General features: G+C 40.1%; 1 protein-coding gene across 6 annotated transcripts; it reads right to left on the reverse strand.

The window, feature by feature from the left end:
* Positions 1 to 26142: 26142 nt before the first annotated feature.
* On the reverse strand, positions 26143 to 41781 carry LOC309395092 (tripartite motif-containing protein 59-like). Of its 6 annotated transcripts, XM_081958888.1 has the most exons (9): positions 40942 to 41777; positions 38853 to 38939; positions 37080 to 37313; positions 36198 to 36220; positions 33970 to 34115; positions 33648 to 33736; positions 33465 to 33563; positions 29700 to 29807; positions 26143 to 26377 (listed from the first exon to the last, which is right to left on the reverse strand). In XM_081958888.1, the coding sequence occupies exons 1-9, from the start codon at positions 41512 to 41514 to the stop codon at positions 26369 to 26371; spliced, it is 1368 nt and encodes a 455-aa protein (XP_081815014.1). In that variant the 5' UTR covers positions 41515 to 41777; the 3' UTR covers positions 26143 to 26368. The 6 variants fall into 6 exon arrangements, with proteins under 6 accessions (XP_081815014.1, XP_081815015.1, XP_081815016.1 ...); XM_081958889.1 differs by lacking the exon at positions 33465 to 33563 and having other exon boundaries at positions 40942 to 41781; XM_081958890.1 differs by lacking the exon at positions 29700 to 29807.
* Between the last annotated feature and the right edge of the window lie 18060 nt (positions 41782 to 59841).

Genomic DNA, 59841 nt, shown 5'->3' on the forward strand with positions numbered 1-59841 from the left:
TCGTTTGTAACATACGTTCTATGTATATACTTACATCCATACAAGACCCAAATTACACACATACCAAATGTAAACTAAATGAATTACAGGTAGTCCTCGACCTACAACAGTTCATTAAGTGAGCATTCAAAGTTACAACAGGATTGAAAAAAAGTGACATGACCATTTTTAACACTTACAACCATTGCAGTACCCCTAAGGTCATATGATCAAAATTTGGATTTTGGCATTCATATTTATGATGGTTGCAGTGTCCTGGGGTCAGAACAACTATGTTACTAACTTAACAATTGCAATGGTTCACTTAACACTTACAACCATTGCAGTACCCCTAAGGTCATATGATCAAAATTTGGATTTTGGCATTCATATTTATGATGGTTGCAGTGTCCTGGGGTCAGAACAACTATGTTACTAACTTAACAATTGCAATGGTTCACTTAACAACTGTGGCTAGAAAGGTCATAAAATGGGCAAAACTCACTTAACAAATGTCTCACTTAACAACACTTAAATTTTGGGCTCAATTGTGGTAATTAGTCAAGGACTATCTTTACTGGAAGAGAAAATAAAGGGCCTAGAGCAGGGGTGTCAAACTCATGTCATCACGGCATCGTCATGTGACAAATCAGGACTTTTCCCCCCTTCATAAACTGAGCATGGGCGTGGCCAGCAGGGGATGCATCCAGCCCCCATCTAGAGGAAACTCTAGCCACTCTGAAACTCAACCTACAAAATGAGAAACCCCAACCTGAGCAAGAAGACTATATCCAAATTGAACATAATAAAGAAACAAACAACTTATAAAATAAATGACCCTGTATTATGAACCTTAGTGTCAACTCTGAATCGAACCTGGCTGAAGCTATCTTGTGCTGCTTCATAGTTGCCACACAATACGGGGGCAGGATGAGGGGGAAATAGCTAGACCATCTCGTAGACAAAATAAAGAGCTCTCCCATGGGAACCAAGGTCATTCTAACAGGTGACCATTGGAAGAGGAGCAGAAGTGATTAAGGGAGCCGTCATCTAAAACATATGAAGAACGGTTGCAGGAACTAGGTATGTCTAGCTTAAGAGAAAGAAGGACTAGGGGAGACATGATAGCAGTGTTCCAATATCTCAGGGGTTGCCACAAAGAAGAGGGAGTCAAACTATTCTCCAAGGCACCTGAGGGTAGAACAAGAAGCAATGGGTGGAAAATAATCAAGGAGAGAAGCAACTTAGAACTGAGGAGAAACTTCCTGACAGTTAGAACAATTAATCAGTGGAACAGCTTGCCTCCAGAAGTTATGAATGCCCCAACACTGGAAGTCTTTAAGAAGATGTTGGATAGCCATTTGTCTGAAACGGTATAGGGTTTCCTGCCTAGGCAGGGAGTTGGACTAGAAGACCTCCAAGGTCCCTTCCAACTCTACTATTGTATTATTGTATTATCTGCTTTGATTGGACAATGTGACATATGACACCTGGGGGGGGACTTTTTCTCTTTTAATTACATGGTAACCACGGGAAACCTTTAGAGTTGGTTTTCACTGGCTGTGCCGATATGATGTATCCAATGAACATGTTGAATGTTCCTAGCAGTGGCCAGATAGACTACTAGTCTACTTCTTTAAGGAGGGCCTGGACCACAAGCTACTTCATGTGTGTGTCTACAGAGGAGTCCCCGATTGGATCCATAAGTGGTATTGGATGACGGTGATAATAGACCTCAAACTTAAGCGGTACAAGAAGTGTGGAGCCACGGAGGAAAAACTGAAGGCCAGCCAGGAGAAGCACCAATGTGGCAGGCAATCAACTCCCAGACAAGCCATGGACCCCTCCAGTGGAGCCTGGGACTGCCCATCAAGTGCTTCCGTAGTGGCCAGCAAGGGCATAGAGTGGACAAGTGTCTAGCTCAGCCCCCCAGCTGAGGGGAAAACCACCAGAGGTCACCAAGTCAAAGAAGCTCCAATGAAAGGTGAGAGAAAAGGGGAAGCTTGTTCTCCAAGCCATTGAGGCCTCTCATCCCCACTCCTGAGGGAGGGAGAACTCTGGCCCAGGACATCCAGCAGTCTGCTCCCTACAACAGCAAAAAGGAGGACGAGGACTATTTGATGGTAAGTGAGGCCATCCACCCCTTCACTATCCCTACGAGACTCTTAGTACAAAAATCCAGGGGTCAGGGACTGTGGATGTCTTAATAGACTCAGGCTGCACCCACTGCCTAACCAGTTTACAGACAGTTCTGAAACTGGGCATCAGAGCTAAAAAGTTACCCCAGCCCATGAGGTTTGAGCAGGTTAATGAATCACTGATAGGGGGAGTTCCCATCACACTCCTTACTGAACCAATAAGGCTAGATCCCAAATCCCCCAGTAATACTGGGACCTAAAGGAGGTTTTCAACAAGGTGGAATGCAATGCACTACCCCGTCACCGGCCTACTGACTGTGCAATCAAGATCCTACCTGGTGCCAAACTACCCAAGGCAAAGCTATACTCTATGACCCCTAAAGAAATGAAGGAACTAAGGGAATATATCACTAAGAACCTGGCAAGAAGATTCATACAGCCAGTGAAGTTGCGAGTAGCCATGGCAGTATAGTTTAAAGAAAAGAAAGATGGAATGATGAGATTGTGCATAGACTTTAGAGGGATTAACACCTTATGCGTGGAAAATATGTACCAACTCCCCCTAATAAAGGACAAGCTGTCTCACCTGACAAAAAGAAAAATCTTTACCAAATTACATCTGTAGGAGGCATACTACTGGATGCAAATTAAAGAGAGGGATGATTGGAATAGAATAGAATAGAAAAGAATAGAATAGAATATATCTTTATTACGGTCATAGACCAGCAATAGACATAACTTTTTACAATATATTAAAAAAATAGTACTGACATTAATAGTGGATAATAGCATCCCTGTTAAGAAAATACATGTTCTCAAACTGTTAGGGTCACTCCCTAGTTTACATGGGTGAAAACCCGATAAGTATGTGAGTAAATATAATGTTCCAAAAATTGTTAAAGATATTTCCAAAAAATTGGTACACGTTGACAGCTATAATTCTGTAACCAATTTTTTTTCTTGTGGACATTGCAGCAACACAGAATTTTGCATGCGTGGTAGACGGGTTTGAGTCCTGGAGGAGAAAGCCTACATAAAAATTGTCTGCCCTACCTGGCAATCTCTCTTGTAAGGGGAGAATATATGCTGACCTATAAACTCTGTATAACTCACAGTACAATAATACATGTGAAAAGGACTCTTTGCTGAAGAACCGATTCTCAAGCACCTGGATCAGTGGTAGGTTTCAAAAATTTTTGGAACCTATTCTGTAGGTGTGGCCTGTTTTGTGGGAGTGGCTCAGCAGTCATGTGACTGGGTGGGAGTGGCTTGGCAGTTGTGTGACTGGGTGGGCGTGGCCAAGTTGGGAAATATGGTGAAACTCACTTAACAACACTCTTGCTTAGCAGCCAAAAGTTTGGGCTCAATTGTGATCATATGTTTCCTTCCTTCCTTCCTTCCTTCCTTCCTTCCTTCCTTCCTTCCTTCCTTCCTTCCTTCCTTCCTTCCTTCCTTCCTTGTGTCCCTCTCCCCCACTTATTTTCTTTCTTTCTTTTCCTTCCTTCCTTCCTTCCTTCTTTCTTGTCTCTCTCTCCAACTTTCTTTCTTTCTCTTTCCTTCTTTCTCTTTTTCATTCTTTTTTTCTCTCTCTCTCTCATACACACGCATACACCATTTCCCTCATGTCTGCCACTGACAGCTTTCAAAGAGAAGAAAGGTCTCCTGCCTTGGGAAGGGGGTTGGACTAGATTACCTCCATGTTCCCTTGCATCCCTCTGTTCTCTGTCCCATTTAGTCACAAACAGCCCCATTCATTTAAAGTTGGTCGCAAACTCCACTCACCCTGCGTGTGCCCTGGTCCCACCCAAGGAGGCGAGCTAGGGGTGGGGAAAAGGGGGGAGTCTGTAGCTCCACGTCTGTCAATCTTCTTTCCCGCCTCGGTTATGTGGGTGGGGGTGCTGCTGTTGAGGTGGTGCAGCAGCAGCTGAGTCGGGGCTCTGCCCACCAAGCAGCGTGACCCACGGCGAGCCCAGGAGCAGTAGCCGCCACTGCTGCCAGCTGCCCAGTGCCGCCATCGCTCGCTTCCTCTCAAGCTGGTGGCCGGGCACACAGAGGGGACGTGGCAGCAGCAAGGGGAGCAGAGTGGAGGCAGCACTTTGGTGGTTGCTGAGGGAAGGAAGGAATTGCAGGCGGGAGGTGCTGCTGCTGAGGTGGCGTGGCGGCAGGGGAGTTGGGGGGTGCCCCCCGAGCAGCGCAACACACATCCAGCCCAGGAGCAGTAGCCACCGCCACCAAGTGTTGCATGCCATCATTGCTCGCTCCCCCTGAGGTCAGTGGCTGGGCACGCAGTGTGGGCCCGGCAGCAAAAGCAGCTGAATGGGGGCAGTGCTTTGGTGGGTGCTGAGGGAAGGAAGGAATGAAGAAGAGCCAAGTTGAGGGGGGAAAATGTCTGCTGGGCGGGGGAGCGGGGTGGGTCACTCCATGGCAGGCCGGTACCACCGCCACAGAGCCTTTTATTATTTTTTTCTGTTCCCCTCACAAGAGTCGCGCCAACAGTGGCAGCAGCATGAGGAGCAATAGGAGAAGGAGGGAAGAGATGGATTTCTTCCCCCCCAATTGGAAACGAGGAAGAAGGAACAGGAGAGGAGTTCGGCTGTTTGAAAAGCCCCGCGTGGAACTCCTCTCCTGTTCCTTCTTCTGCTGTTTGAACAAGCCACACAGGCCACGCTCCCTTGTCTTTGACAGCCACCTCGTTTCCAATTGGGGGGAAGAAATCCATCTTTTCCCTCCCTCTCCATGGATCCCCACCCCAATTGGAAACAAGGCAGCTGTGAAAGACAAGGGAGCACCCCCTCCCTGCATGGCTTGTTTAAACAGCAGAAGAAGGAACAGGAGGGGAGGATTCGTTGGCAAGCCCATGGGCGCGAGCTACTCTCTCCTCTGACAGCTGCCTCGTTTCCAATGAAGGGGGTGGGGAATCCATGCAATTTCCTCCCTCTGCATGGATTCCCCACCACCTTCATTGGAAGCGAGGCTATCAGAGAGAAGAGGGCAGCACATGCCACACGGGCTTGTCGAGAACCTCCAGAAGAACCAGTACACTAAGGCATGCTAAATTTCACCAACTGGTACACCTGTACTGGTCTGTACTGGCTGAAACCTACCCCTGATCTGGACCCAGAGTGGCCATTCACCATCCAGGCAGATGCCAACAACGTGGCAGTGGCTGCAGTCTTCCTAAAAAAAATGTGAAGTGGGACTTGCAGCCCTGTGCATATACCTCCTGCAAGCTCACTGAGACTGAAAGAAGGTGGGCAGTATGGGAGAAGGAAGCATACTCACTGCTTACATGGCACCATTTCCTTCAAGTAGGCAAAATGCCATTTGAAGCATGAACTGATCATAAATATCTGGAGGCAGTTAGGACCCGAAGGAAACTGTCACTTAAGGAAGTCTGATGGATCCAATACTTCAACCATTCTAACTTCACATTGAAGTATATTCCAGGAGGAAAAAATCTTTTGGCTGATGCAATCATGATTACAGATTCCACAATACAACAGCAAACGCGAGGAGGTAGTCCATGTCATGATTTCTCCCTCCTGAGAGAGAGACACAAGCCACAACCCGGCAGCATGCAGGAAGGTGGTGAGCTGTAGAAGGGGGGAATCTAACTCAGAAACTCAAAGCTGAACTGCCATCCAACCCTTGGTACAGGGACAACAGGGGACTACAAACCTCCAGGGAGAGGCTAGCCTGGAAGGGCTCAAAACTGCATGTCCCTAACACCCTCCACCTTCTCGTGCTTGAGAAAAGAAATGATGCAAAGCAAGTGGGACACTTTGAGTTTCTGAAAACTCTGCATCAGGCAAGGAGGCAATTCTGGTGGCCGAGGATGAAAAGGGACATTGAAAGCTACATAAAAAGTTGTGCAACTTGTGTTGTGATGAAAAAGCGACCCGGGAAGCCTCCTGGGCTCCTCCAACAAATAGCTGACCCATCCTGTCCATGGAAAGAAATCGCCATGGATTTCATAGTGGAGCTTCTGGAGAGTGGGGGAAACACAGTCACTTGGACTGTGATTGACCTCTTCTCTAAGCAAGCCATTTCATAGCCTGTTCTGATCTCCTGTCAGCTAACGAGCTATCCAAGTTATTCCTAAAACACATTTACTGGCTGCACAGGGTACCCCGCAGAATCATCTCAGATAATGGAGTTCAATTTACCACCAAATTATGAAGGGAGTTCATTGAGTCAATTGGATCTTTCCAGGGGTTCAGTTCAGCTTTTTATCTGAGTACCAATGGAGTGGCAGAATGAACTAACACGATGATAGAATAATAAGGTGCAAAGGAGGCCAAAAACAGGATGCACAGAGGCCGAAAACAAGAGTGAGTCTTATGGTCAGGTGCGTCATATGTAGCAAGACTGAAAATGGGATGCATGGAGGCCGAAAGCTGAGTGTGCAGAGGCCAAAAACAGGATGCGCGGAAGTCTAAAATAGGGTGTGTGGAGGGCAAAAGCGGGGCAAATGGAGGCCACAAAAGAACATTCAGGGACCATGCGTCCCTGAAAGTGGGGTGCACAGAAGCCAAAAACAGGACATGCGGAGGCCAAGAATGAGGTGCATGGAGGCTGGAAACAGGATCTGCGGAGGCCAAAAATGGGACATGCGGAGGCTGAAAATGGCCAAAGAGTAGTGCCAGTGGGTGGATGTGGCTTAAGTTCCATAAGACGCCTAAACATTTCCACCCACTTTTGGCTGCACCTTATGGAGGGAAAAATACAGTACATTGGGAGAGAAAGTCAGCATCAAATGGGAGATCGAACAGGTTTCTGACCAATCTAGCTGACAACTTTATCATCTTTATCAACTTTATCCACTTTATCAAGTTAGAGGAGGGAACTGGAGGGGCAGCTATACTGGACCTAACTCTTACTAACAGAGGAAAATTGATAGAGTGAGTTGAAGTTGCCAGAACTTTGGGGGAGAGTGACCATGTCATATTGGAATTCATTATAATGCAAACACAATAGAACATAATCAAAACAGTGTCTTGAACTTTAACAGAGGTAATTTCAACAAAGAGAGAGCTTGGGAAGGATTCCATAGATGAAAATCCTAAAGGGGAAAACAACTCAAGAAGCCTGGAAAACTCTGAAAAATATGATTTTAAAAGTCCGGTCCAGCTCAATACTACTGAAAAAGGAAATAAGAAATCCAAGAAGAAACTAGCATGGTTACATAAAGAACTCTCTGATAAACCAGAAGACAAAAAGACAAGTACAAAAAATGGAAAGAGAGACACATAACTAAGGCAGAATAGCAACAAATAGCCCAAACTTGCAATGATGTCAAAATTATAAAGTTATAATAATAAAGAAAAAAGTCAAGGAAACACTTAGCCCACTAATGAATGAAGATGACAAGGAAATAACAGGCAATAGAGAGAAACCAGAGCTGCTTAATTCATTCTTTGCATCTGTATTCACGCAAAAAAGATAATACAGTCCAACCTTCCAAAAACATAACTGTAAAAAAAATGCTAGGAATACAAGTTAAAATAAGCAAGAAAATAATATGAGAACACCTGTCCACTCTGGATGAGTTCAAGTCACTGGGACTTGATCCATTGGTTCCCAGATTTCTGAAGGATCTGGCAGATATGATCTCATAACCATTGAACCATATTTAAGAAATTACAGACCAATCAGCCTGGCATCAATACCTGGGAAGATCCTGGACAAGATAATCAAGCAACAGATTTGTGAACATGTAGAAGCTAGCAAAGTTATAACCACAAGCCAATGTGGGTTTGTCAAAACAAATCATGTCAAACTAATCTTATGTTATTCTTTGACAAAGTGACTAGTGGACCAGCAAAATGCAGCAGACATAGTAGGATTTCAGTAAAGCATTTAAAAAAGTAGACCACTTTGGTAAGCTAAAAAAAAAGTGAGATAGACAGTATCACCACCAGATAGATTTAACTGACTGACAAACTGCACTCAATGTGTAATCCTCAATGGAACTAATTCTACATGGAGGAAAGTAAACAGTGAGGAACTCCCAAGGTTCCAGTACTCTTAGGCCCAGTACTCTTCAACATCTTCATGAATGATTTAGATGAGGGAATAGAAGGGGAACTCATCAAATTTGCAGACAACAAGTGATTGGCAGGAATAACTAACACTCCAGTAGATAGGTCCATGATCCAGATGGATCCAGAGGTGGGTTTCAGCCGGTACGCACCAGTACGCACGTACCAGTTCGAAGAATTTAGCGTGTCTTCCTGTACCGGGGCTTCCGGAGGCCCTGTACTGGAACAATACCTCCCCTGGCCTGCCCCCCCTTCACTGCCCCCACCCACCCCATCACCACTCACTCTCTTGCCCCGCCTATCCGCACCAGGCTTGCTCTGCCCACCCACTTCCTTTGCTGGAGCGGAAGATTCGGCAGTTGGGAGAATCCTGTGCGGCACGTTCTCCCTTCTCTTTGACAGCCACCTGGTTTCCAATGGGGTTGGGAGAAATCCATGCATTAGAGGAGAAGAGAAGGCCGAGCTTCTGCTAGCACTGCCTTTTTCCTCCTTCTCTGGATCAGGCTTCAATGCTGCTCTGGTCTGGGCTCCTGAAAAAGCCTTCCCCCACTGTTTCCTTCTCTTTGACAAGCAGCTTGCGAAACTGGGTGCTTCTCAAAGTGAAAGAAGTGGGGGGCTTCTTCCAACAGCCGAAGCCTCTGTCTGCTCCTCTTCCTTCCTCGGCCATTGGAAGATGTACCCCCACCTCCGCTTCCTTCCCTTTGACCAGTCAGTGGCAGACATGAGGGAAATTGTGTGTGTGTGTGTGTGTGTGTGTGTGTGTCATCTCCCTCTCCCACCCTTCTGGCAGAGCTGCAGTGTTGGAGCTCAAAGGTGAGGTGGGTTTTCCCCCCCCCCTGCCATTCTGGAAGAAAAGAAATCTAGTGCTAAAAGAATCACAGCAGATATGTAAAAGAAGTGTAATGTGTTGCAAAGATGTGAAGTTTGCATAAACAAAATAAAAAGTTATTTAAAAAAGAAACAAAGAAATCTAGTGCAGGAGGAGGAGGAGGAGGGGTGGCGTAAAGGAGCGCTACCTTAAACCAAAGCCTCTGAGTAACTGGGAAAGAAAGCCGTGCTTTTCAAGCGGCGGTTTTCGGCAGGTTCCAAGCGCAGCTTTCTTTCCCAGTTACTCAGAGGCTTTGTTTTAAAGTGGTGCTGCTTTATGCCACCCCTCCTCCTCCTCCTGCAAGCAACAGGTTCCTCAGACTCCGTGGGCAGCTCAGGGGAGACAATGGCCACAATGATTTCCCTCCCCAGGAGCTGCCGCCCCCACCCTCCTAGGAGCCAAGTGGAGCAGGAGCCCTGGAAGCGAAACGTCTCTCCTTTCCAGTCATTGACCTGATTCCCCGATGCAATTCATGGAGCTGCTTGCCCTCATGAATACGCAGGGGTGGCATTTTCAGGCTTCCAATGCCTATGGCTAAGAAGACAGGGGTGTCTCAGGAGTGAAGCCTTCAGTGCCAAGTGCTGAGTCCTCCTTCTGCCCCCATGAAAATCACCCCCACCCCATTCACTCCAGTTAAATGTGCGTAGGGTGATAGGGTTAGTTTTAAATGGATAGTGAGGCTTCTTTGCCAGTCTCCCAGCTGGCAAAACAGAACAAAAATTTGCCAATTAGAAGGGATGTGTGTGAGAGAGGGGGGGGAGAGAGAGAGAAAGAAAGAGATAGAGTAAGAGAGAAAGAGAAAGGAGGGAAGGAAGGGGGAGAGAGAGGGAGAGAAAGAGAGAGAGAAAGATAGAAAGAGAAAGAGAAAGAAAAGGAGAAAGAAAGTTGGAGAGAGACACAAGAAAGAAAGAAGGAAGGGAGGAAGAAAGAAAGAAAAAGAAAGAGAAAGAGAAAGAGAAAGGAAGGAAAGAAAGAAAGAAAGAAAGAAAAAAGAAAAAGGAAGGAAGGAAGGAAGGAAAGAAAAAGAGGGAGACACAAGAAAGAAAGAAAGAAAGAAAGAAAGAAAGAAAGAAAGAAAGAAAGAAAATAAAAAAGAGGGAGAGAGAGAGACATAAGAAAGAAAGAAGGACAAAAGAAAGGGAAGGAAGGAAGGAAGAAAGGAAGGAAGGAAGGAAGGAGGAAAGAAAGAAAGAAAAAGAAAGAAAGAAAGAAAGAAAGAAAGAGAAAGAAAGAAAGAAAGCTTATGATCACAATTGAGCCAAAAATCTGGTTACTAAGGAAGAGCATTGTTAAGTGAGTTTCACAACAATTCACAAGGTGGCCACTCCTACCCGGTCACATAATTGCCAAGCCACTCCCACCATCACATGACTGCCAAGCCACTCCCACCCGGTCACATGACCACTGAGCCACTCCCACAAAACAGAATAGGTTCTAAAAAATGTTGAAACCCACCACTGGCTAGAAAGGCATGGGGTTGTGGGGCAAGGAGGAGGAGGAGAAGTCGAAGGACAAAAAGGAAAAAGATAAGGAGGGAGAGGACTGTGGGGTCCTTTGGTGTTCTCTGAACTTGGCCGGCAAGCCACTCCCACCCGGTCACATGGCTGGCAAGCCACTCCCACCCGGTCACATGGCTGGCAAGCCACTCCCACAAAGGAGGCCACACCCACAGAGTAGGTTCCAAAATTTTTTGAAACCCACCACTGGCCTAAGAGTACTGGAACCTTGGGGGTTCCTCACTGTTTACTTTCCTCCATGTAGAATTAGTTCCATTGAGGATTACACATTGAGCGCAGTTTGTCAATCAGTTAAATCCGTCTGGTGGTGATACTGTCTATCTCACTTTTTTTTTAAGCTTACCAAAGTGGTCTACTTTTTTAAATGCTTTACTGAAATCCTAAGATGTCCACTGCATTTTACTGGTCCACTAATTTAGTCACTTTGTCAAAGAATAAAATAAGATTTGTTTGACATGATTTGTGTTGAAAATCTCATCCAGATGGCCCCCATTGTCAGCCAATGAGTGGGGCCAATGAGCTGCAGCTGCTGTCAGACACCGCCAGCCCTCCTGCACTCGCCACCTCCTGTGGAGAAGGAGGTGGCGAGTGAAGGAGAAGTAAGACCCCCATCTACTTATAAAGCTTTCCCCCCAAAATAACCAATAAGAAATGAGTTAAGTATTTCTGTGTTGCGCTGCTTTTGAGAATGTATAAGAATGCGTGCTTCTATAATGAAGGTTGTTCAGAATTTCCAATGCTAGCTAGGTGCTAGCTTTCTGAACCTGGCTGCCAAATAAACTCTTCCTGTATCCTGAGAAGTCTAAGCTTGTCATTTTCTGCAACACATAAGCAGAAACCAGATAATTTTTAATAATGGAAGAAAGGAGGGGTGTTTACCATTCAAGGGCTATAATTGTTCCATTACTTTTACGGTCTGACTAGCAGTTTTGGGGTTACAATATCAACCCAATACCTTTAGTATCAACCCAATACCTTGAAATCTGTTTTGAATTCAAATCCCTCTGTCTATTCGTTGTGTTTTAACTGTGGGCATATGAAGCTAATGCTGAACTGGGGAGGGGCCAGGATACAGAGAACTACAATACAGGGAATCTAGATTTCTTTTGCCAGAGCTCTGCTTATTTAAATGATAGCTAATCTAGTTAAAATAACACTTCAACCCTCTCAAATAGCAGACATGATCATAATTAGAACTAGCATATGAGTTATTTCTAGACCTCTCTGATTAGACACCAGCATATTTATAAATGCTTTTCTGCTTTTCTCATATTACTAAGAAGCTTAATAATGATGGTAAAACAAAGTATTGAATATACACAGAAGTTGAACAATATATTGTTTTACCCTCTCTCTCTCTCTCTCTCTCTCTCTCTCTCTCACACACACACACACACACACACACGCAAACAGACACTGACACTTTTTTCCTAAATTTTTCTAATATTATTAAATCTGCAAACAATATTTTGGCAGAAATCTGTCAAAGAAACCTCAAACAATATCCTGAGAAATCATGAATTCTACATAAACAACTTCGGATATGCTAAGAGAATATTGATATCTCATGAAAATAAGGCAAAAATAAATATTCTGAGCATAAGTAAATACTTGGGTAAGACTAGTTTTGGGAACAATTACAAAAGAAAAATGAAATAGACAAAAGTATAAGTACTCCATTAATAAAAGCCTTTAACAATAAAAATAAATTTATTAAAAACCAATTTTGTTATATACATGATGTACCATGACAATAAAGGCTATACTACATAAAAAGAATGATACTACTCAGCAGGAGCTTTTAGAATGGCAGCAAAATATGAAATGATATTGCTCAATGCTTAATATTAAATAAATATAATTAAATATATTTAATGAAGAATCAAAATAGATCATACAAACCTTTCAAATCTTCAGGACAAATAGTGAAGAATTTCATGTAAGATAATGGAACTCTTCAGCCTTTTTTCTAAGAAAATAGGAAGTTTGAGCTGCTTAAACTATTCATCCAAGAAAGCTTGGTCCACGGTAACTGTTGAGATAAGCATGGCCCCGGAGTTACATCTGTCTTCTCTCACTATGTAATTCCTATCCTTCTCATCTATATTTGGCAACTGAACTCATGTTTCAGTTAACTGCCACTATCTGGAAGTTCAGCATAATAGACATGAGCCTAAAAGAATGAACAACTTCTATGTATCAAACTTAAACATTCAAGAAACTTGAATTGCTGCTGATTATAACACATTACCATATTCTTGCTTATAACCATATTCTTATTTAATATTGAAGAATTTTAAAATGTGACACAACTAGAGCTATCTATAGGAAATGTTTTGGATAGTTCTGGTATTAGAAAACAATTCATCCTTCATGTTTCTTTACCAACATGTCTTTTTTTTTTAAACAAAAGGAAATAATATTAGCCTTGTATGCATTTTTATTCTAAACAAACTTTTACATCTGTAGTTTATATTGTGTTAACATTCTTGCAATAAAAATATCTTATTAAAATCTTAATTTATGATATCAGAGAGTACATAGTGGATTAATGTATGAAACTATGCCTGTAAATGTCTTCCGACATTTTCATAGCTGTATCGCTTGTTTAACACTGATGTACACCATATGAAATTAAATTTTTGAATCTCTAGTCTTATATACCTGAGAAAAAGTCCCATACTGGATTTTATTTTAGAAAAATGCACTTTTAACATATTTATTCCTTTTGCATTTTCCTCTCTTTTTAGCATAATTTTTATTAAAGATTATATTAAACAAGTAAACAAATTAAAATAAGCAACTAAAACAAATATAAAACCTAATATGAAATATATTTTAAAAAAGAAAATATATTCACTGGTATAAAGTGCAGAATAAAGAGAATAAAGAGAGCAAAAAAAAAAAGGATAACAAAATAACTGATAAACTAATTTGTCCTTTAGGGTGGAAGTGATTTATGACCACAATTGGGATTGAAAGCTCAGTCACTGAGCAAAGTGATTGTTAAACAAGATGACCATATGATTGCTTCACTCAGTGACCACAATCCTATTACTGCCAGTTGCAGTTGTTATGCAAACTTCTTGGTTGACCAAGAGAGCTGCCTATCAAAGGATTTCAGCTTCGTGCAGAACTGCCAGAGGAATTCAGCTTTATAATTTGTGTTGACAGTAAATATACTCTCAAAAATATTATTTCAGTTGAGAATGCTATTGAAAAGTATTGCTAAAAGGGATTGGAAATAGGAAAACAAATGATATTAGCAGCAAGTTGTCTCCCTTTTTCTATTGGATTTTTATTAAAGAAATCACCTATCTGAGAGTTTACATCTGAATATTTGGAGATGCCCAATTTGGAGAACGTGAAATATAACATATATTCATTTCATTACATATATTTAAAAGATTTACATTTCTGCCCATCTCAACATAATGACTGGGCAGCTAACATTACTTTAAAATATGCCAATATATTTCAAAAGAGAAATCCACTAATGGAACTGGCATCAAAGGAAGGTGGAAAACCATTGTAAAACCACACCCTCCACTCCTAATCCCCTAAACTAGAAGGATATCACAGTTGATGGTATCAAAAGCTACTGAGAGATCCAGAGTGACCAGAATGAATGTACCACCCCAAGCCTGAGCCAACAACAGTCACTGACAAATGTAATTAGTGCTGCCTTTGTACTGGTCAAAAATCTGACTGCAAGTCTCCAGATAATCCACCTCCTCCAGATTGCTATATATTCTTCTTAATGAATTTGAGCTATTTGAATTTGAAATTGCTTCCAAAAGAGAAGACGATAATCAGAAGTAAATATACAGACTGCTTTGATATCACTTAAGTGACTAATAGCATTTTATATTCAGAAGGAATTCCTATTCAGTTCAGAAGAGCTTACGAATCCATTAATATGTGGATGCAAATTTGAGGCCTTAATATTAAGAAATAATACAATTGTAGCACCATCAAGCTTGCACTATCTACAAATAATATCTTTTTATTAAGAATTATATTAAACAAGTAAAACAAATTACATTAAACTAAAACAAAACCTAATACAAAAATACATTTAAAAAGGAAAATATATTTATAAAGTGCAGAACCCCCTTAACTAATTTGTTTATGTCTTTTTATCAGATAAATTTCATTCTTCTGAATGGGTTTCATTGGGGACTTCACAACGAGCTGGGCAATGGGCAATTTGTGATGTTGGACAATGTTTTATATGGGATGTACAATACATTATGTGGAATGTAATAGTGGATTTCAATGAAAATCTGAAGATGTATGGAATCAAAATGTATTTCTTTAACGATCCCCTATCCCTGATACTTAAAAAGCGAAATGCAACAGAGCTAGATATTAGGTTCAAAAGCACAAACTAATTTGAGAAATGGAACTTTTTAATCAATTAAATCCAAAGAATGTCCTGGCCAAGGGACTGAAAGTGATACTATGGAAGTTTGTCATAGCTAAATGTTAAGATTATAGGGTGACTCTTTTGGATTTTTCATTAGTCACAGCTTTTTGTAAGTAAACACCATACATTCGAGCATTTCAATGAGATCTCATCTTCAAGAGTTTTTAAACAATATAACCAGATCAGAAAAATCTAGACTTTATACTTGGGTCCATGAAAACACTTTACTAAAACATCTTACTGAATCATATATACTATAGCATGCTGCATAAAAACATTCCATATTAGATTTTCCTTAGAAGTGATTTAGTTGCTCCTCCTTGCAACCTACCCAATGTCTATAAAATGAACATAGCAAAAAGAAATGTGTGTAGCACATTATTGTTTTGTTAAGGATAGGATGCCACATGGTGTAGAGTAGGGGTGTCAAACTCAAAGCCCGTATTTAATGGACTGTTAAATCAAAGGGAGAAAGAGAAATTGGCATAACCCAGGGAAGTGAACAGGAGAGTGTGTGTGTGTGAAGCAAAGAGGCACTTAGCTTGAGACTATTTTGGGAGCAGAATTTTCAGAGCTGGAAAGTCTTCAATCTTTTTTTCTTCCTCTTCCTCTTTGATTGGCCAAGAGACAGGTGCTCCAGAAGGTGATGGCAGGAGTATTCCAGGCTTCCTAGTATGTTATTTAATAAATTATATTACATCTGTGTTAGCTGCATACTTACCACAGTAAGCTTGTTCAATCAATCCAATTACAGTTCTTATGAGACAAGTAACCATTAAGTAACCTTTGGGTTTATAGCATATTTAGCTACAATTGTTTTGTTCTGTTTTTCGTCTTAGTGAATGATGTGACTAAAGAAATTATCAAAAATAGATTCCTTTTACTTTTTTTTAAACTGGTTATATATAATCCGGCCAGTGAAGTTAGAAATTTATGCTAATCAGTCGCAATGTAGTTTGCTTTTTTTTTTCAGGGACTCATTTTGTCCTCCTCTACAAATTCTCACTCTATTACTTTTTCCTGGCTTCCTGGCAAAACAAACTATTTTCTTGTTCATATACTATCCAAGAAACACATTTTCCTCCCCCATCTTTTTTCTTTTCCCCATAGGATGGGCAATGTTATGGTATGGAATTGCTGTATTACAGGGATTGGCGTTAGGGACAATATATATATATATATATAATGTATGCTGATAGGTAGCTGTTGAAAAGAAATATAAACAGCCAGTTTAAAAAAAGGTGGCTAAATTCTGAAAGATATTCCCTTATCATACAATGTTTTCCCAAAAATACAACCTACAGAAAAAACAAGCCCTAGTCAGTGGTGGGATTCAAATTTTTTTACTACCTATTCTTTGGGCGTGTCTGGGTGGGTGTGTCTGGGCGGTCATGTGACTCGGTGGGCATGGCCAACTCAATGTCACTCATGTTGAGGGGCGCTTCGCCTAGCCTGGCCTCTCGTGACCATGAGGATGCTGGAACAGTCGGAAGTGTGAAAAACAGTCATGTCACTTTTTTCAGTGCCATTGTAACTTTGAATGGTCACTAAATGAACTGTTGTAAATCAAGGATTACCTGTACAAAAATACAAAAAGCTTTTTTGCTTGCAAAAAGCTGCCCTAAATACCAATCATTAGATTAGAAATACCTGCAAGCCGGAGTTACAAATCAGGCAGGGTGCCAGAGAACTTTGAGGAATTAAAATGGTTAAAATGCAATGATAACTATCAATAGCCAACTCTTGCTCATAAAGTGAAAGCCTTTAGCAGAGAGGTCATTTAAGGTCTCCAGAAAGAGCACACCCAGGAGAAGAAATCCTTAGATCCATTTGCACCACTAAAAGATATCAGCCAGTCTCACTCAGCTCATAAGATATCCTAAGGAAATCATCCAGATTTAAAGAAAGACCACATGCCCTCCAGAAAGGCAGTAAAAAAAATCAGTGCCAAGCTTGCATTCTGCCTCTTGGAAGAACACCCCAAAAGGACAGTGCCAAGAACCACTAAAGCAGTGAAAGAAGACTCCCTCCCCAGATAGAAAACCAAACCACCAGGCAGGAAAAAACTCAAACACAATACAAATAATTAAATCACAAGTTTAAATCCTTTTAAAACTAAAACACAAGCTCATTGCCAGGCACTTGCCTCACACCCCAGGCAAGTTCAAGTCTAAACATTTGACATAAGCCTAACTACAAAGAAAGCAATTAATACCAGAATGAAGCAAATGAGCAAACACAGTAGCTGTTGCTTGTTAAACCAATTACCAGAACAAATAGACACAGGAACTAGCCAGATTTCTGAAGCTGCTTCTTTTCAGGAACAGAGATTAACATTTTTCTTTCCAAACAAAGCTGAATAGGGAAAATTATCCCATTAGTAAACACAGGATTAAACATCACCAAGCAAAGAATTAAACTTCACCAACAACCAGTTGACTCAGGAAGGAGGGGAATGGGACCACGTCAGCCTCCCTCCTGCACATGTCCCATTCCCCGCCTTCCTAAGTCAACATGAAGGGGACCGCGGAGCGTGCTGACTTAGGAAGGCGGGAAATGGGACGTGCGCAGGAGGGAGGCTGGAGGGATCGCGGAGGAGGGATCGCGCAGTGTGAGCCACGGGACAGCGGCTCACGTTTTACGATCCCCTTCATGTTGACTCAGGAGTCAGGAAGGAGGGGAATTCCCCTCCTTCCTGACTCCTGAGTTAACATGAAGGGGACCGCGGAGCGTGCTCCGCGGGACCGCGGCTCACGCTGCGTGATCCCTCCTCCGCGATCCCTCCAGCCTCCCTCCTGCGCACGTCCCATTCCCCGCCTTCCTAAGTCAACATGAAGGGGACTGCGGAGCGCACTGACTTAGGAAGGCGGGGAATGGGACGTGCGCAGGAGGGAGGCTGGAGGGATCGCGGAGGAGGGATCGCGCAGCGTGAGCCTCGGGACAGCGGCTCACGCTTCGTGATCCCCTTCATGTTGACTCAGGAGTCAGGAAGGAGGGGAATCCCTCCTCCGCGTTCCCTCCAGCCTCCTTCCTGCGCACGTCCCATTCCCCGCCTTCCTAAGTCAACATGAATGGGACCACGGAGCGTGCTCCGTGGGACCGCGGCTCACGCTCCGCGGTCTCCTTCATGTTGACTTAGGAAGGCGGGGAATGGGACATGCGCAGGAGGGAGGCTGAGGCTAGAGGAGCCTCCTGCACACGTGGTCCCATTCCCCTCCTTCCTGACTCCTGAGTCAACATGAAGCGGACCACGGAGCGCTCCAATTCCCGACCACATGTGCAGAAGGCTCCTCAGCGCCTTTTCCCTTTTCCCTTTTTTTTAATTTTCATGATGAGAGCGGTGCGGCTCTGCCTCCCCTGACCGCACGTCCCTGCAGAAAGGGTATGTAAACTCACATTTGATTGTCTAGCTAGCCAAGAAGCCTTGCTGAATGTCACTCATCTTGGTTCCTTGTCATTAAAAGCTTCTTTCCGGCAGCTCTGCTTCGTTATTCAATTATTCCTTCAAAGTGATGGTCATTGCATCCCAGCTGGAAAAACTCCAACAGGGAAGTATTTCCAACAACAGTGTAAAAAAGCTTAAAACAACTCTTCCCTTTAAGAATGTCAAGTCCCAGCAAAGTACCAGCAAAGGAAAAAAAACATCAGGAGTCAGTAAATTTAAGCATACTGCCAAGAATGTAATAAGGGTTAATGGAGAGGCAGTTTGTGAAAGCAGGGCAATAAAGATTAGGCTAGAAACAACGCCAGAATGTTTCTTTCCTGCCTTCCTTACAGGATTAACACTGTAAAGTGGGAAAAAACAAAAGATTTCTTCTAACTACCAGTTCTCTGAACTGCTTAGAAAATTAAACGAATAGGCTAGAACTGGTTGATCGCACTTCTGGACCTACCCTGATTTTCATGCCTGCACTAAATATAAGCCCTACCCCCAAAATAAGCCCTAGCTAAGCCCTTCCCATCATCTGGTTGTACGAGGTGGGGTGGGGTGCATGCATAAAAACCAAGTTAAAGTAGGAGCAGGAGTGGAGTTGCCCCATGCACCCTGCACTTGCTTACCTTAGGACTGCTGCAGCCAGGCCTCTCACATCCCAACAACTCTTGCGCTGCTGCCTGACTTCTTCTGTGGTCTCTTGAGGACAGATGCCACATGGTGCATTGCGCTGGTGTTGCTGCTCATGGCAGGCTGTATGGCTCATCGCGCTGGTACCACTGCTCGTGGCAGGAGGCTGCATGGCGCATTACACTGGCGCCACCCCTCATGGCAGGTTGCTGCAAGGCTCATCGCACCAGTGCCGCTGCTTGTAGCAGGACCCCACATACCACGTTGCATTGTTGTCACTGCTCATGTGCACAATGGTGCAATGTGCCATGCAACCTCTTGCTGTGTGTGAGGGCACCGGTACAATGAGCTATGCGGTGTCTGGCCACATGTGGCTGCAGAAGTCAAGCAGTGGTGTGACAGGTGTCAGGGTGTAAGAAGCCTGGCTACGGTGGTCCTAAGATAAGTGGTTTGTCAACGCCTAAGGCATTTCCATGACTACTATCATCTTGAGAAGGGGAGGGAAATGCCATGCATACTTTTGGCCAGAGTAAAAGTCTCATATTTCTGTGCTGGGATGTGAATGCGCAGGTCCAGAACCCTGCCATAACGTCCTGTTGGAGAATGTGATTGATGACCTCAGCCAGAGGGGACGGGGTGTGTGATTTAGTTTCAGCTACACAGAAGTCCGTGCCAAGATGTTAGTTCTAATAAACGAATGGGGTTTTTAAAAATTTCGTCTCAGGGCTCGTAAATTAATTAGGGCAACTCTTGGAACCTTCACACGGTTAAGACATCATCCCAATATAAGACCTGGTGCTTATTTTGCAGCCAAAAGAAAATGAAACTAGGTCTTGTTTTCAGGAAAACATGGTAGTTCTTCATTCTGGAGTTGTGGTGTTCCTCCCCTTTCACAGAAATGGAGGCTGTAGGCTTGTTTTCTTGTTGTCTTAAATTGGAGTTATGGCTTCCAAAGTACAGTGGAACACCAGTTAGACTTTCCCAAGCACCTTTGGCAATTTTACCTCCATTGTGACTGGGTTTATGATGTGCACCACTAGGAAAAGTCCTTTGTACTTAGGGCCCAGTTTCCTTCAGGGTTGCCTTAGTCTCAGGTACTTTGTAGATAAATATACTTATCCCCAATCCTAAACTCCTTTTGTGGAGCCCTCTTCCGATCTGCCTGTTTCTTTTGCGACTCCCCTGCTTTCCTTAAACCTTTCAGCACATTTCCCCAGGTTTCTCTTAGGGTGTCCATCTACTCTGTCAGTGTTACTGAGGAGGGGGGCTTGCTTGGGAATTCAGGCATGGGTACAAACTCCATCCCTATAGTCATTTTGAATGGGGTAAATCCAGTGCTATGAACTGAGTTGTTGTAGGCCACCTCTGCATATGGCAAAAGTTCTGCCCGGTTCATTTGTTGATAGTTTACATACAATGTAAATATTGTTCCACCATCACATTGGCCTATTCTGCCACTTATTAATGCTTGGATGGAACCCTGAACAAAGCCTCTGGGAAGAACCTATCAGCTTCAAAAACTCCCGGCAGACTTTTGCTGTGAATTGTACCACTCGATCTGAAATGATCTGTCTTGGGACTCCATGCAGCCAGTAGAAATGTTGCATGAACAACCTGGCTAGTCTCTGGGCTGAAGGCAGCTTAGGGCATGCGATGAAATGAGTCTGCTTCGAGAACAAATCGACTACTGTCCAAATCACAATGCCCCTCCGCTCTCTGACAACTCCATAATGAAATCCATGGTGATCTCTTCCCACAGCCTGCTAGGGTCAGCCATCGACTGCAGTAATTCAGGGGTCTTTTCTGGAATTTGTTTCATGGACACATACACCGGGTAGCTCACCACATAACTCTCTCCACCAGAACGGCCTCCTAGCCAGGTGGAGGGTTTGTACAAAGCCGAAGTGATCAGCCGATTTGACACCATGACTCCACTATAAGACCTAAGTTCTCAAACTGGGCAGAACATACAGTTTATATCCCTTCCAGGCCAGGTTTTCCCTCATTGTCATCTCTGGTAGGCTTTGAACCACTCATCTTCCTACAGGGCTTCCCTTAATCGCCACACCAACCCTTTGTCGGGTTATGGGGGAGCAGTTTGTGATTGCCATTCCTCAGAGGTTTGGGCTTCTAGTTGATTGGAGGGAATGATAGAGTTGACTACTTTTCCTGGATGCACATTTTGTTAGCTTAGCATAGAGTTTAGAGTCTAGGAGCACTCACACACTAACTTCACATACTCCTCCATAGTTTTGGGATAAGGATGTCATCCAGGTACAAATGCTCATGCAGCACCTCGTTTATCAGTTGCATGAACACAGTTGCCCCCCCCCCCCCCTGCAGTCTGAAAGGCAACACTCAGAATTGGTACCATCCCAAGGGGCAATTTAAGACTGTCTTCCATTCATCTCCCTCTTTAATTCTTACTTGGTAATATGCTTCCATCAAGTCATTTGGTAAATTCCTTCCCTTTGGGCAGGTACCCCAACACGTCCTTCATGAGGGTACTTATTCTTGATGCAAACACCATTAATCCCACAGAAAGGAAAGGAAAAGAGAAAGGAAAGGAAAAGAGAAAGGAAAGGAAAAGAGAAAGGAAAGGGAAAGGAAATGGAAAAGAAGGAAAGGAAAAAGGAAATGAAATGGGAAAGAAGAAAAGAAAGGATGAAGAAGGGAGGGAAAGGGAAGGGAAAAGAAAAAAGAAGGGAAAAGGAAATAAGGAAAGGAAAAGAGAAAGGAAAGGAAATGGCAAAGCAGGAAAAGGAAAAGAGAAAGGAAAGGAAAAAGGAAAGGAAATGGGAAAGAAGAAAGGAAAGGAAAAGAGAAAGGAAGATAGGAGGAGGACAGAAAGGGAAAGGAAAGAGTGGAAAGGATTGGTAGTGCTCAAAAATGAAGTCTCAAGATCCCGTGGACCTCTTTGGCTCAGACAGTCCAATTCCATGCTGGTTCCCTCTCTCCCCAAAGCAAAGGGATCGCAGAAAGACTGTCCAGTCCAGAACGGGCAGTCTTCAGACGACTCAATGCTTGAGAAACCCTGGATGTGCAGAGAAAAGTAGGCTACAACCAGCAAATCATGTTTTCCCAGGAACCAACGAAGCCCCATAGGACCAATGGGAATTCTCCCTTCTGCAGCGTCATCTGTCTCCGGGCAGAGTCTTTCTTGATTTCACCAATCACAGATGGAAGAGAGAGTTCGGTGCAGAGAGAGAGAGAGAAGGGAGGGAGGGGGGATATTTTCAGTCATATTTTAAGACATTAAAAAACACTGTGCTGCAGTTTGAAACTTCTGTGCGGCATTTTCTTGTTATGTGCGCGGCCGCGCAGGCGCGCAGCTTAGAGGGAACATTGCTGCCAAAAGCACCAAAACCTGGTTCAACGACCGTCCAGCAAACTCGCCTGACCTGAACCCCAAAGAGAATCTATGGGGCATTGCCAAGAGAAAGATGAGAGACATGAGACCGAACAATGCAGAAGAGCTGAAGGCCGTTATTGAAGCATCCTGGCCTTCCATAACACCTCAGCAGTGCCACAGACTGATAGCTTCCATGCCATGCCACATTGAGGCAGTAATTGCTGCAAAAGGGGCCCAAACCAAGTACTGAGTACATATGCATGCTTATACTTTTCAGAGGTCTGATATTGTTCTATGTACAATCCTTGTTTTATTGATTGCATGTAATATTCTAATTTTCTGAGATTGTGGATTTGGGGTTTTCATGAGCTGTAAGCCATAATCATCACAATTATGACAAATCACGGCTTGAACTATCTTGCTTTGCATGTAATGAGTCTATCTCCTATATTAGTTTCACCTTTTAAGTTGCATTACTGAAATAAATGAACTTTTGCACGATATTCTAATTTTTTGAGTTTCAACTGTAGTTATTTAATTAAGAAAAAGGTGAAATATTATTAACTATTATCCTTCAGTTTCTTCATCGTGTTACGGTGAAAACAACAGCTTCCAAATGTTTTCTATAGGCAGGTCCTTCTATTATATTTTTTTCCTTGCTAAATTCTTGTACCTCAGAAACATTCATAGGTTTCCTTCTATATACCAAAAAGACCACTTAAATGTTTTTAATCTTTCTATCTTTCTTTCAAGTACTTTATAGTTGATTTGAAAGTGTATTTTGGATACAAAATCTTTTCTACATTCCCATCTCCACAATTAGAAGGGACAGACTTTGGAGTATATACTTGCAAAAAAATGGTTATATATAAATTGTTTTTGACATAGAGTGTAATATATGTTAAGGAATTTAAAAGCAGCATTCTACAGTGATGCCTTATAACACCATCTGAATTCTTATCAAGAATTACAAGGCAACAAATAATTATAGGCTATTCTGTCAGTCTCATAAAGGTTAAGCCAAATGTAATTTATTCATTTATAGATATGAAGCTATAATGTATATAAAGGCATTTGTTTACCTTTGAGGCATAAATTGATGGCTTTTGTACTGATGAATGATCAAAGAACTTTAACAAAAATAAAGCAGTCATTTTCAATTGGAATTACCAGTGGACATCACTTGTAGTAGGCAAAAATTAGTTCACGTGTTTATCAGGATATCAAGACAAAGGGATTAGTGATTATTTTTGGAAATGAATGGTGTTATATTATCCTGCTCAAATCCGATGTGCAATTTGGTGTGCAATCCCATTTCTTTTCAAAGAGCAGATGTCACCTACAACCAGATGATCTTTGCCCAATTTCATCTTCCCCAATTATATCCATTCTTAGACCAGGAATCCTAGCTTGCTGTCACACGTCTTATTCAGGTGTGGGTTGCTGCCAGCGTTGCTGCTGGTTCACTTTGCACGTGCTTTGCGCAGTTGACAGTAAATTGTTCTGCGCATGCACAGAACATGAAAAAATCAGTAAAAACATGCCGGCAACAGCATTGTCGACTGGGGAAATGGTTAGGGTTAGGGTTAGGGTTAGGGTGGTCAGACTGGGTCGCTGCCGGTGTGGACGACCAAGGCCAAAATACTACTACTGGTTCACTCAAACTGGTGCAAACCAGAAGCAACCCACCTCTGGTCTTATTACCTCTCAGTTACACTATAAAATATACTTTTTGTGAGGTTACTCTTGAAGACCACACTGAAGCCTCAAATGGCCCATGATGCAGTGGCATGGATAGGTTTAGCATGTTTAAGTACATCCATATACAGGTGAAACTCGAAAAATTAGAATATTGTGCAAAAGTTCGTTTATTTCAGTAATGCAACTTAAAAGGTGAAAATAATATATGAGATAGACTCATTACATGCAAAGCAAGATAGTTCAAGCCATGAGGTGTTATGGAAGTTGTTATGCTTCAATAGTGGCCTTCAGCTTTTCTGCATTGTTCGGTCTCATGTCTCTCATCTTTCTCTTGGCAATGCCCCATAGATTGTCTATGGGGTTCAGGTCAGGTGAGTTTGCTGGCCAATCAAGCACAGTAATCCCACGGTCATTGAACCAGGTTTTGGTGCTTTTGGCAGTATGGGCAGGTGCCAAGTCCTGTTGGAAAATGAAGTCAGCATCCCCATAAAGATCGTCTGCAGAAGGAAGCATGAAGTGTGCCAAAATCTCCTGGTAGACGGCTGCATTGACCCTGGACTTAATGAAGCACTGTGGACCAACACCAGCAGATGACATGGCTCCCCAAATCAACACAGATTGTGGAAACTTCACACTGGACTTCAAGCATCTTGCAGTGTGTGCAGTGTGTGCCTCTCCATTCTTCCTCCATATTCTGGGTCCTTGGTTTCCAAATGAGATGCAAAAGTTGCTCTCAGCAGAAAAGTGGACTTTGGACCACTGAGCAACAGACCAAGTCTGTTTTTCTTTAGCCCAGGTAGGATGCTTTTGATGTTGTTTGTTGTTCAGGAGCAGCTTGACAAGAGGAATATGACATTTGAAGCCCATGTCCAGGATCCGCCTGTGTGTGGTGGCTCTTGATGCACTGACTCCAGCCTCAGTCCACTCCTTGTGAAAGTCCCCAACACTTTTGAATGGCCTTTTCCTGACAATCCTCTCTAGGCTGCGGTCAATCCTGCTGCTTGTGCACCTTTTTCTTCCACACTTTTCCCTTCCACATAACTTTCTATTAATGTGCTTTGATGCAGCACTTTGGGAACATCCAACTTCTTTTGCAATTACCTTTTCAGGCTTTCCTTCCTTATGGAGGGTGTCAATGATGGTTTTCTGCACAACTGTCAGATCAGCAGTCTTTCCCATGATTGTGATTCCTACTGAACCAGACTGAGAGACCATTTAAAGGCCCAGGAACCCTTTGCAGGTGTTATGGCTTAATTAGCTGATCAGAGTGGGACACTTTCAGCCTAGAATATTGCACCTTTTCACAATATTCTAATTTTCTGAGATTGTGGATTTGGGATTTTCATGAGCTATAAACCATAATCATCACAATTATGACAAATCACGGCTTGAACTATCTTGCTTTGCATGTAATGAGTCTATCTCATATATTAGTTTCACCTTTTAAGTTGCATTACTGAAATAAATGAACTTTTGCACGATATTCTAATTTTTTGAGTTTCACCTGTAAACCCCATTAATCAGCTGAGCTGGCTTCTTACAAGCTTCCAGATATAATTCAGGGTGTTATCTAAAGGTCTAAAATGGATAGGCTATTAACAGGATTGCCTAAAGGTCTAAAATGGATAGGCTACTAACAGGATTTCCTTTCTTCAATGGTATCTGCTTGCCCACATTCCCTACAAGGAAACAAAAGACTCTGAAGGGACCTACGAGGTGTACTTTTAATTGTGGTTCCTGCCCTTTGGAATGATCTCCCTCCCCTCAATGAATAGCTGCCCCAAACCTTTTGGCTTTTTAGGAAGGCACTTAATAACTTGGATTGTTTTGGGGGCATTGGGAACAGGATGTCTAAAATGTTTGCTTGGAAGAGTGTAGTAAATGTGAGTTTTTGATCATCTACCAGTGCTTATTTACTCATTTTTAATTGTAACTGTTCTTTTTGTAAACCTAATTAATTGTTGAAGGAACTAAAAGGTAAAGTAAAAATGAACTGTGCATCATTGTATAAGAGTATTGTGACAGAAAGGAATATAAGATCTAGCCAACCGTATCTGTACACTTTTATTATTCATTCAGTTAGGTGCTGCCCACCTTCTTGTGTGAGGAGGCCAAACAGCAAAGTTCCCTCTTTTTCACACCCACCCATTTCTGTTCCTTTTGCATTCTGCTTACTTTGTTCTTCTGGATGTCAACTGTGAAATGCTTTGAAAATAAAAATGCTTCTCTCTTTTGTTCAACTGCTTCTTTTCCAAGTACAAAAACGTGTTGCACTGTACTTCAATGAATCTATAGGAAGGAATAAGCTTAGTAATTGATTTTTGGATAATCTGTTTTGTCCCCTCTTCCCATTTTTCGCTCTTTCTAGTTTTAAAGTTACCATAGTACATTGGATTTCTAAATCCTGTGGAATCAACTGAGTTTTAAAAATATGCTTCTGGTTTTCAATTTTAGAGAACAATGTGTAATACTAAATTTACTAAATACTATACAATGTAAAAATATCTGAAAAAACATTACTGTGGAAAATACTGGGTTCAATTGCATAACAGGCTAGAACATTATTCCTTAAAATACTTGCTTAATCATTGTAACACATCAAAGAAAAAATGCAGTCTCAGAAGGATTTTTAGTCCTCCAAGCCTAGTTTGACTCCTTGTGACTACATGGACATATACATTTCTCCTTCTCTCTTAGCACTTTTATGAAAATAAGTATGCTTTTCTTTCTCTACATTACTTTTTTTAAAGATCAACCAATGTCAGTTTGGTGCTATAGCAGACAAATAAAATTATGGGCACATAAGAATGTCAGCTTTATCAAGCATCATCCTGCTCTACCCATTATTACTACCTACTAACTGTTTCTTATGACATGCCGATTACTCTAGTATATGACTTCTAAGAATGCAGTTTGAGGGAAAGGGCAGGTAAGGTATTCAATGACCCTGACAAAAGAATTAAGCAGTGTAATTTTCAAGGAACGGCCTCTGAGCTAGAATGAATATGCAAGAGAGACAAGTGGAATACCAGCTATGTCTCTTAGCAGTGCAGTCTTAATGCAGGTTTATTTGGAAGCAATTCTTAACTATCTTTAATGCAAATTAATACATGAAAGATCACACGTAACAGAATCAAAATAACCAAGGGCCTCAAAACGAGGAATGGTTTGTATGTTTGGGATGTTTTAAAAACTGTAATGTAACTTATTGTAACAAAATTAGCTGATTGAAAAGAAAATTCCAGAATGTTGCCCTGTAACCAATTTGGGGGATCAGTGCCAATGATATAAAAACATGGAATGAGAAAACAGAATTTGCAATCTTATTGTTTACAATTAATGCCTTGATAAAAGGGTACAGTTGTTCTTGAAAGACATGCCTTTTAAAAAAATTATAGAATATACTAGTGATATTCACATTTTAGAATTTATTTTGTAAAATTAAATACTTTTTCCATATGATATTAATGTGGTCAACATGACATAGGGAATACATTATAGGAAACTGTATATAAAGCAATTTATTTTAATACCTTATCTTCTAAATTAATTGAACTATATATCATGTTCTGGGTATATTATTTCTGCAGCTGTCCAAAGTAGATAATTATTAATTCCAAAAGGTTTTAGCAGAATTCCATTAACAAAAGTTCCCATATTGTATTAGAAAGCTGTATTTGCAGATAAATCAAAAAATCTAAATACATAATTATTAGAGAATTATTAGAGAATTATTAAAGGAAGATCTTTCTATGATAGAAACAGATACAAAATAAAAATTAGTTATATTGTTTTACAGTAGATGTACATATTCCAGCTTTAGAGAGCATGGCTTTCTAATCCTTGGAATGGGAAACAAATGTAAATGCTATTGTAAATGGCTTTGAAAGTTAAATCCATTACTATGAAACATGATTTCCTGTACTGGAAATAGACATAAGGTTTAATGTTGATTTACATTAGACTTTAATCACAAGGAAGGTAAGATTACGCCACAAGCTCTGAAAACAAAAAAAACCTGAGTAAACTCAACTCACAAGAAAAAGAGTGTTCATTATTGCCTTTATAAATAGACTTTTTTGAAGATGAATTCATATTCAAAACCAGATCTAGTGTTTTACATAAGTTTTACAAAATATGTAAATAAAAACTATTGCAACTATTTGTCCAAATGATTATTATGAATGAATGCTAATATTCTACATGTAATGAGAAAAAATGCTGGCACTATGGTTCAAAATATTGTATCTGGTTCTACTAAAACATCAGGAAAGAAATTTAATTTGATCATGTTCCTCTGAAGGAAAATTAATAACTGTATTTTTATACTTGGTAAACTGCTTCATTCTGTTTACATATGCTCAGTCTCCAGCTGGGTCGTTGTATCTTCAAAACCAGAAAACTATTCTGACAATGTGCTTTGGTCACTAACAGTGGACACTTGATTTACATCTTCAACATCAGGATCTGAATTTGCTGTGCAATTTGTTTCATTAAGTATTGAAGGAGATCTATATTCTTGGACAGCTAATGGATGACTTTCTAAAACATTATTTTCATTATGACCAGTGGAAATTGAAGGGCTGCTTGCATCTGAATCACAGACTAAATTTTGCTGAGAAACAAGAATATCATTTTGAGATTTTAGACATGTGTCCATGAAGAATAATGAATGACATGCTGCTTTTTGTTTTTGATACAGAGGTCCATTTTTTCTGGATGAAACAGGTTTTTTTTCAAATGCAGTTTTAGCTTTTGAGTTAATTTCTGATTTATTATAAGCATATTGAGTTTTATTGAAAGACACTGAGGGAGAAATCAAAGTCTCATAATTATTTCTGGAAACTTCTTTGACAGAACATATATATGGAGTATTTCCTGTCCAAGTACAATTATTTGAAAAGAAACTTCTAGGTATTGGTGACTGCTTTGAAATGTTCTGTTTAGATGTCTCAAAACAATTACTTTCAGAAGATAAATCTGAAGGAAAATGTTTTCCAGTAACAATATTTGGATTAAAACTGATGGTTGTGCTAGTACTAATGGTAGTAGTAGCAGCAATTTTTGAAGAGAAGGATGAAGAGATTTTCCCATTTATATTTCTCAGGTTGCAAACTTTGCTTTTAGGATTTTCCAGAAAGGAAGTGGACAACACTAACTTTTGTTTTTGGAAAGACGAAGTAGATGATACTTTCAAGTTGGCATCAAAATTTGAAAAATGCTCTATAACTTCTGTTGAGACTGGTTTTAAAGTCTTCTTTTGTTGTATAGTTGTCTCAGATACAGTTGGGCATGCAGTAAATGAGAACAGAGTTTTAGGATACATTTCTACAGGAGTCGGCCAAGGTTTTTCTGTCTTAAGACATCTATTGGTATTTTCCAACAGGTTAGTTTTCTTGGTGTCATTTTGAGTGCCTTTTGGGTCTAATATATTCAAACTACTACTTGAGCCACAAAAATTGAAGTTTGGGGTTTGTGTTTTGAATGCAAAACCAAGGGAATTCGATAAACTACATTTATTGCCACTTTGTTGTTGTAGTATTTGCGAATTTTGTTTCTTCTGATTATGTGTTTCAACATTTAGGCAAAACAAGCCATTTCCTGAAATTACCTTTTTGGAAAACCAAAATTTTGGCAATGTATTTCTTTCATGTAAATTCTCTGCATGTAATTCATCTGAATGTACTTCACGTTTCATGTAATGTATATAACGCAGCTCCTAAAATAGAAGAGGATACCATACTTATTGCAAATTTCCCAAAATGATTAACTGGTTTTATAATTATTTTCTACCAGCATTTCAGATTTATCTAGAATGTAGCAGTGACCTGACTGAACCAACTTTGGGTGATCTTTAAAAAGCTGAACAATGCTGAACATTGTTAATAAACCAGGAAACCCCAAATCTATACCCTAAGTTGAAAAAAACATTCTGTAAGGTAAAAATGCCAAACCAAGTTTGTGTTATTGCCCTCCAAAACTACAATAATCACATAGTCAACAGGAGTCAAAACTGACTTGAAGTATTCTTTATATTACTAAGTAAGTTACATGTTATAGTACTTAAATTTAGTTAGACATTACTAAATAACTACCCAGAAATAGCACAGTGAGCAAAGAATAAGATTATATTATTATTATATGATGAATCATAATTTGTCTTTTTTCAAAATGTTATCCAAGTAATATGGAGCGTATATGTACTTCATATAAAAGACGACCGAAATGTGGAGGCTGTAATACACTGGGTGGATTTGAATAACTTGACTCTTTTACATGATAACAAATAATCAGCTTAATTTAACAGTGGCACAGAAGATATAACCTAGATTTGATATTTGTGAGTGATCGTATAATCCAGCAATGCGTTAAAGTAGTTTGCCCACCTATTCCAAATCCTCAGCACTGGCCAAATATGTGTCAGTTTACTGCTGTAGTTCGACTTCACAGTATCCCCTTTAGATGTAGGCATAACTTTAACTTTAAAAAAGCCAACTGGCTGAAATTTCAAAGACGTTGGACAGTACTGTTTCTCAATACCTAAACCAAACTAAAGAGCCATGGTGGTTAGAATGCAGTTTTGTAGGCTAATTCTGCTGACAGCCGACCGCCAGCAGTTCAAGTCTCACCAGCTCAAGGTTGAGGCAGCCTTCCATCCTTCCGAGACCCAGATTGTTGCGAGCAATATGCTAACCCTTTAATCATTTAGAGAGGGCTGTAAAGAACTATGAAGTGGTATATAAGTCTCAGTACTATTGCTATTAAATAATTTTGTGGAGCATTAAAAATGTTCCCTGCTATCAGTCCTAACAGGATTGTAAACCAGCTATATCCAAGGCCTTACAGCGGAAACAAAGGAAAAACCACAGAAGTATCTCACTCTTTTTGAAGTTGATTCTATGGCAGAGAACATAATGAATGCAGGCCAACAGTTAATTACTTATACAGCTGAAGCTGGATTAAAACAAGAGGAACTGGACATACATATGTAGCCATAAAGTTTAGATTGTTGAGCCGCCTGAATGTCTCTTTCTTCGCACCAAACCACATCAGATCCCTGTCGGCTTCTTAAGAATGGCAACACAGATCAAAGGCCACCAAAACAGAAGATTAAGATCTATAGAAATGAAGATGAAACAACTAACTTATTGTCCCCCTTTATTATGGAAGAACTGAGAGAAGCTATAAGGAAGAGCAGGCCACTGAAAGCTGTTAGTTTGAATGACATCCTTATTGAACAGATAAATCAATTGGGGCAGAAAGCTAATTGGGGCAGTGACTACTAGAAATGTTTAACTGAATGCTTGAAACAATGTAAGATTCCTAGTGTCCGGCAAAAGGTTAAAGTTGTAGAAGTTTTAAAACTAGATAAAGAGGCCAATAACCCTAAGAAATACAGTTCAATTCTCTTATGCCATACCTACAAAATATTTGAAAGAATGATACAAAATCACCTCACTGTAGCTGTAGAATACTTTCTCATATCACAGCATGTTGGATTTCACCCTGAAAAAAGTTGTATCACACATATCCTGATTTTAACCCAGTATATCAAAGATGGATTCCAAAAGGGCAATGTAACAGGAACTTTATTCATAGATCTCACAGCCGCATGATACCATTAATCTTAGGAGAGTGAAGCAAAAAGTTCATGATATGACTAAAGTTTTTATATATAAATATCATCAGGAATCCGCTTGACAACCATATATTTCTTGTGGAGTTCCAGGCGAAGTAGATGCAGGAACCAAAGAAATAGCTTAAGATAGTGTATTGGCTCCAATTATTTTTTATATTTATACAAATGATCAGCCACTCCCTGAAGGTACTAACAATTATATGCTGATGATCAGGCAATGGCTGTACAGGGTGAAACATTTGAGGGGATTGAACACCGTTTAACTGAAACTCTGGTAGACCTGGATCAATACTATTGTGATAACCAGTTAAAACCAAATCCAACAAAAACTCAGGTATGTGCCTTCCATCTTGGAAATAAGTAGGATGCTGCATATTATATGGAATGGGAAGTTATTTGAGAATTGCTACAGCCCTATATATTTATCAGTTACTTTAGATAAGGCGCTAACATATAAGCAGCACTGAACCAATACTAAACTGAAGATCAGTGGATGAAACACCACCTTCAGGAAATACAATACAATACAATACAATAGTAGAGTTGGAAGGGACCTTGGAGGTCTTCTAGTCCAACCCCCTGCCTAGGCAGGAAACCCTATACCGTTTCAGACAGATGGCTATCCAACATCCTCTTAAAGACTTCCAGTGTTGGGGCATTCACAACTTCTGGAGGCAAGCTGTTCCACTGATTAATTGTTCTCACTGTCAGGAAATTTCTCCTCAGTTCTAAGTTGCTTCTCTCCTTGATTAGTTTCCACCCATTGCTTCTTGTTCTACCCTCAGGTGCTTTGGAGAATAGTTTGACTCCCTCTTCTTTGTGGGAGGAGCTTAATGAGCTCTACCTATCAAGGTTCCTTAAGACACTATCTCTGGTTCTTTGTTACTTGGTAAAAATCAGCACATGCTGGGAAAGTAGATGTTGCTCTGAATGAAGCTAGTAGAATTATAACCTGGTGCTTTAAAACTACCCTCTAGATAAGATCTAGCCAGTCCTGACCTGCCCGCTGATTGCAGAGAAGCAGCAGCATACAGAGAGGCATATCTTCTATATCTAGACAACATCCTCTCTATGTCCTACAACCAGCTCATGAGAGATTAAAATCCAGAAAAAGCTTCCTTAGGTCAACAAAAGATTTGAAGAATTTGAAAGTGGAGTGGGTTTATGGAAAGTAACAAAAAACCAACACTGGATGGAACCATTGGAGGAGCTGGCACCTTGGTATGATGAAAGCTGGGACGTATGGAAATTGTTGAATAGAATGTGCATGGGAACAAGATCTGGAGCCCTGCTGAATAGGGCTATCTGATGCCTTCTGACCTTTGCGACTCTGGTGACATGCAGAGAATAACACATATGTATACCTGCTCTTTTTGTCCTGATCAGGGTACACTTGAGGACCTCATGGCAGCACGGCAGAATACAATTAATATTGCTAGTTCCTGGGCAAGATTTCTTTAATTTGTACATACGTTAATCTTTTATATTTTAAATGTTATGTTGTATAATATGCCTTATTTTAATTGTGATGCTTCTGACACAAATAAACAAATGTGCTTCAAGATGAAAAGAAAAAAGATATGAATATTTTATTGAACTCTGTCTCTATTTGTGAGGTCACTGCAATTGGGTTAAAAAGTATAGTTATCTAGCCAGATACAGGAGCCCTTAAAGTATCCAAGCCACCCAGCTTACGTTTGAATTACAAAGGCATTAATACTAAACATATAATCTTACCTCATGACTCATGTTTTGAAATTTAGTAGTTGCTGACACTGACATATACTGAGTTGGAATATTCTTACCATTTTCCAAAACATCTTTTCCTGGCACTGGCTAAAAAAAGATATTTAAATTAAAAAAATGTTTTCATAGACCAACTGAAACATCTATTACCATCTTCTACATACAGTAACTTACGTGGAACTTATCTTGTTCAATTTTATCTTCCCATTTGTTTTCAGGACTTGCAGATGTAGAAGGTTCACCATTTCCGGAAGGAATGTCAGCTTTTAAGATGAAAGGTAAAAAAGAAAAGTGTATTGTCTTATATACTGATGACTATATTAAATATAGTTTATATAGACTATATTAAATACAGTGAAATAATTTTAGCCATAACTTCCATGTTTACAATTAGTGGAGGAAATGAAACATAAATACAAAGGGAAACGTTTCCTATTTATATAAAGAAAAGCTTTTAAAGTAAGTATGAATCATTTCAATAGCTGTATCATCCTACCTTTTGGAATATCCAAACTAACTTCAGTGATAGTCAAGGCTGAAATATCCTTAACTATAGATTTGATATCTAGCTGTATTTGTTTGCATTCTGGCTGATCTTCATGACCAGATGCCATCTGCATCAGCTCAAGCTGAGTCTTCATTCTGTACAACAACAAAATACAATTATACGGGATTCCCTCTTGCTGTTTTTTAAAAAAATGAGAAGCAGTATATAAAAAACATCTATAAACATAGAATACAAATGAAATATTTAATTAAAGAAACTTATTTGTGTCAAGCACAACTAAGTGAAATAAACTAAGTAAGTGAAAAACAAGTTGATTTTTATGGAGTTACTATCAGAAAAAACCACTGGTGAAAAACTAATGAAAAAATCCTAGAATTTACAAATAGCTCAAGGAGTAGAAAAAACAAAATCCAGACAACCAAAAGATTAGGAGAAATTACTGAAAGAAGGTAAGTAGTAAGCAGCTTTGTGATCAACAAAATTCATAAAATTACTTATTTTTTACATTGTGAACAGGGATTTGTCTACCTGATTGGTAACTGTACCAATCTAATTTTAAACTCTATTTACTAACTAAGTAGCTAATATTAACATTTCACATAAGAAAGTAGATTTCTTGACTTAAGAACATAAATCATACTCAGAATTTGACCAGTTATGGAAACTTATTATTTGACTTTTTTCATAATAAAAATTCAACATCCCTTAATATTTGTCGGTGAAGATATACTTAAGACAGGTGTCAGCAACCAGCTCTTTGGACCCTCTGCGGCAGCTCCCTGTCCCATCACTGGCTGGCCCCTCCCCGTCACTCCTCACCTGGCCTGAGAAGGTAAGGGCGATGGCAGAGGATGGAGAAGCGGCCGGGATTGATTATCTGGCGCCTCACTCTTCTGGAGCATGTTGGTGCTGGGCGTGCCTCGGTCACTTGGGGAGGCGTGCACTCTGTTCTCCGCCCCGAGACACTGGCTCGACCCGGCTGCAACCGATGCCAGCCTCACTAACACGACGGCTGGCGGGGTGGGAATGGGAGGGAACAACAGAAAGGGAGACGGGCCCACAGCACCCAGCCGCAGCTTTAAGAAGCTCAGGGCAGTGGGAAAAGGGGGCTGGCCCCACCAAACCTCACACGCCCATCCCGGGTCAGGAAAGCCGAGGCTGGGCCAAGCTGGCAAGCTCTCCTTGGGGCTCTTCGCTACTCCTTTTCTTTCTTCTTTTTGGAAATCCAGGCTGGCTGAGGAACGAGTGTGAACTGCAGTGGAGGCTTCCATTTGGGTGATCTTCCCCCTCCTTCCGTGACCCCCTGGCCAGATGAGTGAGCACAAGCGAGCAGGCGGGTTTGGCCAAAGCGCACATAGAGGCACATACAGGCAGCTGTCCGCTTGAGGGTCTCCGCGCTTGTGCGCATACTCCGGTCCCGCCACAATTAGCCAGGGGGTCGTGAGTGGAGAAGGAGGGTTGCCTGAAAGGAAGCCTCCATTGTGGTTCGCGCTCGTTCCTCAGCCAGCCTGGATTTCCAAAAAGAATACACAGAGAGAGATACAGAGGAGAGGGAGACACACAGAGAGGGGGAGAGACATAGGTAGAGATACAGAGAGGGGGGAGATAGAGGGGGAGAGGGAGAGACAGATATAAAGAGATATATAAAGAGGGGGAGGGAGGGGGGAGGGAGGGAGGGAGGGAGAGAGAGAGAAGGGTTTTGTGGTTCCTGGATCACTGCCCTAATGACAGGCTGGGTAGGCGTGGCTTGGGGGTCATATGACTGGGTGGAAGTGAGTGACATTGAGTTGGCCACACCCACCCAGGTTTCGTGGCTCCTGGTGGTTTTCTTTCTGTGGGAAACGGGTCCAAATGGCTCTTAAGAGTGTTTAAGATAGCAGGCCCGTCTTAAGACAAAAGGTTACACTTTTATACTTGCCTCAAAACAGTAAGTTCCAATATTGAACTTATCACTATTATACTTGAACTCGATAAGCATATTTTTTAAAATATGTTTCACTTAATATAGTCATAAATTTTTACACAAATCAGCACATAAAAATCTGATAAGGAATAAAGTATCTGGTGATTTTTTTAAAAACCACAAAATCATTTTCTTCTATTGAAAGTAATTACATACAATTGGGTTTATACATAAAGTACCTTTCATGCCTTAAAATATTTCCAAGATTTTACAATTACCTAATGTACATAATGCTAAATCCACTTTAAGTTACCTTTGGTTCAAATTGCATGCAACCTGTGAATTAAGAAAAATGAAAATTAAATTATTTCAATTATTATACATTACAACCCACCATATTATCACAATATTTTCAGAAATTAGATAATTAACCAATAGTCTGTACTGATTATCTCAACATAAAATCAGGAAAAGTTTTGAACATCTGATATACTGCTTGAAATGAAGGCATTTTGGGAATCTATTCAATGAAATCCTCAAATATTTTGTTTCTAATTCTACCATCCAAAAGTCTGTATACTGTCGTGTAAGTTTGCATGTCTGAATATTCAATGCCCGATCACACTTCCAACTAACAGAAACTATGTTGCACATTTTACGCAGGGCTAAAAAAATTAGTGAGGACCTTTTAAATAATGGAAAAAAATTTTCATTCTGTCATTTGATGTTGCTTTTCAGATTATCTCATTTCTTACTTTCCATTAAGATTTATTTGGAATTAATGTTTTGATATTTAGTCTTGCTTTGTTTTATTAGCTATATTTTATTGTTTGATAAGTCTAATATTGTTTTCTACACCGATTTTAATAAAGTTAGTCTGTTTAAATATCTTGAAAGGAAAGGAAAGATGTTTCAAGATGAATAGTCAATGTCTTGATTATGTCTTGCAGTAGAAGTCATGTACATATAGAACACATCCCTCTGAATGCCTCTCATTTCTCTCAGAGAGCATATTTAGTTGTGCTTTATGAAGGCATCTCTGAATCCACTATCTAAACATTAGAAAATATCAAATAGTTTAGCTATTGTTTAGGACACACCTACAATTATATTTAAAATACATTAATTACTGTTTTAAACAATATGGACAAACAACAAATCACTTTATAGCAAATCCAAAACAAAATGTGTTTACCTCTAAGAAATGCTGTGGATCACATTCATCTAAAAGGTTTTCACAGTCAATTAGAATATTTTCAATTGTTTTTCGGTGAGCTTCTTTCATATTCTTCCATATAAGATGCTCTTTCTCTTTTCTTTTCTTCTGGCTTTCAAGGTTTTTAAGCAACTCCTTCTTTCTGGTTTCCAAAGCATCATAGAGTTTTTCAAATTCAGTTTTAATCAATTCCTCTTCATTCTGCATTAGGACCTACAGTAACAGTGACAAAGACAAAACGTATGAGCACTGAAATGTTCCTATCCATGCAGAAGTCAAAATACCAGAAAGCACTGGTATTGTGTTTCTCTGTGTTTGCACGCACACATATGTGCATGTGATGGCTTTTGTCAGAGTTGACTTCTGGCAACTGACTTTAAAAAAAACCAAAGCCCCCAAAATGTTAAATCTGCATGTCTGAGGTGGGCAATCTTTTTGACTTTGGAATTGTAATTTCTTTTTGAAACCAGCCTAGGAGAAGAGGGTCACAAGAGACAAACCAGTAGTGGGTACGCTGCTACGGGGCCGGGCATCCACCGCGTGCACAGTGCATGCATGCGTACTTACCACCCGTGATGCTCCAGCTGCTCGGCAGAGCGTCACGCAGGCACCGTAGCTCCGTGCGCAAAATCCCCAATCGGCTCAAATACAGGTAAGGAGGGCGGCTGGCCCTCCGGAGCACCGTACCGGAACAGTACCTGGTGCTCCCAGCAGGCACCGGTATGCCCGTACTGGGGCGTACTGGTCATATCCCACCACTGAGACAAACTGATATACTATCACTGTAGTGAGGTAACATAAATTTGCAGATATTTAAGATGTTTTAATTTGAACATTATCCCCTACTCCACCATCACTATTCATAAGGGCTATGTCAGATTTTTAAAAGGTAAATCATGTGCTTTAATTCTATGCAAGGCCCTCAGCACTCACCTCTACCTAACTAAAATATGCAAAATGCTAAAAGCTGGAACATTTCAAATCCTTCAGAGGTTTTGAGATTGAAAGCAGTCCCCCTACTTTATTTTGTCACTAGGTTGCAACTATGACCAAAATTAAATGCTGTAAGCACTCTATTAGAGTTACTATGTTTTTATACCCATTTTAGTTTGTTCAAAGATTACTGTGCCCAACTTTCAGAATTACCAATAAATAAGATCATTGATAGGATTTTTTCCCAGTTATTTCAATTCACATATAGAAGTCTACAAAAGTTAAGTTTGGGTTACTTTCCCTGGAATTTTAATCCCAACCAAAAAGTGTATGAATACTTGAAAAAAAAGAACTCCAAGAATATGCTTTTATGATCATTTATTTAATTAGTTATGTTTCAGTATTAGATTATTATTGGCTATATTAGAAAAAAACTAACATGGGAAGTAACTTTTATTTCTTTTAATAGAAAACCTCCCAATCCATGTCATATTTTTTAAAAAGTAAAGAAAAAACACATATATTCATAAAAGCTTCTGACTGTTTTCAATTCCAACAGAAACAAAAGGATCAAATGCTTTATCAGTATCGTGTGAAAAATGGTTATGTCATTTTTTTTCAGGGACCTTGTAACTTTGAAAGGTCACTAAATGAACTGTTGTAAGTCAAGGACTATCTGTATACCATTATACCAATGGTAACATATGCTTAGAACAGAATTGAGAAAAATTAGTATTTTCACTGTATTCATGCACAAACACAATCCATTTGGTGAAATAGTTTTTCTCAGCTGATACTCAATTTGTTAATTCAGCTTACCTTTTCATCCTTTGGAGATAATGAGATTTCATTCATCATTTTCAGTTGCAATTCTCTTATTTTCTTCAGGTTACTAAAGAAGGCTAGCTGTAGAAAAAGTTTAAAAAGTTAAACCAATTTGAGATGCACAACACTTTATTTAAACATCATTTCTAATTACTTCAAATATTTTGAATAATTTTGCTTAAACTAAAAAAAATTCAGCAAAAATGTTTTCCACTTTTAATGTTAGTATTATGTTGTTTATCCAATATAGAAGGATTCAGCCTGACTTAGATTTCCAAAAATATATTCTGAAATAGGAATCTATTTCCTAATTTTACTGTTATTTCTTAGAATTTGGCTTACAAGTTACAATTTTAATTAAGGTCCTCAATCAGACATAAATTCCACTGAGATCAATAGGTTTGGTAAAAGTAAATAAGAACTAATAAGTTAAAGGAAAAGGGAGCGTGCAAATGAATGAACTCCTTATTTACATTCTATCCCAATTTTCTTTTGCTTATTTATTTGCTGCCTTTCAGGAAGGAAGTCCATGAAGCTTTCTTGGAAATATTTTCAAATGTGGTTTGTCATTGCTCGATTGCTTGCTTAAGGCCATACAACTAGTTTCGAGCCTAAGGCAGGTCTAGAACTCATGGTCTCCCATGCCTTAACCACTTTACCAAACCAGCACTTTTCTTATACTATGCATTTTTTTAGTGCTGCAAATGATACTTAGTATAGTATCATCATTAGTATCTTTTTATTTAGTATAGTAGAAAGATGGGCTAAAATACATAACAAAAACAATGGACAAGATGGCAATCAAACAAGATCCATTAGTATTTACATTAGTAAATAATATATGCAGAGAATTTTGTTTAAATTTTCACTTCCAAGTTTAATAGTTTGCTGCTTTGCTTTTTTGCTCTTCTATTGCACACCAGTCATTCATCAGCAGTGATAAATGTCAAACACTTCCTGGAGCAACTAAACAATTTACCTGAAAAGTAATATCCTTATATTAAGTGGTCAGTAGAAGGGTGTGCATAAGTCCACTAAAGTGCCTATGTCCCTGTCATTGTATTTTTATTCTTATTCTCATTTTTGTTTGACAAATTCCAATAAATAAATAAAATGAATATATGGACCTATCATTCTCTCAATGTTGTCTACCTATCTACCTACCTACCCATCCATCCATGTTTAAGATCTGCTGGTTCATACCTTTTAGGTTTTCCTATCTTCATATAAAATTTAACTATTATGATTGAATAGCTGGATTATCTCAAATTAAGTTACTGCTATACTTGCACAAGCATTTTGCTGTGTATATTTTATATACATCATTACATTCTAATACACGAAAACAAACTGTGAGTAGATTACAGATAGTCTTTGACTTACAACCACAATTGGGACCAAGTTTTCTGCTGCAAAGACCGTTGTTAAGAGAATTGTGCCTCATTTTATGCCCTCTTTTGCCATAGTTAAGAAACCATTGCAGTAGTTAAGTGAATCTGGCCTTCCTCCCCAGATTTATTGGAAGTCAGCAGAGGTTGATCACACAATCACAAAATACTGCAACCATTATAAATAGGGGCCTGTTGCCAGTGTCCTAATTTTGATTGTGTGACCATAGGAATGCTACAATGGTTGTTAAGTGCAAAGATCAGTCATAAGTTAAAATAAGTTTATTTCAGAGCCATTGTAACTTTGAACAGTTGCTAAAGAAATGGTTCTAAGTAGAGGATACGTTTTGTACTTAAAAAAAACCCTTGCTACAAAATCCTATCTCCTTATTCTAGAAGTCTTTCTTATGGTATTCTATTTGTGTTTGTTAAAGTTTCATCTACTTCTCAAGAGCTTTTAATGATTCATGCGTGGAGTGTGTCCTACAGAGAACTCTATTCTCTTTTATCAGTCTTCCCCCTGTATTTGACCGTCTTCAAATGTGCTGGGCCTTGAGAGAGGCCTTTTTAACACTTCTGGAAAGCATCATAGACATTCCTACAACTGCGTCTATGTTGGTTTGTCTTGGGAGGCCCACGTCACTTTTCCAGGGTCGCTCCCTTCCCTTCCCTCCACTCCACAGATCAGCGCGTACTTTTTCCTCCTGGTACACCGTGTCGATGAGGTTGACTGAATGGAAGACGCCGCGATGGTCTTCTGACACGCACTGCCCGCAGCCTCCGGAGCGGCACATTCGGCAGTAGAGCTGCAAAAGTCGCCCCGGGTGTTTCTTGCAGATCCCGCCCAGGGCAGCCAGTTGAGGGACCAGAGCTGACGAGTCCACCTCGGCTATCGCTTCCAGGCTAGGCTTCGTCGCCGGGCTAGCAGCCCTGAACAGTTTCACCACCTCGGCTAGCGTGGTGTTGACAGGTAACGCGGAGGCCCCGCGGTCGGAAGGAAGCGAGCAGAGTTTGCGGCACAGCGGGCATGACAGAATAATGGAGCCTCCGTCCCGGGATGGGCGGCCAGGAGCCCGCGGGCTCTGTTGGGGCGAGTCGCGGCTCCGAGGAGAGGGCCTCGACGCGGAGGACGAGGGCAATACGACACTCGCAGCTTGACTGAGATACTCGACGACGCAATGGCGGCAGAAGTTGTGAGAGCAGACGGGCAGCGTGACCGGATCCTCGAAGAGCGACAGGCACACCGCACAAGTCAGGCTGGCCTCCATTTGCTCACGCCTTGCCAGCGTCCCACCAAATGAGGGTCAAGATGGATGTTTAGGGTTCTAAACTGTCCTTCCGAGAAAGAAGGACTTTCCCACCTCGACTCTACTCAACGCTTCCGCAAATAAACAAACGCCCAGCTTTCCTCTATTTGTCATTTACTGACAACTGCCATTCTCAGACCACGTCCCACCCCCTTTTCCCAGTAAAGAGCCAATTAAGAGGAAAACGAAACCGTTGGCGTTCAAACTCCTTTCTCCCCGCCTCTTAATATAATTCCAACGGATAATTAATTCAGATTGGCAGTATTTTCCGCCAATGAACTTGCAGGCTTTCCTGCTTTCCTGTTTTGCCAACGGAAGGCTGAAAGAAGTGGAAGAGAAAGAGTTTGTCCTGGGGGGGGGGGGGTGTTACACGGTAGCTCGAGCGGTCTGTATTTTTAATAGCGTCTATGAAAACGGGCCGATTACATTTTGAGACTCAAAAAACCCTGCGTTTCTTGTTGTGTATTAAAGCCTTCCTCACTTCTATATACTCATTTCTCGTGAAGTATTACCGTAAATAGATGGAGCCAACTCGGAATGCTGTACACTCCTATCCGTGTCCTTTCAGAAAGAAGCCCTATGAAGTTTGCTCATGAGTATAGGATTGCTCTTTCGAAGTATTTTATGTGGGGCTTGATATGCTACCACTTGGATATGAAATAAGTTGCATTTTAACTGTTACTGGAAATAAAAGTCACCTTTTTAACATGTCATGTATGCCGCTCAATTTAAATTGGAATATTACAGATTCATAATAAAGCGGCATTACAAGAAGAGAGATCGGTGCTTATTTCAATATATTAATTTCAAAAGGACAGTAGTTTCTTCTTTATTCTTTTCAATCAGTGGCTTGTTGGATGGGCTACTTTTGAACAGAGATTTACTAATCTTTCAGAAACAGCTGGATATTTTTGTAGTTCTTTTCTTCACTTACATTAGAAGGGGAAAATTGAAAATTTTACACAACCTTTTAAATATTTGAAATGTGTAAGCATTGCAAGAAAATGCTTGCTTAGCAGCTACAGCCCTTAAAAATAGCTCATGGAGTACATAAAATGGTATTGGAGTAGGCTAAATGTACTGTGTCATGTCATTTGCATGGGATATTCTTCTGTAGGACAAGCAGAGACAAGTACATAAAAAGTTATCATTACATGCTCAGACCAGGTTAAATTCTTGAATTATTCAATTACACATTTGATGCCTTGCTTGACAAAACACCAGTGTATTCGGGAATTTAAGTGAGACCTAAGAAATGCCTTGAAAAATAAACAAGGTAAAACTATATGGGGAAGGGTTTTTTTTTTTAAAAAAGATGAGCAGACCTACAGTCCAAGAAGAAATGACTGGAAAGAAGAGCAGGTGCCCACATTAGCATGCACAAGCCAGTTGAAGTGGAAGCATTATCTACAACAAAATGAGCTGCAGATACACTGCAGAACACTGGCTGTGCTAGCAGTAATCTTGAGTTCTGACATAAAGCAAAAAGACATGGGCAGAAGTTTCATGACAAACATTTTAAGGACAACATATAATACATATTCATATTTTTGACGGTTACTTTGATGTCTTTATTTGTATGCCTAACTGTTAACTCCTGGCAACTGTCTGGATTGATCCCTGTGGTTTTCAAAAATGGTTTGTCCTTGCCTGCTTCCTAGGGCTGAGAAGTTATGACTGGCCTAAGATCACACAACTATCTTTTGGCCTAAAGTAGAGCTAGAACTCATGGTCTCCCAGTTTCTAGCCCAGTGCCCTAACAATACACCAGACTGACTCTCTAGAGCAGCGATGGCAACACCTTTTTTGGCTTGTGTGCCATAAACGGGGGGAGCGCAGGGGGGTCGTGCACAGGCATGCCACACCCATAATGCAATGCCCAAAACACCCCAGCACGCATGTGCGCATGACAGGTGCTCCCCCCATTTTTGCATGCTTTTTTCACCCTCCCCAGGCTCCAGAGGCTTTATAGGAGCCTGGGGAAGGCAAAAACAGCCTCCCCCACCCTCCCGGAGACCCTCCGGAGGCTTCCCGAACTTCCGGTTTGCCTTTAGACTGTTTTTTTTGCGCTCCAGAGGCTTCAGGAAAGCTCCTGAGGCCTCTGGGCCCCCTGGGGAGGCTGTTTTCGCCCTCCCCATGCTCCTATAAAGCCTCTGGAGCCTGGGGAGGGTGAAAAATGGCTTCAGAAAAATGGTTCCGCATGCCACCTGTAGCACGGGGAAAGGCAAGAGCGACTGGCCGGCTTGGGCACTCCTGGGAGCAGTGTTGCACTTTTGGCCTTCAAGTCATGGCCAGGAGGAGGAGGCACTACCACTGCATAAGGTAACAGTGGTTGGCGAGGTTGTGAGCCAGCCTGATTGGGGCAAACCAGCTTGCAGTCCCTGAGATGGGTGGGCCACGCGGGCTGGACTGCGCCCGCTCATTGACACTCATATGGCGGGTGGCAGATTGTGGCTCTGCTGGCGCTACCGGGGCAAAAGCACACAGACCCCACTTGGGTGCCGCTGGACTGTGTTTATGGCGTGCAAGATGCAGCCAGGAGGAGGAGGCGCTGCTGCCACCCCATAACGTAAGAGTACCAAGCCAAGAGGATGGAATTGGGAGCAGCAGACCTTGGGGGAGGCAACAGCTTTACCACCACCACCGCCACTGCGAAACATGCAGGCATCTCCCCAGTTCCCCCGCTGTGGGAGCCAGACAGGAGGCGGGCAGCAGCCGAATTGTGAGGAGAGCTCCTCTCACAAGGATGCGGGGTGGTGGTGGTTGGGAGTATGTACTTCCCCACTCCTGGGGTAGGGGAATCGATGAGCCAAACATTTTTTCAGAGGCTGCTGGAACTCCGGCTTTCTTCCCTTGATCCTTTCCTCTCCTCCTCAAGTGAAGCAGCTGTTCTGAGCCATTGGCTGAAATTGGGTTGTGTGAACTGATCTAGCTCCGAGTGTTTACACTGCATCAATAGGGGCTGCTGCCTCTTAGGTATTATGCTCAGGTAGGGGCTTACTGGATCATTGACTCCATAAGAAATAAGGGGAAAGGGAGAGAGATTGGATTCATTTCCTGCCCCCACTCCAGTCCTCTCGTCCTTTCCCCTGTTCGAGAAGTGGCTGCGAGAGGAGTTTAGCTGGCTCAGGTAGGATTAGCTACCAGACTGGAGAAGCACCGGTGCTCAGGCACTGACATCTTACCGTGGTGAATTCCAGACTGGCAGGCTGGCTGGGGGGAGGGCAGGTGAGAGAGCAACGCAGCCCTTGCAGTTCAGCAGCTGGGAAGGAGAACACATGTACAGAGGCGTGGGGCTCTGAGCGTGCAAAAGAGAACGGCCATCAGGAGAAAAGTTTTTTAGGCAGCTGCATAGAGCTGCCTTTTACTTCCAGTAACTGGGGGAAAGCATTTTTCTCGGCTGTTACGTGAATCAGCTGAGATTGTTCTTCTCAATGCTCCCGGCCAATGTGTCTCTTTTTAGACATGTAATCACTCGTCTTAGGAGGGAAGCTGTCAGCTGAGCACCTGGCTGTCCCTCTTTTCCCCTGCCCCCACGGCTCCGTGGTGGATGATTCCAATGCCTCGCTTGGGTATGTGTCTCAAGAGACGAGCAGGAACGTGCAAAGAGCCAGGCTGCTACCGGGCGAACCCGAAAGCGGAACCACTTTTTCCACACCTGCAATGTAATTAAAGTTATCTTGGGAGGACTTCCTGCGGTGACGTCACTTCGGAGCGAGTGAAGGAATGGTGGCTCCACTAGCTTTGCTTGAGTTTCTGCGGTCAAGATCCTGAAAAAGGACAAAGTTGAACCTGGGGGGATCAACAGGAGAGAGGGGGAGCTCGGGTGATGGAGAGGAGGCAAGCAACTTCCCTACTGGACGAGAGAAACCCCTTAGAATCACCGGAGAAGAAATCGGCATCCAGGGCCAATCCTGGGTTGTGACAGCTACATATGAGGGAGAGAAAATAGCAGCACAGCAACATTGGTGAGAATATTTAAGACAACTAAAATGGTAGAAACTTTATTAAAAACTCTTTGAGCTAGAATTTCAAGCTTTGAATCGAGCTGGATGCAGCTCAATATCAGACGGCTATAAAGAGGGAGAAAAAGCACACGATTTCCTATAGCAATAGAACGACTTCGAGTGACTTGAGAACGAAACGGAATAAGGAGTGGAGGAGAGGACTGTTGGAGCGATTTGGACAATAAACAGAAATTGAAGCCAGACAAAACAGTGACAACAGTGAAGACGGGGAGAGAATTATTTTGGATTACTTGAGAGAAAGCTGGATGTAGAAAAGTAAAGATCAGACTTTCGACAAGGAAAAAAAAGTGAATAGGAAAGAAGAGTAGCAGTGCCATTCATTGGAGAGAGAAATAAAAACTGAATAAAAAAAACTGGATAAACTGGCTGATGCAATCTGCTGAAAAATTGATAAAAGCAACTTTGGGGTCTCTGAAATTGGATTAAAAAAATTGAAGGAGAACATTGAAAGAAGAAATATAAATGTAAACTGAACTGTGGTGAGATAAAATATTGTTGAATTGTATTGAACCATATTCTATTTGGAAGAGAGAGTATAGATGATATATGAACTTTGATACTTTGAAATTATTAATGTTATAAATAGATGACATAATATTATAGAATTAAATGTATTTCATATTTTGAGAATATAAAGGGAAAAAATAGTAATATAGTCCTTAGGTGGGGGGTGATTGTAGCTACTAAAGAGACGATATAATATTATATATAAATCAAATCAAGAACGTGTTGGGTTAAATATATTGAATATTGCGTTGAATATTGTATGGATTGTCTTGCATACAAACTTGAATATATAGAAATTAAGTGGTTAGATTGTAGGATTGTATTGTATTGAATTGAATTGAACTGTGCATAGAAGAGTGAAAGTCCAAAGATTGAAGGGGCTGGTAAGAGGGTGGAAATAAGTAGTGGGTGGAGAGAAGTATATGTTATTCTGGAAAAAAATTGTAAGGAAATTAAAATAAAAAATGACAAGTACAACAACAATTAGTAAAATGAACAGGAGGGCAGCATCCAACCCGGCATCAGCAACATCCTCCCCCTCAAATCAGCGCACAATTGAGAGCACACTGGATCTAGAGAGAGCAAGCTCAACAATGAAACTTCAGTGTATCCAAGATGCATTAGCAATGATACAAGAAACAATGTTGAAAACACAAGAAACAATTACAAAAAACCATGAAGAAACTAGGAAAAACCATGAAGAAATCAAAATAGAAATGGGAGAAATGAAAAGTGAGATTAGAATAGATGATAAAATAGGGAAAATACAAAGTGAAATAACAAAAAATGAACAGAACATTCAAAAAGTAGAAACAAAGGTAGAAAAAACAGAGAAGAGAATGGAGATGGTAGATGAAAAGATGTCCACATTAAACAGAGAATTAGGGGGGAAATGGTCTTTTTAGAATTAGAAAAAGCTGGCTTCTTTCTGTGCTTTCAAAATATAGTAGAAGAAAAGGAGGAGAATTTAGGGGAAACAATTACAGAAAATGTAGCAAACATATTAAAAAAAACAAGAAATGAGAAGGGATATAGACGAGGTGTACCGAATCCATACAAATTATGCCAGGAGACACAGGCTCCTAAAAGAAATCCACATACGCTTTACTAGAAAATCAGTAAGAGATGAAGTATATAAGAAAGTGAGAGAAGAACAAATAATATATAAAGGAAGAGAGATACAAATTCTGAGACAAATCCCGAAAACAGTGAGAGACCAGAGAAGCAATATCAGTTCCTTACACAACAATTAATAAGGTACAACATAATGTTTAGATGGCTTACATCAGAGGGAGTGATGATTACCTGGCAGGATAAAAGATATAAAATACACACAGTTGAGAAAGTGCATGAGTTCTTTGAACAGCATTTCACCATCGAGGAAGAACAAGAGAGTAGAAAGGAACCAGAGAGTAGAAGCCAAGAAGAACAGTCAGTTGAAAATAGGGAAGGAGAAAGAGAAGAAAGAAGAAAACAGGAAAGAGAACAGATAGAACAAGAGGGTAGTAGAATAGGAAAAGAGACAAGAAACACAAGGAAACTAAGGGCGGCACACAAGTAACACAATGGAACAAGAAATTAAGTTACTCTCACAAAATATAAATGAACTAAACTCACCGGAAAAGAGAAGGCAAATTTTGACTAGATTACGAAAAATGAATATGGACATAGTGTGCCTTCAAGAGGTACATATCAAAAGCCAATATAACAAGCTACTAGAATATCCAAAATTAGGAAAATTATTTACAACACTAGCACAAAAAAAAAGAGGAATTGCAATATATATTAAAGAATGGATAAACGCAAAAAAAATATGCAGATGAAGAGGGGAGGATTTTAATGATAGAAATAGAAACAGAACAAAGAAAAATTCTCCTCACAGCAATATACGCTCCAAATAAAAACCAAAAATAATTTTATAAGATGATCCACCAAAAAATAACAAATAGAATATGAGGCTATATGTCTAATTCAGGGGTAGTCAACCTTTTTATACCTACTGCCCACTTTTGTATCTCTGTTAGTAGTAAAACTTTCTAACTGCCCACCGGTTCCACAGTAATGGTGATTTATAAAGTAGGGAAGTAAGTTTACTTTATAAAATTTATAAAGCAGAGTTACAGCAAACCCCTACCGCCCACCACGAAAGCTGGAATGCCCACTAGTGGGCGATAGGGACCAGGTTGACTACCACTGGTCTAATTGGCGATTTTAATGCTATAAAAGATATCAATGATGACTACAAGAGTAGCAAAAAAATAAGAAAAAAAGAACACTACCATTTACCTTTTTTGAAATGGTGCAGGAACTGAGCCTGAAAGATGTATGGAGAGAAAGAAACATAGGAAATAAACAATTTATATATTATTCAAATCCCCACAAATCATGGTCAAGGATAGATATGATTTGGTCAACCCAAGAATTGAGAAGAGATACAGAAGAGATTGAAATAATGACAAACACCTGGGCAGATCACAACCCAATAAAAATAACACGGAAAGGACCAAAAAAGAAAAAAGAGATGGACAATGAACCAAAGAATATTGAAAGATAAAGAATATATAAAAATGATAGAAAGGGAATTGAAACTTTTCTACAAAATAAATAAGAAAAAAGAAACATGATCTGTAGTTTCCTGGATCTGTTCTCCCCCTTTTTTTGAAGATGGGAACCACAACAGCTCTTTTCCAGTCCTCTAGTAGTTCCCCAGTGCTCCATTGTTTTTGAAAGATGTGGCACAGTGGTTCTGAGATGACATCTGCAAGCTCCTTTAGAACTCTGGGGTGTAATCCGTCAGGTCCCGGTGATTTGTATTCATCAAGATCAGACAGGCATTCTCTTGCCATTTTTTTTTTCTTTCTTATTTGAACTTCTATTTCTAGTCTGTCTTTTACAGTTACGTTTTTGGTAGGTTCGGCTATAGTTTCTTTCTGCATGAAGACCGATGCAAAGAATGAGTTAACCATTCTGCTTTCTCTCTGCTACCTGTTACTTCTTTGCCATCTTCTCTCTTTAGTGGACCAACTGTTTCCTTGATTTTTTTTCTTGTTTATATGTTGGAAGAAACTTTTTATTATTATTTTTGACTTTTGTTGCAAGTCTTTGTTCATTCTGAGCCTTTGCTTTCCTGACTTTTCAGATTTTGGCTATCTGCTGATATTCTGCTTTAGTTATGTGTCCCTTTCCAATTTTTGTACTTCTCCTTTTTGTCTTTCAGTCTGCCAGAGAGATCTTTGTGCAGCTATGCTGGTTTCTTCTTGGATTTCTTGTTTTTCTTTTTCAGAGGTGTTGTGCTGGTATGGGCTTTTATGATCATATTTTTCAGAGTTTCTCAAGCTTCTTGACTTGTTTTCCCCTTTAGGATTTTCATCCAAGTAATCTTTCCCATGTTCTCTCTGAGTTAGTTAAAATCATCTTTTAAAAATCTGGAATTACGTTCTATTGCTTCTGTTTGCGTTATGTTGAATTATAGTATGACATGGTCACTCTCACTCAAGATTCCTACGGTTTCAATTCCATCACTTCTTCTCTGTAAGAATAACATTAACTAGATGCTATTTCTCTAGTTTCCTCCTCTATGTTTTGGACAACAAAGTTGTCAGCTAGGTTGGTCAGGAATCTATTCAATTTCTCAGTGTGGAATTAGTCTTCCAATTGATGCCAGGGTAATTGAAGTCCCCCATTATTATTGTAGTGTGTCTCCTACTTATATTTGTTAATCGGTTTTCAAAAAATACACCTATTTTTTCTGCTTGGTTGGATGGCCTGTAGTATACACCTGTGGCAGTGCCATTTTTTTATGTTGATCCATATGCATTCTAGGAATTTTTCATTTTTGGTTTCATACATTTCTGTAGCAGTAGTTGTCAGGGTTCAAAAAATACCCCCAATGAAATAAAACTCTGAGGCCAGAAGTTCCTCAAAGTTCCACTTTATTAGAGATGTCATGTTGGCACATCAGGGAAAACCCACATCTGAAAGCTACCAGGTTTTCCCCACCCAGTTGAAAGTTCACAACCCTGCCCCACACCCACAAGTTCATCACATGGTTGAATCCAATCTTCGCATTCAACTGGATACAATCTCCAGGCAGTCCCATCCAGTTGCAGGCAAGCGTCCTTGACTTTCAGAGTAAAGAATGTTGTTATGGCTAATTTTCTACCGCTCCAATAAAAAAAACTCCCTCCCAATTTCCCAGGCTAACATATGTGGCAGTCAGGAATAAAGAAAGAAAAAATGGCTTCCAAAACTGACAGTAGTGGTAACTCCACCTCCTCTTTTATGGGGTCTGGTTTTTTTGAACAGTTTGTATCCTTCTATCAATATGTTCCAGTCATGGGTTTTGTCCCATCAAGTTTCTGTAATTTATCATCTTTATCATATCTATCTTCATGTATTAATAGTTCAAGTTCACTTTGTTTGTTCCCTAAAATTTGTGCATTTGTATATAGCCACTTGAGATTTTTATGTCTGACTCTGGATATGTGTCCTATGTCTCCAATTTGATATTTGAATTTGTTTTCCTTGCCATCCCTCCTTATTTCATTATTTGACTTGTTTTCTAGGGGTTTTTGCTTGGAATTAGCTCTTGGAGATTGGTCACCCTTCACACTCAATTTTAGTTTAAAGCCCTCCTGATAAGTTGAGCCAGTCATTTTCCGAAAACATTCTTCCCAGTCTTTCTGAGGTGCAGCCCATCCATTGCCAAAAACCCATTATGAAGATAGTGCAGACCATGGTCCAGGAATCCAAGCTTTTTTTGGTTACATTTCTGCAGTCTATCCTGGGTTATCTCTATATATAAATGCGAAACACTCACTCATTTCCATATAGTGCTTTTCTTTCACTTTTTCCCATACTGCATATAAACCATTTCTTACAGTGTCTTTGAAAATAACCATATATTTTATTTTTCTCATATCACAAAAATGCGGGCCAACCCAGTTGCATATCATGTCCCTCCAAGGATAATAACCTTGCATTTCTTGAAAAGCTTGAAATAGATCTATACTAGTCTCCCTTTATTTATTTATCAGCACAAATACAACATATATTTGGGCATACCAGGGGTTGTAACACAAATACATACCTATTTCCCTGGCCTAGCTGATAAGGAAGAGAGCCTGTGGCTTAGTGGCAATTACATCGGCCTAATATGCAATACAGCCCTGGTTCGATTCCCAGTAAGGGTATGGCTAGCTGATGAGAGCTAAATAGCTTGAAATAGATCTATATATAATAAACACAAACAAACACCATAAAATCATCTTCCATTATAAATTGTAGAAAGTGTGTCAATTGGTTACAAAGAACTTTTGTGCATCCCTTCCACAGTCATCACCTATGATTCATATCAAGTTATATATTTTACATCAAATATATTTATATATATTGCTATCATCATACCTCATCCTTCATATGATTATAGTTGTTTTAATGTCCCTTTATAACAAACATTCCAAAATTTAAAAAAAACCCACATAATGGCATTCCCTTATCTATTTTCAATAACATCCAGCCACATTATATCTTTATAACACATTCAAAATAAAAATTAATTATGTTTAATAACAAAAAATTTAGACCTCTTTTCTTAATCATTGTTTACAATTTATATCCAATTTCCCTTTTATCATGTCAATAAAAATTATTACATTATTATTATCAGTCATTTATTTAACAGTTTGACTAAGTTTAGCTTATTTTTCCCCTTTTTTCACCATTTAAAATTTATACCAAATTTCCTCTTATCAAACCAATACATATGTATACATTGTTATCATTATCAATTATTTATCTAACTTTATCCATTATCACTACATTTTTAACATAATGCTTTTCTTTTAACAAAATGTAACTAGTGTTTTATTATTAATTTTCATATCTCAACCTGTGTCTTTCCAGTAATAGTGTAGTCCAATTTCTTTTGCCATTTGTGGAATTTGTCTTCTGGTTATTTCCTTAATCAAATTTGTTTGTACTTCTCTTTGCAACTTGTTGCTTGTTACATATCTTCTAAAATCTTTAATCAGTTTATCTTTGATTATCAGTAGTGTTTTTGTCAAAGTTTCTCTTCTTAAGTCCATCAATTCTTCTCTTTTTTCTTCTTCTATACCTTGAAATCTGGAATAAAGCACCTTTCTATCTATCTTCCCTTTTCTTGTTCCACTCTTTCCATCTCCAACCACACTCAGTTCACTGTCGATATCCACGGTTATCTTGCCTCTTTGTACATTTTTCCCTTGGGTTTTTAGGACTCCTGTCTCCACTTTTTCCATTTGCTGGATATCTTCCATTTTCCCATCAGATTTTACCACATTACAATTAATATTTTCAATATTTTCCCATCTCTTCTCAATTCTCTCCGTTGTTTCTAATAATTTTTGAATTCCAAACATAATCTGTTGTAATGTTATGGTTTCTTTTTGATGTCATGCCATCCTTCCAATTAGTAAACACTGCCAATCTGGTTTAAAAACAAATCTTTGTTTTCACTTCTTTTCAGCTACCAACAAGCATCCAAAGAGCACCTGTGTAAACAACCCATGCTCTTCTCCTTATTTCTTCTATAAACAAGCTGAAGCCTTTGAAGTGCAAGGTCAAAATGATCAAAGGGAAAAAAAGAAAAAGCAATGTTTCCAGGTCTCAACCCCCAACCTCCAAGTGGCAGTGTAACTTCTTTTTCCTCTAAGATTACTACCCTCTTTATATTCCTTTTATATCTTCTTTATGTTTCAGGCTTAGAAGAAACAAAATGCTTAAATGAAACAAAATAAAAAGAAAAAATCCATCGCAATCAGTATTGTAGAAATAAAGGAAAAGATTTAATCCATAGGTAAAAAAAAAGAAATAGAAGAAGAAAACATGACACTTTCACTTTAAAAAGTAAAAAATGTTTACAAAACTTCCATCCATAGAAAAATAAAAATAAAAAAGATAACACACTGTCCAATAATGCTTAATTTTGCCACTTATTTCCTTTTCTTTACCAGTTTAATTTAATTTAACTTCAATCTTTTTTGGGCAGTCTTTTATAAAAATAAGATTTCCTCACCAAATGGACACACTTTCTCTTTCCGCTTTCCTCCAGTTGCGGAGCTGTCCCGACTTCAGCAGCTTGAAGCTGTGCTTATTGTCGCCAGCAAGAAGAGATTCTCTTGGATCAATCAGGGACTTTGCGGTGTCCCTGAGATCAGCAAGACGTACTCTTCCCTGTCACCATCTCTTTGGAACGGTTTAGGTCCGAATGGACCATCCAGCGGCAAAAGTGTCGACTGCGATCTCGGACCCACAAGGCCTTAGATGCGGCTCACCAAGCACACAAAAAACAAGCTGCCAAAAAAAGGGCAAAGCCAAAAGAGTACCACGTGGACTTGTGCAGCAGCCGAAGAACAGGAGGTGAGATGACCACAGTATGTATGTGTGTGTGTGTGTGAGTGAGAGAGAGAGAGAGAGAGAGACAGACAGACAGACAGACAGACAGAGAGAAAGAGGCACAGAGAGACAGAGATGGGGGAGGGAGGAGAGAGACAGAGAGACACACACAGAGAGACAGAGAGGGAGGAAGGGAGGAGAGAGACTGAGAGACACACAGAGAGAATTACAGAGAGAGACATAGAGGGAGGGAGGAAGGGGAGAGACAAAGAGCCACAGAGAGAGAGAGAGAGAGAGAGAGAGAGAGAGAGAGAGAGAGAGAGAGAGAGGGAAAGGAAGAAAGGAAGAATTGGTGGCTGTTTTGTTTTTTCTTTCCTTTCTTTCTTTTTAAAAGAAAGGCATTCTTTCCACTTAGAGCTGGGAGCCTGCTCTTAAACTTCCCAGACAAAATTTCATTTATTTGTAATTAGAAAGAAATATTTCACAATATATAATTATATATTGTTTTTGTGATTAATCACTATGCTTTAATTATGTTCAATTTATAATAATAAAAATACATCCTGCATATCAGATACAGTATTTACATTATGATTCATAACAGTAGCAAAATTACAGTTATAGAGTAGCAACGAAAATAATGTTATGGTTGGGGGTCACCACAACATGAGGAACTGTATTAAAGGGTTGCGACATTAGAAAGGTTGAGAACCACTGCCTTGGAGAGTTGCAGATTGGACATTGGGGTGGGGTAATTGGGGGAAGGGTGCTGGGCAATCGTTTTATATATATATATATATATCAAACGATTGCCCAGCACCCTTCCCCCAATTACCCCACCCCAATGTCCAATGTCCAATATATTTATTTATTTATTTATTCACACCTTTTTGGCTCAGATCTTGCTTTTCTTTCGCTGCTATCTTTTCATAACCAGTAAAAGTATCTTAAATTTCACAAACAATGGATTTGGGAGTTTTCTTTCTTGGTTATTGATGGAGGCATGCCTGACACTCTATTTCACATTTATGACCAGCCTCCTCATGACTGTCCTGGTAATTCTTTTCTCCTCAGAAAATATTACTCCCTTGAAGATTTAGATTTCATTCCAGAGTTGTTCTAAAACAGAGAACCATTCTGACAATATCACTAAATCCATAATGCAGTTTAACTGTATATCTCTCAACAGAAAATCAGCCCTACTGTAATGACACTGGTAATTTATTTCCAAGATGCTATGACATGTAATTTAGACTGTGCACAAAAACATGCCTTAATTTATTAGTTTCATGATTATGCTTTGTTAGGAAGCATCAATTAATGTTGTCATATAATACAATACTCACATTATTCTTTTCAAAGAAAAAATCTTGCAGGTATAAAAGGCTCAGCTAGATCCACAGCTCTGGTCCCCCATCTCTTCCCCTACTCAAAAGATTAGTTATTAGGCATAATTATACAGTGTCTCTCATTAGTTTATTTTCTGTGTGTACCTGTGGGATTACAACAAAAGTAAGGATTTGAAACTCATTAAACAAACTGCTAAAGATTTCCTTCTCAGTCACACTGGGTAAAACATCCCATTTAAAAATCCTTCGTTTTCACTACAGTTTCAGCGTGTCTTATGTTGAATATGGAAACATAATTAAGTGCATGGAAAGCATATTTTTTCTGTTATTTAACTGATAAGGCCATTGGCTGGTTGATGAGGGGATGGTCAATAATGGAAAGTCATCAGTCTGGGTGAAGCAGTTGTGTGCCAAAAAATTTTAACACAAAACTGCTAGTGAAATTGTGGAGCTGTTGTCTTCAGCACACTTCCCGGGAATATGTGTGCAATCCCACTTTTATGTAAGTGTCTTGAATCAAGTGGAAAGCATTCCTGATTAGGTGAGAATCTGAATCCTTTTCAGTCAGGATTCAGGTATGCGATGGAAATGGCATTATCTGTGCTTTTGGATAGTCTCTGGCCCAGGCAGGTTATGCATCCATCCTTGCTCTTGCTGGGGTATCATGCTGGGCTCAGAGGATCTAGGATGGGCAGCACAATGTTGAACTTGTTCACCACTTTTATCCAGGGTTAATTCCAAATGGTGGTGATTGTGAGGAAAAGATCTTGCCCTCAACTCTGTGGGGTGCCACCAAGTTCAGTGCTTTCTCCTCTCCTATTCAACATCTACCCGAGGCCACAGGATAAGCTCATCCATTGCCATAGGGTGAGGCATTATTAATATTCTATTTAAACCCAATTATACATTTCTGCTCCTGGCAAATTAAGCAGTGCTGTGCATTCTTAGACTAGTACCTGGAGCCTGTGAGACAACAATAGTCTTCAACTGAACCTTGGCAACTCCGAGTAACTTTGAGCTTGGAGGCCTGCTGGTTCTAGGACTATGCCATTTTTGGTGCTGGATGGGATGGCATCCTCAGGCAGGCCCTATGCATATTCTGGGTTTCCTCCTAAACTTACAACTCCTGTTGAAGTGAAGAAAACAACTAGGACAATCAGAAAGTACAAGTAGCCTCAGTCATATGTTTAGTGACCATTTACAACAACATTGAAAAAAGTGACACTGCAGTGGTGCAGTGGTTAGAGTGCAGTACTGCAGGCTACCTCTGCTGATCACTGGCTGCCAGCAGTTTGACAGAACAAATCTCACCAGGCTCAATGTTGACTCATCCTTCCATCCGTCTGAGGTGGGTAAAAAGATTGTTGGGGGCAATATGCTAACTCTGTAAACTGCTTAGAGAAGGCTGTTGTTAAGTAAGTAAGCTCCCCGTTAGGAGAGTGAGTGTTTAGAGAAGTGTAGTGAGAGTGGTATGCAAGAACACGCACAAACCAGCATATAGGCACAGTGAATAGTATAAAATATAGTAGTTTACTATGTGGAAATATAGAGGTATTCAGAGTCCAGTTAACAGTCCAAGTCATACACGGTTCAGTCATTCAGTTATCAAATAGTCAGTCTAGCACACAAAACAGCTGACAGTAGCAAACCACAGTACCTCACAATACACCGATCAGCGTCTAACAAACAGAGAGCTAACAGTCATTCTGGCTCCCTCTTATGGCTGCTTGAGGTAACAAGCCAATTACATCTCTCTAGCATTTAAAGTAACAGATACATTTGTTACAATCATAGCTTATATACATTGCCAAGCCAAGCCTAGGGTTACATCCCTAACAGCTGTAAAGCACTGTGAAGCATTTTGCAGTCTAAGTGCTATTGCTATAATTGGTTTTCACATTATGGCCATTGTAGCACCCCATGACCATGTAATCAAAATTCAGGCACTTGGCAACTGATAGTTGCACTAACCTTCCCAGCTGGCTTCACACAAGCAAAGTCCAGGAAGCCAGATAACCTCATGATTCATTTAATAACAGAATGCCACCAATGTTTTGCTTAACTTCTGTGGCACAAATTGGGGCAAAACTCACTTAACAACTGTCTTCCTTAATAATGGAAAATATGGGATCAATTGTGGTTGTAAATCAAGGACTACCTGTAAACTGTATAAAGAGAGATGACCCATCTGGTTATGTTTAGCTTTGGGGGCAAACATTGCAGTATCTGATGGCACTGTTCAGAAATCTGAAAAGGTAAACACAAAATTAAGTCAAAAGCTGTTCTTTCTCATTCTATAATGAAGGACAAGGAACATTGCATTTTAGTTAAAAGAAGGCTTGATTGTAAATGTCTATGGAGATTCTTAGTCATCCAGATCAACCTTGTCTCAAAGGTGCTTTTTCAAAAGGCAATGCACTATATATTTTTTCCTTGAGGAAGAAGATGTTTCACTTCCCATCCAAGAAGCTTCGTCTATTCTGGATAGTTGTGGGGAGGAGGGGGATGGAAGAAATAATCCTTCCATCACTTTCCCCACTACCATCCGGCCAGAACTGATGAAGCTTCTTGGATGAGAAACGAAATGTCTTGTCTTTCCTCAAGGGAAAAGGCATTGCCTTTTGAAAAAGTACCTATGAGACAAGGTTGATTGTAATTCGGAGTCCTTTATGCTGGAAAATAGTAATGGGAATTTATGGGAAGTACTGGGAGAAGGCAAAAATAAATATTTACATATTTAAGAATATTTTTTGAGAATAAGGACTCCCACTTATGGAAATCAGCCCAGGGGTTGGTCCATCTTAACCAGCTAGATGTTTGTAGAAGCAAACATGGAGAAAGCAACTATTTTTTGTCAAATTCACTTTTCCCTATTCCACATTCCATGCCAGTCTACAGGATTCCCTGATTCCCAGGAAATTTTTTGGAATCCATAAGAAGCTACAAGAAAGGGAATATGTTTTTCTTTTTCAAAAAAAAAGGAATATACTTCCTTCTATCCATAGGGGCATCTAATTTGGGAATTTCTATTTATATGGCATTAGAGGCAGTGATAGGACCTTGTGGTTTTAACATCAAAAATATGGGTGCCACTCTATTTCTGTAAACATTAACAATGCATAGATTCCATATATGATGCTACCATACCATATAGTAGGAAGTTAAAACTCACCCCTCTCCTAGAAAAAATGAAATATCCTGAGAAATATTGAAAAGGCAGAATATTATATTTCCCTGGATAAGAAATGGAGAAACATGTTTTAGGCAGGAAACAGACTCACTCTTAATAGTCCCCACCTTTGTCAATGGGCCATTAAAAGGCCTGATCCAGTCTATTCTACATAACAAAGATCTCCCCCCTTCAGCCCCATGGTGATGGGATTAAGGCATGTTAGTATTAGCCCTTTACCAATCTCACCACAGGGCACCTGGAAAGAAGCAATGCTCAACCGAACTTGGACTCAAAACACACCCGACAGAGTTGCCCCTGCATGGCCCTATGGAACTCTGACAACCAATCAGAATACAAGCTCAGGTTCAAAGCCCAGAGAAGGTATAAAACCAGGGACTTTCAGCATCTCTGCCTCTTTTCTTCTTCACCCAACATCTTGAAGCATGTGAGTCCCCTTTTCTATTCAGGAGCTCAAGCCATGTGATCCTGTTTACCATTAAACCATCTTTCAAACAGCCTCCGTGTTTCCAGTGTCTTTTTTCCCACTTGGAACTGAACCCAGAAGGACATTTCTTCCAACAATATGATAAGTATCTATAAATTAATGGATAGGTTAAAATGATGATGTTGATGTTGATGACGACAACAACGACACTGAGTCTTTCAAAGCACTTAAAAAGCAAGCCTGTTTAATCTAACATTTGATTTGTCCTGGAAAATTCTACCAAAAATGATTTCTTTTTTTTTTTTTTATTAAAAGAGTTTTGTACAAACAAATTTTCCCTGTTTTCACCCCCCCCTCCACACAATATAAATCTCATACAAATGCTATACCCCCCAACCCCCCCGCAAAAATTCACATTCAAATATTATACCAAACACTTTACCCCCTCCCCTCCCCCCATCTTAAAATAGATTACTCATAACCCCTCTCCTCCCAACAAACACTATATAAATTTCTCTTAAATTAATAATAACACATTGATCATTTTCTAAGCTAATTTAACATCTATAACTCTTAATATAAATTTCTCCTAGCCTAACAATGTTTCATTAATCCCATCTTCTAATTTATTCATATATATATATTGCCCCACCCTCCACCCTAACCCTCCCCCACCTCCCACACAAACCCACCCCCCTGACTTCCGCTGTATACCACTCTAACAATTCCAAACATCCCATATACTATTTACTCTGATCATCTATCGGTCTAAACATTCTTATCTAAAGACTAGATAATAACTCCTAGTCTGATATTTATTCTGTATATAATCAATCCATTTTGCCCACTCCTGTGTATATTCCTCCTGTTTCTGAGCTTTTAAGAAAGCTGAGATTTTTGCCATTTCGGCGAACCCCGCCACCTTCTGAATCCATTGATCAATTGTCGGTAAAAAATCTTCTTCTTCAAGGACACAACATTGAAAGCATCATGGAAGACTCCAAGATGAGGAGCTTTTCTCTTAAGAAAAGGAAATTTGCCTTCAACTTTGAAAGTGAGAATCTTTCTGGGAAATTAATTGGCAATCCTCAAGCAGTAAAACCAGAGAAATAATTAGAAGCTGGGGCAAGAGCCCTATTACATGTCAAAAAAAGAATGAAGGATGCTATCCTTCTCACTGCCATCTCTGCAGGTGATTTAATCTGCAGAAAAGTTCAGAAAATTAACAGGTGTTTAAGTGTCAAGAAAAAACCTTAAGTATTATAACAAGGAAGAAAGAATGACATTAAAAGTGTATTTTCAGCAAAGAGTGAGAGTTTCTAGGCAATGGACTCCAACACATTCTTCCTGGGGAGAAGATACCATGGGAACATTACAGAACACCATCTACATGGAAAAGATACATCTTACCAA

Source organism: Natrix helvetica, assembly GCF_964273705.1.
Source record: "Natrix helvetica genome assembly, chromosome: 7".
Lineage (NCBI taxonomy): Eukaryota > Metazoa > Chordata > Lepidosauria > Squamata > Natricidae > Natrix > Natrix helvetica.

Excerpts from the sequence above, each read along its gene's own strand:
- LOC309395092 (XM_081958886.1), bottom strand. The coding sequence starts at position 41,514 with ATGGAGGCCAGCCTGACTTGTGCGGTGTGCCTGTCGCTCTTCGAGGAT. Across the intron at positions 36,221-37,079 it reads ATCCACAGCATTTCTTAGAG|GTTGCATGCAATTTGAACCA; the intron begins GTAAACACATTT and ends CTTAATTCACAG. Across the intron at positions 29,808-33,464 it reads TTCAAAACATGAGTCATGAG|GAGCTGCGTTATATACATTA; the intron begins GTAAGATTATAT and ends CTTCTATTTTAG.